Source organism: Rhipicephalus microplus, chromosome 7, assembly GCF_043290135.1.
Source record: "Rhipicephalus microplus isolate Deutch F79 chromosome 7, USDA_Rmic, whole genome shotgun sequence".
Lineage (NCBI taxonomy): Eukaryota > Metazoa > Arthropoda > Arachnida > Ixodida > Ixodidae > Rhipicephalus > Rhipicephalus microplus.
Genome location: NC_134706.1, coordinates 494,506 through 566,594, shown reverse-complemented (window position 1 = coordinate 566,594; position 72,089 = coordinate 494,506). Strand labels below are relative to the sequence as shown.

Below are 72,089 nucleotides of genomic sequence, written 5' to 3'. Positions count from 1 at the left end.
TAGGCGGGCCATATCCTCAGCGAACATGGCCACGCTTTCATTCGGCTTTTGCATGCGGGCTTCGATCATCTGCTGTGCGAGATCCCGTCGGTCCGCACTGAGGAATGTCTCGAGAAGCTTTTGGCGGAAATTGTCCCAGGTTTGGAAAGTAGGCTCCCTGTTCTCGTACCATGTGCGAGCGCTATTTTCCATTGCGAAGTAGGCACGGCCAAGTTTTTCTTGCACGCTCCAACGATTCACCACAGCGGTCCGCTCGAACTGGTCGAGCCAGTCCTCGACATCTTCATACGGTTCTCCACGGAAGACTTCGGGAACACGAGGAGTCTCAAAAGTTACCTGGTAAGGGTGAGTCGTCTGGGCCGGAGGATGATTCGCAGACGCTGAAGGGGCTGCCATGTTGGTAACAGGAGATGCCGTCAAGAGTTCTGGGCTTAGGCCTAATAGGCGCCGGCTGAATCGCTGTACTGGAGTCGCAACAAGACGTTGAGGCTCCGGACTGGGTGTACGGTCCCGAACAACGCTTTCTTGCATCAGGTTGCAGGCCCCAGCACCTCCACCAGTGTCGCGACGTCAAGAGAGAGGTCGTACTCGAAGACGCTGAGAAAACAGCAGCGGGTCGGTCTTTTTGTTAACCGCGTGAGAGAGAGTTCCTCATCTTTCTCGTTGTTGCGTTCTGCATAAAAGCGTGCAGATGCGCGTATGCGCTGTCGCCTTCGTCTTTTTCGCGGGACGCATGTGACAATATATATATGGCACAAGGGGAGCGTTGTCAATAAAGATAAATATATATATTTCCCAACAGTTTCGGGAGGGGTCCTCCCTTCATCAGGGGATGAGTTATACTAACATAAACTTCCAAACTTCGTTGCTGCCGCGCACCTCTCGCCTTGAAAGTTGTTTGCGAGAGTGAGAGAGAACTAAAGAAAAAGAAAGAAAGAAAAAAAAAGACAAGAAAAAGAAAAAGTAAAAAGAAAAAAAACCACTGTGAACACTGAGCACGAAACCAAATGTCGGTGTACGTTCACATCCGGTTCTTATCCCGTGCTAGTCAGTTCTCGGCGTGTGTCGGGCCACCCAAGATTGTCGCCGTGGTGGCGGGAAGGATCCGCGACGGCATGCGTAATGAAAGGGTCTCCCCTTAATGGGTTGGTCGGTTCTTCACCTTTCATCTTCGTCCGTTTCCCTTCAATGGTCATCAAGTGGTAGGCGAACGTAAACACACTGTATGTGCATGAAAACAAAAACAAAAAAGGACAGCGTACACGTATCAGTCAGTCGGAAAAAACACGCATGGTCTCCAGCTATCAATCTTTGTCACCAATTTCCTCCTGGTTTACTTCTCGGAGGCAGGAGAGGCTTCTGGGGTCCTCGTTGATGCCGGCTACTAATGTTCTAAATTTGAAAATAAAATATGCCTCACGCTGATCGCGCTCGCGCCTGTTTGAGAAACCGGACTGCAAAAGAGTGTACGCTGATATTTTCAAAACTGTGGTTTGGCAGGCGCAGATGTCTAGATAAAGGTAGCTTCGGCAGTGAAGTGGCTTGGTACCGGTGATTATTGAACCGCAGCCGAAATGGCGTGTCTGTTTGGCCGATATATTCTTGTCCACAGATGTTGTAATGTAGCATGTATATTACGTTACTGGAGTCGCAATTAGGGCTTTCAGTTATGCAGAACTTGAAATCTCAGAAGTTCGCTTTGGATTCACGTGTTGTGACCATCTGTGGGCATACCTTGCATCGAGCTTTCCCCCAGGGATGGCACTCTGATTGAACTTGGGGAGGGGGGGGGGGTTGTTTTTGCTCTGACAAGAATGTCCTTCAGATTTTTATCCCTGCGGTACACCACGTGAGGTGGCTTCGAGAAAATAGAAGTTAGTCGTTCGCTTTGCCTGATTATGTTGAAATGGCGGGAAAGTATGTTGTTGATTCGTGGCACTGATGAGGAGTAAGTTAGTACAAGGTTCGTTTGGGAAGTCGTTTTAGATACTCTGTTTGATTCCTTGATTATATCATGCCTGTTCACGTTGCGAGCACGTAGTATGGCATCGTCAATAATGTCTTCCGGATAATTTTGTTTCAATAAGGAATGCTTTAGGTGTTCTGCGTGTTTTTCAAATTCCCGCATATCGGTGCATATTTTTCGCTACCGGTAGGCCTGAGAATATGGAATACCCGTTTTGCAATGCTTTTGGTGGCCGCTGCTGAAATGTAGGTACATTTGACGTTCTGTAGGCTTTTTGTAAAGGTTTGTTGACAAGCGTTCATTTTTGACCGTGACAGTGACATCCAAGAAGTTAATGCTAGTTTTGATAATTTTGTGCGTGAATTTAATTGACGGGTGGCACTTGTTAAAATCCTCTACGAAGCGGAAAAGACTTCCCTCATTGTGGTTCCATATAATAAAAATATCGTCTAAGTATCTTCTGTAGTAGAAAGGTTTCAAGGTGCGTCCCTCAATGAATGGGATTTCAAGTGAAGCCATAAAGGTGCTCGCAAAGTTTGGGGCCATTTTCGTGCCCATTGCAGTGCCACTGACCTGAAGGAAATGCTTGCCATTAAACTCAAAATGGTTATAGTTTAGTACAAGTTCAAGAAGTGTAAGAAGTTCTTTGTAGAATTTTGTGTCTGATAGTTGTCTTTCCCCTTCTTTTAAGTAGTCCGACAACTATCAGACACAAAATTCTACAAACTTCCAACGGACCCGACTCCCGAATTGGAAAGGGAGACAAAAGGAATCCTAAGTAATCTCCGCCGGGACGAGAAAATTACCGGCAAAATGTTAAAAGCAATGTTACCGGCCCATTCTGCTCCCGGTCGATTCTATTTGCTCCCCAAAATACACAAGGCAGACAATCCGGGACGTCCGATAGTATCCAGTAAGAGTACATCAACGGAAAATATGTCAGAATTCATCAATTCCTCAATAAAAACATCCCCCCAAATTTTCCCTATTACCTAAAGGACACAAACCACTTCATCTGTGAAACTTCAAGTCTCGACATCCCAGGCGGTAGTTTTCTGGTGACCATGGACGTCTGCTCACTGTACACAAACATAACCCACCATGACGGAATAGCGGCTATGGTGTCTGAGTATGTAAACTCTGACTCATCAACTGGTGTAAGTGGCGAGGTACTGTTTACACTTCTTGAACTTGTACTAAACTATAACCATTTTGAGTTTAATGGCAAGCATTTCCTTCAGGTCAGTGGCACTGCAATGGGCACGAAAATGGCCCCAAACTTTGCGAGCACCTTTATGGCTTCACTTGAAATCCCATTCATTGAGGGACGCACCTTGAAACCTTTCTACTACAGAAGATACTTAGACGATATTTTTATTATATGGAACCACAATGAGGGAAGTCTTTTCCGCTTCGTAGAGGATTTTAACAAGTGCCACCCGTCAATTAAATTCACGCACAAAATTATCAAAACTAGCATTAACTTCTTGGACGTCACTGTCACGGTCAAAAATGAACGCTTGTCAACAAACCTTTACAAAAAGCCTACAGAACATCAAATGTACCTACATTTCAGCAGCGGCCACCAAAAGCATTGCAAAACTGGTATTCCATATTCTCAGGCCTACCGGTAGCGAAGAATATGCACCGATATGCGGGAATTTGACAGACACGCAGAACACCTAAAGCATTCCTTATTGAAACAAAATTATCCGGAAGACATTATTGACGATGCCATACTACGTGCTTGCAACGTGAACAGGCATGATATAATCAAGGAATCAAACAGAGTATCTAAAACGACTTCCCAAACGAACCTTGTACTAACTTACTCCTCATCAGCGCCACGAATCAACAACATACTTTCCCGCCATTTCAACATAATCAGGCAAAGCGAACGACTAACTTCTATTTTCTCGAAGCCACCTCACGTGGTGTACCGCAGGGATAAAAATCTGAAGGACATTCTTGTCAGAGCAAAAACACCCCCCCCCCCCACACACACACACAGATGGTCACAACACGTGAATCCAAAGCGAACTTCTCGGATTTCAAATTCTGCATAACAGAAAGCCTTAATTGCGACTCCAGTAACGTAATATACATGTTACACTGCAGCATCTGCGGACAAGAATATATCGGCCAAACAGACACGCCATTTCGGCTGCGGTTCAATAATCACCGGTACCACGCCACTTCACTGCCGAAGCTACTTTTATCTAGACATTTGCGCCTGCCAAACCACAGTTTTGAAAATATCAGCGTACACTCTTTTGCCGTCCGGTTTCTCAAACAGGCACGAGCGCGATCAGCGTGAGGCATATTTTATTTTCAAATTTAGAACATTAGTAGCCGGCATCAACGAGGACCCCCGAAGACTCTCCTGCCTCCGAGAAGTAAATCAGGAGGAAATTGCGCTCCTGTGACTGCCGACTACCTTCGATGGCACACGGCCGCCATGCTTTCGCCTTTGGTGACGATCATTGCGACGCGCTAAAAAACGAGATGCCGTACTCTATGGTTTTCAAAAAGATATTCTGAAACCTGCTGGGAGTTTTTCACGATTGGAAATCGTGAATTTTCCAACTGTTATGCTATTGTACTCGCCAACAGTGGTGTCGCAATTTCATCTGCGAATTTTTCGGCGTATATTGCCAGTACATCATTTGGCTAATAAAACAACTTGACCTCCTCATCTTTCCTAATGGCTTTTTTTTTCTTTCGCTCACGCAGTTAGCAAGCCATAGAGTGCAATAAAATCACGTAATTATAACGGCAAGAAAAAGGTCAGCCATGAAAAAAAATTGCACTTTCGGGCGACATCGCTACCGCTTCTGGTTGTGACGCCATATTTTATTTGGTATTGACGGTTAGTTGTCCTCTCCATACGTAAATGGCGACGGTGGCGACGAGACGCCAACTTCGGGATACATGGGGTTCTATGGAAGTTACGCTACTATTTTACCTTGGTTAAAGTGTCATTGGTTTTTATTGATCTGGGTTATCCTCGACGTTTTCTCCTACCCATTTTCAATGTCCCCTAATTATTATCCTGCTTTATATTTGGCTTGCTTTTTATAATAAAGTTTCAACAGGTTACCCGCACTCGTTTGTGCTTTTCTCTGCTTTTGCTTCCGTTCATTTTTGCGCAGTTACGCCATAAACCAAGTTACCCATTTTCTACTAAATAACCCCCTAAACATGCGCCTAATAGAAATAAGAATTCATGCTGGCAATTCTTGTTTCATGAGTACCGCGCTAATATATGAACGTTCTAACACACGGGTATTCGTCTCTAAGCCTACAAAAATTAGGTCTTACATGCTTTTTTTTTGTACGTATAACAACGACTGACAGCATTGCGCAGTCGCAAGCGTATAGAACGCAAAAGTATAAAAATACTTACCGTATAGGTGCTTTGGGAACTTTTGGAAGAGAGTGCTGCGAAAAAAACAACAAAGACACCATGCATCCTTGCATCATTGTAAAGTTAAAAACCAGAGAAGCACACTTTTACCATAACAGTAGTTCATGGACAGATTCAAGAGCTATGGGCATGCAAGCATCAGTGTTCAAAAGTAACTCTACAGCACTCAAAGAAGAGATGAGAACATGTCGCATAAACAAAACGTGCAGCTATCACTGTAATGGCGCAAGGCTGGTACTAGCATCGGAGCCAGCGTTGGAACTAGCCAAGCTCTGTAAGTAATGCCAAGCTTTAGCTAGAGATTCTACTCTTGCGCTAGTATAAACTGAGAAGAGGACAGAGAAGAATAGGGAACAGACCTAGGTTAAGGATATCATAGTTGAAATCGAGAAGAGGAAATGGACATGGGCCGGGCATGTAGTGCGTAGACAGGACAACCGCTGGTCATTAAGGGTAACTAACTGGATTCCCAGAGAAGGCAAGCGGGTTAGGGGGAGAGGGGGAGACAGAAGGTTAGGTGGGCAGATGAGATTAAGAAGTTTGCGGCTATGAATCGGCAGCAGCAAGCACAGGACTGAGTTGACTGGCGGAACGTGAGAGAGGCTTTCGTCCTGCAGTGGACGCAGTCAGGCTGATGACACACATTAGTCACTTCAATGCGTAAGAAATGTGGAAAAAAAGTCACAGCTTTGCCGCAAAGGTGAAGCAATGAACGCGATAACAACAAATTGGGAGGTCACTCGCAGAATGGTAAGCAGATCGAAACGTGCCCCGCGTTTCTCCCGCACAAATGACACATGAAACGTACTCACAGGTACAGATGAACGCGAATAAGTGTCTCAGTTGTTGTTTCACGGTGTCGGAAAAGCACGCCTAATCGCAATCGGAGACTGTGCAACCATTGCAGAGGCTTTTGTGTGCCGGTAACTACAACATAATTGTTCCAGTGAAAGCGTGAGGCCAGCCAAAACGTACGATACTCCCCACCGCGAGGTGAGGGCACGCAAATGAGCGTCCACCCCCCTCCTCTCCGCGGGGCAAAATATGCGTGGGAGATGAGAGCGTACGCCGCCGCGTCATGACGATGTGGCGACGGGTGCTCATTGCGGCATCTTGCTGGTAATGCTGCAAACACGACAGTTCTCCCCTAGATGTCCGCCAACAGCGTTAAGTGGATATAAATAGCTTGTCGATTCCGCGCGCCGGAGCTTTTTCCCAATTATTTTTGTTTCTTGAGTTTACGCACACACACACACACACACACACACAAATATATATATATATATATATATATATATATATATATATATATATATATATATATATATATATATATATATATATATATATATATACATACACACTGTGAGTCACGGCGACGCCGATGTTGAAGGTGACGCCGGCGGACAAATTCAGCGGAATGTGTTCATAGAAATGTTATCGCAATAAAAAATATGACATCAGCTTCGTTGACCCTATGAATGTAAAAAAAATTTTTCAGGGACCCAGCAGGAATTTGTTCTGTTCTGTTCTAACTGTTTTGCTGTGGAGAGGTTGAGGTGCCTATTGCCTCGGCTACTCCATATCACAAAGTTCTGCAGCGAAAAATGAAATAATAATACAGAACGGTACCCAAAAATTAACAATACGGAAAATAAAAAAAATAAAAACACATAATAGCACACTGAAACCAGTTCAAATAACATGCCAATACACAGTTTTCTTCACGCAGTTCACACAGTCATAAACTACTTACACGCACACCTTACTACTCTAGTGTCAGTATATACATGACCAAATTTTACATAATACCCATCTCCGGCTGTCAGTCATAGGCGCTTGTCCAGTCCGGTCTCCACTAAAAAGTCGGAACGCAGCATTCTTCCCTGCAGTCAAGTATTCCACCACAGAGCTACGCCATATCTCGCAACTACTTTTTAAATAAACCGTAATGTTCATGAAGCGTCAATTGGGGATACAGTGATTTCCATGCAATTTTATAAACATCACATATGTAACCTATGTATACGATACAGCTCTTACGTCTGGTTAAGATCAACTGTAGTTGCACGCAGTGCACTGTAGGTGATTGACAGTTTAAATGAACCACGGAATGGCGCCAACAGACATTTGTAATGTCAATTCGAGAGCATAGAGGAAAGTAAGCGCTTCTCCACGAAGTGAATGACGACAAGTGGGTGATTCTATAAGTCGTAATGTCCATAATGTCTACTTTAAAGTCGCCGACTAGTATAAGGGACGGACAGGTGGACGTATGCACGGATGCATCGACGGACAGACAGTCTCGTAATCGGAACTGCTATACAAGTTGACCGTAGTTTTTACGAGTGGCCAGTTGCGGTTTCAGTCTGGCTACACAATCCCATAAACAGTACGTTCATACTCTTATCATACGATTGTGACGTTTGGCTAACAATGTGGTTTCGTAAGATTAACTAGAGAGGATCCTGACGTGGCGATCGTTTAACGACCATGAGAATGATGGATAGTTCATGGATTGGCTTAGTCTGTGTGCTTGCGGGCCTCGAACGGACTTGTGACTTCGTTTATTGCTGTGTTTCTTTTTTTTTGTTTCGACAGACACAACGGATGGTTATGTACTTCCTGAGCCGATTCGAAATTGTTAGCTTGAAAAGTGAAGTGGAACTGATGAATATTTTCTACAAAGCAACTTCAAGCCACGCGAAGCAAACCGGAGCCCAAAGTACGAAAATTAGACAAATTCGTGTACTATACCGATCGTTCCCAGCGCCGGGTGTTGCAGCTCCCACAAAAACTAGCGCCAGAGTTTCCTCTTTGGTGTATTTACCGCAAACTCTATGGAGTTAACGACGAATGTACTGAAGGGCCATACACTGAGGGTAATTTATCTATCAATCATCTATCCCAGCCATCCTCACTGGCACAAGCGCTAAAAATAAGCTTACCGCTTCTGGTGTTGCTAATACTCATGTTTTTGTTGGCATTGTTGGCATTGTCGGCATTACGGTTGCTGGCTGGTAATTGACACAACAACAACAAAAAAATTGCAACGTGCACGAGTGAAGGGCGTAATGTATCCAGAATTGCTGAAACGCATTATGCGGGAAGCATATTTAAAACCTTTGAATCTTGTTTATAATGAATCAGTTACACCCGAAACCATATTATGCACTGCGCAAGCATTCTGCCTGTGTACACCTCGTAGTTTTGGCAGTGCTGCGAGATATTAGTGATACGGAGTATTGGTATGTCCAGACTTGGCTAGACGCGTCACTGGACTGCCAGTTACATGATGTTATTTTAGGCGCTTCACTATAGCTGTTACCTGGTTTATGTCGGGAACAAGCCACACCACTTGCTATTGCGTGGTGATGTGGGATTTTGGTCAAGTGATCGGTATTGCGCGCTTTTTGTCGGGGAGTACATGATGCGTATGTCAGGTTACCTTTAGTCCCTAACAGACACGCCATCATACTTACTCTATTCTGCGCAAGTGCTCAGGGAGCGAAGCAGAAGCGGAAGAGGTTCGTGCATGATAATAATTTCGTTTCGCCCAACCTGGTGCAACGAAAATATTTACGAGCTTCGTCCTTTAAAAAGGAAAGACTTTCACTCGGACACAGAAAAAATAGAACGTCTGTTTGCGTTCTCTTGCTTACAGCGAAAATTTCGTAGGTCACGGAGTTTAATCTTGTTACTTTATCATACACTGCATCGAATCTCAATGGATTCTTTACACATTCGCTACAGATAACTCAAACGTAAAAGCCATCTCAGTCGACGGCACCAGTACCCCGCTCTCGGAAGGTATTTAAAGAGGCTGTCCTCTGGGATTGGAGGCATTCAGCTTTTGTGCACATCGCTTGTCTCGGGGTTGGCCAGCCTGCGTCCAAACGACGTTGTCATGTGAAGGCGTGATCGTGCGATTTGACGTTATGTGACCTCTATTCCAGCGATCTGCAACATCATCATGACGCCGAAGAGTTGGATTTTCCCATACTGTTTTTCCTCTCTCGTGTTGACGCCGACTTTTGTCATTTCCGTGTTCCACGAGGCATCTGCAGACGCCATGAAACATGCGACATCACGAGGATCCGTACCGTAAATTTCGAGGGTGCGTCGCCATTCGCCTTTTCGTTCTCGTGAGCTTTTTACATCTCAGAGGGCTGCTTACTTCACTTAAAGCCCTTGTTTATTCGATATACTTCTCTTTTCCTAAACATATGATAAATCGGTTTCGAGAAACCTGTTGTGTACGTCTTGGTTGCAGATGATCATCAAGGTACTCTACGACCTCAAGAGAACACGTGCATGGTGCTTTTGAAAGTGTAAACACCGGCTGTTAACTCCTTGCTTGTTCAGCCTATACATAATGTTTTTTTTTTCTACTTGGCAACAGCATTGTTATTAGGCCGTGAACGTAGCACGAAAAATACAGTGTACTTTTCTACTTACCGCTTGTACATATGATGTTCATCCATACCACCGATTCCTGTAAATGTTTCACATATGTTACATTGCAAAAGAAAGAGAAAAATTGCATGACTGCCTAATAATGAATTTTTCTTTGACAGTGGCGCACCGGAATAGGGTGAGCATTAGAAAAGTCTAAATGTTTACTTTGTCATTTTTCGCTCAAATTTCTAGCAATTCTCTCAAATTTTCTCAGTTTGCTACATCTTTCCTTGCCCAGTTTTATACTAGTGTGTGAGGTGTACAACGCGACAATTCCGACATAAGCGCAAAGTTTTACTGCAGCGTTAGTAGTGAAAAATTGTACGTCGCAGCTTATGACATTATCAGGTACGATTGGTGAGGAAGCTCTCAAGGCTTGGATTAAAGAAATTATATGCAGGATCAGCAAATAATATCCGAAGTGTAACGCCCCAAAACAACCATATAATTATAAGAAGGGCTCTAACGATTTCGACCATATGGTGTTACTTTCAAAGTGCACTGATTGGCACACTACACGCATCTCTATCACATATAGAAATGGGACCGTCACCACTTATCTCTTGTAGCAAACCGAGTCTTAGCAGGCTCGTTGGGCTCTTGGTTCTAGGCTCTATTTTTTTTAAGTTTTGTGAATTCAATGTAGGTTGGTTATTTTTTCATCAACATGGTTACTCAACTGTCGGCCAAATATGTACGAATACTCTCTTTCGCTTTTCTTTAGCTCAATAATTGCTTTTTTTTTTCATAAGCGTAACCATACGGTTGACAAGGCCAACATTACGGTATACTGTCGAGAAAGCAGCAATTATTATCTGAAGCGTGAAGGTTGGGCTAGCGCTCTTGCGCCCCGCATCGCTGTACTGCATAAAATAGATGCGGTTAAGAGCACTCAAGTCTGTGAGTAAATTAAGGGCATTTGCTAAACTAGGTGCAACTAAATGCATTTATACGCCTATGGCGAACTAAGCTATTCCTAGAAATGCAGTATACACATACTGAAGCTAATGAGTATGCTGTACAGCTCGTATTTCTCCTTCTTTCATGAATATCAAGCACATATCGTGGGAGCACAATTAATACGCGACTGTGCAATTCTGTTTTGAATGTGACAGAAGTTTGGGATCACGAAAGCAATCCCTAGCGCGCTCGGATAGGTATAGCATCATGTTTACCTCAAAACATAGCGCAGCTAATTTGTCTTCTTGTTCATCGTTTTCATCACCTATATCGTTAGTGTTTTCACTTCCGAGAAATGCCTTTGCTAAAAGCTAAAATTTCGCCTTTTCTAAAATAACGTTATAAGGCTCTCACCCAGCTGAAAAATTTTGCCCGTCTTCTCGCATCATGCTGTTTTCCCTCCATTCGTCAGCGTTATGCGTGTAAATTTTTTTACGAGTTTTAAAATTTCAAAACGGCAAGAAGCGAACCTCCTAATCTCACCTGAACACCCATAGACTTCACAAGCCTCACCTGAAACAACAAGCACCATGCCGACCAACAATGTCACTATCCGCACCATCATATTCGCACCAAGTGGCTGATCTTCAGCGTTCCTCCACAGCTGCGATCTCTCACCGAGGCCACGCGCCAGGATTTATCTTCTTCGCCGCAACCCGCGCTAAGCTACTTCTTTGCACATCTGCGGTGGGCAAACACTCGTGAGAATGTCCACGACGGATGAAGGGTATGTATCATAACTAAACAAAGAGACGCCGGACACAGAAATTCGCTCATGAAAGACGTCCGTATTCATCTCAATTGGCGGAGTCACGAACTCCTTTTTGCAGTCTGTGGTCTCAGGGGTATATCTCGTCTTTGTCTTAGTCTTAGCGCTTCAGCGCGCCACGGCGGAATATACAGTGAACATGACGTGATCTATGGGCATCGAATAGCGAAGGCTTGGAATAGTAGAAAAACATCCATCTTGCAGCTGAGTTTATTTCAAAAAGCGTCTTACCACGAAAACATATCTGCAGGAGCAGTCACAATAAATTGCCACTCAGCCAAAAAAAAATATTTGGGTGAAAAGGGCGCTAGAAATCAGTAATGACATGAAGGGCGTACGTTTAATCTGTTTGTAGGCCTAACTGCTTTGAAGTAAGTTTATTTCATTCAGCTTGAGATGCACCGAAGGTGCACTGAAGTGCGATACTGCAGAAATATAAATCTGTTCCGCCTCTACGATCTCACGCCTGCCCTTTGACGCCTGCCTCCTCGAAAAGGGCATTGCAGCCGCATGTACTGCGAAACGGTATTTATAGTGTTTCACAGTCTCACACTATCTATAGTGTGAAAAACACTATGGATAATGTTTCTCCCCACAACTCCCATGGAAAGCGGAAGAATAGGCTTGAGCAGCCGTCTTCCAATTTAGATACATTAAAGCAGCTCGCATAACTAAAAGCTCCCCATTTTTGAAGCGTGTTTGCAGCAATCTATAATTTTCTCATTGACACACTAATGAGCGCCTATACCGGGAAGTAACTGTATCACTTTTTCATACCTAAAAGATATATTACCAATAAATAAATATCGGCGCTCATCATCATTCTGATAAGGCCCACTGCAGGACAAAGGCCTCTCCCGTTTTCCGCCAGTCCAACTGGGCTTGTGCCTGCTGCTGCCATTGCTTCCTAATCTCATCTTCACACCTAAATTTTTGTCTTCACCTCATCCGCTTGCCTTCTCCTAGAACCTAGTCTGTGATACTGAATGACCAGCGGTTATATCGCCTTCACGCTATGTGCCCTGCCCAATACCATTGTGTCTTGTTGATTTCTACTATCATGTATTTAACACCAGTTTGTTCCCTGATATACCTTGCTCTCTTCTCGGCGATTGGACCTACCATTTTCATTTTCATGGCAAGTTGAATCCTCTTTGTAAAACTCCAGGTTTCTCCTCCCTACCAGCGGCATTACGCATATCATATGAATAGGCAATTGGGGAGGGCTTTGAAAGTTTCACTCATCTGGTGAACATGCACTAACATCGCGCAGTTCACGGGCATCCAGCATGTCACCCCCATGGATCGAACCAGCAACCTTCAGGACAGTAGCCGAGCCATCTTCATCCTTCAGCCACAGAATCGTGTTGCATTGTCGTCGGAACAGGACGTTTGGAAAAGGGCAAGCTGAGAGTATTAATTCCTCATGATCTCCTTTTCATAACAATTGGCTTGAATCCCCATAATACTCGTCGGATTTTAACCTCACCAAAACTACCATGATTATGGAAGACACCGCAGGGGAGTGATCAGAAAATTTCGAACACCTAGGGTTCCTTATCATGCACATAAATCTAAGCACACGGGTCTCATTCTCGCCTCCATCGAAAATGTGGCTGCCGTGGCGCCCGGGACTACAGGTTATCCCGCAACATGGATATCAGCAGCCATATTGAATACCCAATGGTGATCTGTTGTTACTAACTTTCATAAATGCACATTCAAGACAGGGCAGCTAAAATGCCTGACTTCTTTTATATTTTGAAACTGGTCAGCTCACGAAGACGGGGACATGACAAAGAGACTGTATCGACCCATCTTCGTGTGCTTATTGGTTTCAATATGTCACACGAATAACTACCTAGGAACCAAGCTCTGGTTCCTGAACATATTGTTACACGACATCGGCAACGAAAGAGCATCATAGACGACGAAGACGATGAAAGCGACCGTGCTCGTGTTGTTGTTGCTGCTGTTCTTCCATCTTGGCTGCAGCTGCCTCTGACTCACCCTGTATATGTTGTAAATATATTTACTTCATTCATTCTCTCACCCCCGTGACATTTGGTGGTGGTGCGGAGTACAACACGATATGACGGAGCTCCGCAGTGGCCTACGCTTGAATTTTTCCACCATGGCGAACCAGGGAGCGGCTCCCGCCGAGGCGACTACAACAACAACTGTTGTCCTTCCGCCGCTAAAAGATCCTGGCACGTTCTGTGGCACGGATGATGTCGACATCGAAGAATGGCTGCCATTGTACGAACGTACAAGTAAGAATTACCGCTGGGATGAAACTCTTATGTTAGCTAATATCCTGTTCTACTTGAAAGGAACAGCAAAAGTGTGGTTTGAGAACCACGAAGATGAAATTGAAAGCTGGGATGCGTGCAAAGAAAAGATGCGCGCCCTTTTCGGAAAGTCTGTGGGTAGAAAGGCAGCGGCCAAGAAGGAGTTGGTATCTCGTGCGCAAACGTCATCAGAGTCCTACGTGACTTACATACAGGACGTGCTTGCCCTTTGCCGAAAAGCGGACAACGAAATGGAAGAAACCGAAAAAGTAGCTCACATATTGAAAGGCATTGCAGAAGATGCATTCAACCTTCTCATGTGCAAGGACTACAACACGGTCGATGTCACCATCAAGGAGTGCCAGCGTTTTGAGGCCGCAAAAAGTCGACGTATCGCCCATAATTTCACCCGACTACCAAACACAGCAGCAACCTGGTCGTGCGTAGACAGGCCTGCGCTACAGACGCCGTTAACTGCAGAGCACGTGACCAAGATCATCAGACGTGAACTTGAAGCTCTGTCTCCTGCGTCCACGTGCTCCCATGCCTGTGACTCTAGCCCTCAGATGGTGCCACTGGTACATGCCATTGTGCGACAAGAGCTTTCTAATGCTGGACTGGCCTCCGAGTGCACTACAGCTCCTTCTCAGCCGATCAACCGTCGTCGACCCCCTGTTTCTTATGCCCAAAACCAAAACCTTCCGGCGCGCCCTCGCAATCCAGCCGAGTGGAGAACTGCTGATGATCGCCCGATTTGTTTCAACTGCCACCGTATCGGACACGTGGCCCGCCATTGTAACACTCGGTGGTATTGGCATCAGGCATCCTATGGGTACCCCCATTGCCCAGAGAGGGATCATGGACGCTTTCAAACTTACCGGGAGTCACCTCAGGCCACCAGTGAAGACTTTCCTTCTATGCCGCCATATCGTCGTCGCTCTCCATCTCTGCATGCTCACCAGTCCCGTTCACCGTTCTCCCGTCGCCCATCGTCTCGCTCGCCCCAATTTCGCTGACCAACGTCGTCGACTGACCACCTGCCGCGGGAAAACTAGATGATCCAGCTCCCGGAGGTGATGCTGCATCGACCACTTGCCCGCCAAATCCTCTGACCATGCTGCCGACTCGACGCAACCTTATTGACGTTGAAGTAGGTGACACACACGTTGTTGCACTTGTAGACACAGGGGCTCACATATCAGTTATGAATTCAGAACTTCGTTGCCGCCTTAGGAAAGCTTTAACGCCATCCACAGTGCCACTCATCCAGGTCGCCGACGGCGGCACGTTTGCTGTGCTTGGAATGTGCTCCGCGCGTATAAGTGTGGCTGATCGCTCCACGACAGTGCTATTTGCTGTTCTCGAGAAACGTTCCCATGAACTTATCCTCGGCATGGACTTTTTATCCGCCCACTCTGCCCTTATTGATTTTGGAACCGGCATGCTTCAATTTGATTTACCGTGTTACCATGACGACCCAACACCAGCTCAACCCCGTCTGTGTTCTGCAGATCACGTTCGCCTAGCACCTCAAGCCGTTACTTACGTGAATCTGAGATCTGTCCCTCCTGTTCCCGATGGTGATTACATGTTGACACCTATTGCTGACGTTCTGCTGGCCAAAAATGTTGCGGTGCCTCACACACTTTTGACAGTCACGGGAAATACAGCGTCTCTTCCGATCTTAAACTTCAGCTGGTGCACTCAAGTTATCCCAGATGGTATGACTTTGGCAAAAGATTTTTCTATAGATGCTGCCATTTCGGCGTTCGTTGCCGAATCTTCTTCGTCCTCTGCTCCGTTTTCATCCTCGAAGAGTGCAGCGGATGCCACCATCGACAAGATGATCGCTCCGGACCTTCTTTCAGCACAGACAGCTGACATCCAGCACCTGCTCAAGTGCTACCGCGACATCTTTGATTTCGATGACCGCCCTTTGGGTCAGACATCCTTTGTAACTCATAGGATTAACACAGGAGACGCCAGCCCCATCCTACGACATCCTTATCACGTGTATAATGCTGAGCGACAAGTTATCCAGCACGAAATTGAAGAAATGCTCACAAAAGACGTCATCGAACCTCCCTGAAGTCCATGGGCATCGCCGGTCGTGCTAGTCAAGAAGAAGGATGGCAGCTGGCGCTTCTGCATAGACTACCGTCACTTAAACAAAGTAACACGTAAGGACGTGTATCCACTGCCACGAATAGACGATGCTCTCGACTGCCTACATGGTTCTGCCTACTTTTCATCTATCGACTTACGATCAGGCTACTGGCAGATTTCTGTCGATCTTCGAGACCGTGAGAAAACCGTATTCATCACACCGGATGGACTTTTCCAGTTCAAGGTTATGCCATTCGGATTGTGTAATGCGTCAGCTACATTTAAAAGGATGATGTACTCTCTCCTACGTGGATACAAATGGACCACGTGCCTGTGCTATCTTGATGACGTCATTGTATTTTCACCTACGTTCGAAAGCCACCTCAGCCGCCTAACGGCTGTTATTGAGGTTTTCCGGAAAGCAGGACTTCAGCTCAACTCTTCCAAATGTCGCTTTGGCCGTCGGAAAATCACTGTACTGGGCCACCTTGTCAGTGCCCGAGGCGTGCAACCTGATCCTGACGAAATTCGAGTTGCCAAAGATTTTCCCATACCACGTTCCGCAAAAGATGTACGGAGTTTTATCGGCCTTTGTTTTTACTTTCGACATTTCGTGAAGAATTTTGCTGCATTGCCCGACCACTTACGGAGCTACTGAAGAAGGACATGCCTTTTTATTGGGGTACCGACCAAGCAACTGCCTTCAGCACCCTTATAACAATACTCACTTCCCCACCCATCTTAACCCATTTCGACCCGTCAGCCCATACTGAAGTTCGTACCGATGCCAGCGGACATGGAATTGGTGCTGTTCTCGCCAAGCGGCAACGAGGACAGGATCGCGCCATTGCTTATACCAGTCGCCTCCTTTCACCTTCGGAGAGCAAGTTTTCCATAACAGAGCGTGAGTGCCTCGCACTAGTCTGGGCAGTTGGAAAATTTCGACCTTACTTGTATGGCCGCACCTTTTCGGTAATTACAGATCACCATGCTTTGTGCTGGCTGTCGTCCCTTAAAGATCCAACAGGACGACTTGGCCGTTGGGCCTTGAAACTACAAGAATACAGCTTCGACGTGGCATACAAATCTGGCCGAATGCACCAGGATGCCGACTGTCTATCCCGTCACCCCGTGGACCCACCTGAACTTTCAGCACATGATTCTCACCCTTGTGTCTTCGCCATGTCGGCTTTCACCGACATACGCAAGGAGCAGCTCAGCGATGTCCTCTTGCGGTCTATCATGCAGATTCTACGCTTGCCCCACGTAGACCCATCGCTACACTTGTTCGTTCTACGCGATGGCATTCTTTACCGACGCAACACCAGTGCCGAAGGACCAGAGCTACTACTCGTAGTTCCTGCGACACTCCGTTCCGCTGTACTTGAACAGCTTCACGACGCCCCAACTGCGGGACTTCTCGGGGTCACGCGCACGTACGATCGCGTGCGGCGTAGATTCTTCTGGCCAGGCCTTTACCGTTCTGTGCGCCAATACGTTGCTGCATGTGAGTCCTGTCAGCGCTCCAAACATTCCACGTTGCCACCAGCTGGTCCGCTTCAACCAATAGACATACCCACCGTCCCTTCTACCGCGTCGGTCTTGATCTCGTTGGACCATTTCCTACTTCTCTCACTGGAAACAAGTGGATAGCCGTAGCCACTGATTATGCCACAAGATACGCTATCACACGAGCGCTACCGACAAGCTGTTCCACTGACGTGGCGGACTTCTTGCTTCATGACGCAATTCTTCACCATGGCGCTCTTCGACAGCTGCTGACTGATCGTGGTCGCTCATTTCTTTCAAAAGTAGTAAGTGACATCCTTCGCTCGTGTTCGACGCATCACAAGCTCACTACAGCCTATCACCCACAAACAAATAATCTTAACGAGCGCCTAAATCGAACATTGACAACAACGCTCTCCATGTACGTTTCCAAGGATCACCTTGATTGGGATAGTACGTTGCCTTATGTGACATTCGCGTACAATTCGTCACGCCGCGACGCCGCTGACTTCTTCCCCTTCTATTTATTGTTCGGCCGCCATCAAGCGTTACCCTTCGAGACTCTTCTCCCATCAACTACGCAAACGGTTACAGAGTACGCCCGGGATGCCACTGCTCGGGCTCAAGTGGCCCGCCAAATCGCACGGGAACGTCTTCTTGGCTCACAGCTCTCTCAGAAGGCCCGCTACGATAGCCATCACAGAGTAGTTTCCTACTCTCCAGGTTCATTGGTTCTTCTCTGGACACCATGCCGCCACGTTGGCCTCTCTTCGAAGCTCCTGTCTCGCTACTCGGGGCCTTACAAGGTTTTACGCCGGCTTACCGATGTCACATACGAGATTGCTCCGTTGGACAGTCAGTCATCGTCGTCCGCACCCGCTACTGACGTCGTCCACGTGAGCCGCCTCAAACCGTACATATCCGCATATGATCCTACTCTCCTTTAGGCGCCCAGACGGCGCTTCCAGCAGCGGGGGGTTATATGTTACACGACATCGGCAACGAAAGAGCATAATAGATGACGAAGACGATGAAAGCGACCGTGCTCGTGTTGTTGATGATGCTGTTCTTCCATCTTGGCTGCAGCTGCCTGTGACTCTCCCTGTATATTTTGTAAATATATTTACTTCATTCATTCTACCACATCCGTGACAATATTTTAGAAGAGCCTGCTATAGTCTTCCACCACCAGTATGAAATAACGTAATCTAAGGTGCGAATTCATCTGAGCCACTAACCATGTGTTATCATTCGCCTTTTCTCTGGCTGTTTTCCATATACCAATGTTTCACACGCAGTTTCTTCATATTCGATTGGAGAGCTTTTAAAGTGACCCACGCATCATCCGAGCCTTTATTGCCGGTAACAAGCAAGTAATTTCTAATTGCAGGTGAATTTTCCGGTGATGTACCACAAGTAATTTACTAGACCACATTGTACGCAGGCAAATTGATAAGTACCTAGAGTGATGTCGTCCTGCCAGCGCGGTTTCCGACTAGGTTACTCGACAATCACTGAACTCATCGAGCTTTTGCATGAAATTGCTATGGTACCTAGCATTCAGAGTCAGCTCGACGCTATATTGACAGATTATGACAAAGCCTTTGACACGGTCTGTCACAGAAAGCCAGAAAGCTTCTTGATGTAGTAAAAAATGACACACTCATTTCTTTGATCGGTGATTACCGGTATCGATCACAGCTGTCAGTCAGTCAAGAAGGGTCCTGAGAAGTTTAAGCCCCAGGGTGTCCACGAGGGCAACCGCTACTTAGGCGACGCCCGAGCAAGAACGTGGTGGCGTTCCGCTAGTTCTTGGGGACTGCCTTTAGTTGGTGTTGGAGCTTGGGGCTCCTAGTGCCGCTTCCCAGTCACTGGTGACAGCAGTCTGTTCTTTTTTTTAACGAAGCAAACTTGCATACTCTCCAAGTTCCATCTGGTGCCCGCCAAGGCTCTGTATTGGGTCCGCTTTTATTTGTCATTTATGACAAATAAAAGCGGACCCAATACACGACCTTCATGACGTCATGAAGGACCTTTCAGCGACCTTCATGACGTCATGAAGGTCGCTGAAAACACGCCAGGGAAACTACATGCCTATGTTAATAACTGTGTACTGTAATTTCTAACAGTTCTTACTATTTTCTATCAAGTGTTTTTGTTATGTTCTCAAGCAATGCCTGGCAGCTAATATACCTAAAACATAGTGGTTTTGGGACGTTAAACCCCACATATCAATCAATCAATCAACATTCTCGATCACTTTCTTTAACAAGCCATGAGGCTTTACGGAAGGGTCTCACTGCCGCCATGTTAACCTATGTGTTAAGCGCATTTAACAACTAAACGAACAGCGTTGCGGTAGACGCATACGCATGAGAGTGGTTGAGTTGGTGCACACGATGTTTTATGGCCTTGTTAATTCACATCGCAATATGTGAAAACAAGAAAACATCTACTTAGCAGCCCAATACGGCGTCACCCACATGTTTTGGGTAAAATGGTCTACATAGCAGGTACGATCGCCACTTTTCTGCTTCGTCGCACGCTCATAACTTGCAACACTAGCGCATAGACGCACGTGTGAATGCCTTGTCACTCTGCATAAGATTGTACATGAATAATCAATTCTAGCAGCATTAGTTTTGCTTGTGTAACGTTCTGCGTGTGCTACTCGAAGCTATCGAACCCTTTGAGACGCTACGTACACATTTGTGTGCACCACTCATTCTTTAATATCAGCATCAATTAGAGCCTAAGAAAAGGCATCTTATGTCGTACTTCAGATGATTTGAACCTCCTGCATAATACTTTTTTTCTTCATGTAGCCCTATGTTCCAGTGTACTGATACATATAATCACTTTTTCGAAGGCACTACCACGTTCGACGTATCGTGCCACTTCCTGTAAGCAACGTGAAAAGAATTTTTCTTTGCTCAAACGGACATAACCAAAAATGAATTTTCGCTTTATTCCTAGTCGCAGATTTAATTCTATCTATGACAAAATTAAGAATCTTCAGGCTCAAAATAAATAGATATTTAATTACAACCTAATGAGGATGATGTGCTATAGCACTCATAAATTCAAACGTTATCACATTATTCTTGTTGCAATATAGGACATTGAGTGTCTTGAAGTAACGTATAGTGATTTCACCCATAAAAAAAATTCTTCGTAGGTGGTGTCTAAAAGGTTTGTCTCGTCCAGCCCACGTTTAAACAACTTTAAGTACTCATTTTTCCGAACTCTCGAACGGTCTTGATGGTGCACTCCACGAGTTACCTTCCGTACAATTTGTGGGCATAAATTAGTTCGATATGTGCCGCCCGCTTTTAGTATATTTGTTTCCTTTTTATGCCACCTGATACGTGTTATTTAATTCAAAGTTGATTTTTTTAGATTTACGGAACTTGGTTATTTATGGGCTTCATAAATTACGCAGTTTAGTGTTCTTGCACGCTAATTTGTTTTATATAGGCCTGATTTGCTAGCAACTTGTGTACCCACCCTTACAATGTCTCGCACTGAAGCGGCAGTATATGTAAATAAAAAATAAAATAATATATGGCGACATGCTTCAGACTACATTAAACATTGCAATTTGTAAGAGAGGTCATCAGTAGTTTATTACAAGTGATATCGATCACATGTCCTAAAGTAAGGCTCTTCTGACCAGTCCACTGTCGGTGGTTTTCTCGCTGAAACGTTCCTTTCCGCCGTGCACAGTTCAGCCGAAGAAGCTGCAATAAAGATGCACGACATCACCAGGTACTGAGTATGACTTCCGCTTTTTCCGTATACTGCACCAGATTCCCATGAATTGAGGACATCTGCATGTGGCGCCATCTCTCAGCGACAGGAACATCAGCCCCTCATAAATCAATGGGAAATAAAGGAGAAAAATCATATCTCTTGAAAAAATAAACTATTTATCGAAAATGACTCCGGGTTATATGTAGCAGAAGCCCACTGGTACACTTGGGTAAAATTTCAGTATCATACTACAAAGCGAGTGGCTTCCCCGGACAATTGAACACCACCCATAGAAACACATGGGACCCTATTGTTAAATACTAAACACTCTGGAAAGCGCCATGGTTTTTAATGCAGCACTGTAACTTTGCCAGACTGCTCGATTAGGTCTCTGCTGTTCAGAACCGGAAGTCATTTTTGATAACTAGCTGTTTCATCAGATATGATTTTTTTTCGCCTATTTTCTATTCAGTTACGGCAGGAAACCGCTGTGGCCGACGAGAGAGGGTGCTACGTGCAGATGTCCCCAAATCCTGGTATTGCTACGAAATGTCGAATTCTAGCTTTGTAATATGAGAAAATGATGTTGAATCGCTAATACCGATACGCAGGAACCGACTGGCCGAACAACCCTCATTTCTCCAGTCCTAAACTTTGTACACCTTTTTCATTCAAAGTAAATCAAGAAAGATAGGTGACAGAACCCCATTTCTAGAATTTAGTAACATGATATTGAAGATAACGTCAGTGCCTTCGAGAAGCAACAGCTATGCACTGTTGAGTTGAGTGCAAAGCTACTGAAAATATGGCCTATATATCAATTCAACCATTCTATTATGAACACTGACACAGCGAATCATCGATTATAGCGCGCTAATTACGAACGCGGATTGGTCAGGCTTCATTTCTGCCACATTTGTTTCTTTTTATAAATGAAGTGCAAACATAACAACTGTGTTGCTATACGCTGTATGGTAGACATGTTTGATACGCGTGAGGGCCAAAGCGCGAAACATGTCACAAGAAGCAAAGAAAAAAAATACACCATCTTCAGGTCGGGGCGTACCCTAAACCCCGCGCTATCGAACAACAATATAGCTAACTTTTAACATATGCTTTGGTGGTGCCCCGCGTTACGCTGTGGAAAACTCATCACGCCTCGCAAATAGGAGGGTGTTAGTACAAGCTCCGGACTCGAACAACAGCTATGAACAGTCCACCGGGCCCGCGACGCAGCAGAGAGACATTGTCTGAGTGGCCCGCAACGTGCTAAAGCACCTTCTGAAGGACCAAATATAGTTCACCCATCCATCTCCCGCTAAAGGGAACCATGCTTAGATAAAAATCAGCGTACGCTAATGCCTACACTGGCAGCGACGTTGACGCTGGCGCTCATCGCTGCGTTGCGCAGGAAAGAAACTTGGGGAGGCGTAAAGTACGAAGTGATAGGCGGGTATTTCCTACTGTAACGTGCCAATCGCAGCTAATGGGCAATGAGAAACAGAAGATTCTGATTGGTCACAGAAGTCAGCAGTCTGTTTTTGGTCGATGTGCACGCTGCGAATTTTTATTGTTCAACAACGCACAGGGGAAATCTCTAACCGGCACTACCTTGGAGATCATGATCCAGTGCCTATATGTATACGGGGTGGCCAGTGAACGGTTGAGCAGCGCGAGCAGCCGTTTTTTTTTTTTTTTCAATCGAGAAACTCGCTAGCCGATGCTGCCTGCGTTGCGATGCGAGAGTTAGGGAGCGTAGGAAAGGAGAGAGAAAGGGGGGGATGCGCATGCACAATGGGGCTCCGAAGTCCGTGGTGAGGAATGTCGAGAGGAGAGAAAGGAAAAGCGGGTGTGCATACGCCGTAAGGGTGGTCACGCCGCACTCCAGTTTGCGTTCATAAGCTGCTTCGCATCCAATAAATTTTGAAAGACTTTTCAAAACTGCATTTTTCTTAAAAAGTGGTTGTGAATTTCTGCGAAAAGTTACCAGACAATGGTCGCATACTTCTTCAAATCAGTACGAACTCGGACATGTTGTGTCGAATTTGTTTCTGTTTTATTCTCGCTTTACCATGTTTCGGTTTACTTAGCTTTAATTATCACAAGATTACAGGCAAGCATCTATAGTGAGATTTAAAGGGGTGCTCTAACTCTTTTCAGGACATCATAGTATTACATGTTCTTTTTTTAGCTGGTTTCGTACACTGAAGGCTTAAGAGATAAGTGCCATAAAAACGGCAGTGATAGTGCTTCGCAGTGCAAAGTTATTCAGCGTAGAGACATCAAAATACACTGAAATGGATGCTTACACTCAACTCAGTTTTCGCGGGCTCGCCTTAGTGTGTTTCCCTCACCCTCTGACGTCTAAATGCTGCCCAATGACCGTACAGGAAGCTCGCATGACACATCGCCTGTTACGTCGAGGACGCCGTTGCGATGGTATAACAAACAATGTGGTACTTGAAGACACCTGCGAAGCGAGCCAGATCGCGAACGCATCTGTAATGCTTTGTAGCTTTACTGATCTTTCTTTTTGCAATGACGGATTTATATCAACGCTCTTACTTTTTTTCTTTTAGTTGCTTCAAATAACAGGGCCCGAAGCGTCGCCGGCGCGTTTCTTCCAGCACATCGCGTTCGGCGCACTCTTTGACCAGCTTTACCAGCTTTGAAGTTTTCAAGCTAGAAAAGTCAGAGAGCGTTATTCTCTGACGCTTTGGGTGAAAAATCGTGGTAATGAAAAAAATGAATCCAATAGTAATCGATATTTTGATGCAATGCCACGATCACATTTAACGTTACATTTATCAAATGATATGGCGGCAACCTTCCGGCGTCATTTCCGCTCGCAGTAGTTCTTGCGAGCGCCACTACAAGATATGCAGTCGGCACCGATGTCTTCAAGCGTTTGAGGGCCCCTTTAAGGTTAGATCAATAAATTTTTGTAAGTATTTGTACGCCGACAAGTCTGTCGGATTTCAGGAGCCAACTTTAATCTATCATTGCAACTCATATCAGGAGTATTCGGCAAATCTCGCCTACCTGGGAATCGACGTTATGCGAAGCATGCGGAGGGAAGGTCACCATGTTGCAATTTTTTTATTAAGCCTCTCCTAATGGAATGACGCTAAAGATATGTCCAAATGTTTCGCGCACAGACATATGTTGAAGAGTTGCAGATGTTTATACAACCAGTTGTTTGCACTTCCGCAACGATGCCAACTGGAACATCCGTATTAGCAACACCAGAAGCTGATACAAAGCGCTGATGCTCGGGAGGATGCTGGCCCTGGACACTCGCCCAGCCATGGTGGTCTAGTGGATAAGGTATTTGGCTGCTGACCCGCAGGTTGTGGGATTAAATCCCGGCTGCGGCGGCTGCATTTCCGATGGAAGCGGAAATGTTGTAGGCCCGTGTGCTCAGACTTCAGTGCACGTTAAAAAGCCCAAGGTGGTCGAAATTTCGGGAGCCCTCCACTACGGTGTCTCTCATGATCGTATGGTTCTTTTGGAATGTTAAACCCCACATATCAATCATGGCCCTGGACACTGCTACATAAATCAACTTTAGCGCATGGCAACTAACCACAAATGACGTTAACCCGACGTGACGGCTGTGTCGAAGGACTACATATGTAATGTTAATAAAATTGGGTAGGCAGCACTGCAACCACTATTGACGTTTAATGAAGATTAGCGTCTATTTGAAAAGTACTTCCGAGACCCGGCCTTGCTCTGTGGTAAAATGCTTCATCGCCACGCAGAATGCTTGGGTTTGATACCAGATGCGACCCGGATAATTATTATTTGCATTCGTCAGGTTGATGCTACCGATGTCGGGTATTTCGTAACACTCGCGCGTTAAAATTGCCCATGGGGAGGAAGAAGAAGTAAATGGAAGAAGCCCATAGCTTCATTTCGCTCTCCAAATTCAGTTATTATATTGAGTTCAGGATCTTTTTACAGTGTGTGCGGTGGGTGGACTGTCTCCAGAGTGGCAGCTAAACATCGGTGAGTCGGAGTTTCACTACGAATCGCGATCAGAATTGCCCCTTAGCGGGCCCGTGCCTCATACCTGGAAAAGCCCGGGTATGGGGGACAACGAGATGCCGCTAGCGCCAAGCCAAGCACCACTTATCCACTCCGCTCGACTTCAAGTTGCTGCAGGCTCAGCAACAATATCGACGTCCCATACAGAGAACAGCGAGGCCTCGCAGTGAGAGAAGAGGTGTACAGAGGAGGAAGAAGAGGTTGACAACGATGACGCTACATCGACGTATTCTCTTAATGACATGACACAGATGGATACAGAAGCACCCAAGGAAGACGAGGGAGCTTACACGGTGGTCACCCATCACAAGAACCGAGCTACGGGGATACCGGTGGTGTTCAGACCAATCGCTGCCGAGGACTCCTTCTGGAAGGTGAATCCCAATCGCATAGCATCTGAGATAATCTATGCTATCAATGAGAAAGTGACATCATCAAGAATCAACTGTCACAGAACGAGCGCTAAAAATGGGCGCGCCGCCAATTTGTCGCGACGAAACGCCGAGTGGCGCCGCGAGGTCAAAAGAAAAAGAAAACAAACATCTAAAGGCTCCCCGGGGCGCGCGCTCTCCCCTCGGAAGCGTGGCTTCGCCGACGAACCTCCTCGCCCCACATCGGCGGCCGAGATAGCCCGCGAAAGTTCCAGAACGAAAGGGGCGTGGTCATACCGAGTTGAGTCATCGGCCGCGGAGGGCGTGCCAACCGTCTTGCCCTCTTCCCAGCCTTCGCTGCGTATCGCGCCGACGAAATGACGAGAACCGTCTGGAATGTCGCGCGCAAGGTATTTAAACGAGCAGCCGAGATGAGAGATCAGGAGAAGACGGAAGTTGCGCCAGAGTGCGAAGGGATCCCGCCGTGTAGTCGGCGAAGGTTTGTCCGTAAGGACGAAGCAGGAGATGAAGAGGATTTCCACCTGAGGGGTGAAGGCTCGAGCTACAGGCAAGAGCGTGTGTCTACCGCTATCGAGCGAGGACGCGTGGCAACAGCTGCGTGTGCGAAGCCGACGTGTTCGGGCGAAGAAGTTTGAAGCTTGGAGAGTGGCCTATTGAAGACGGGAGGTTTCCTAGAAGAGAAACTTCGAGAACTGCGGAACGACAACAACGCTGGACTTTGAGTGAGTGATTCTCGGAAGAGTATCATCCAGACTTTTGTTCCAAGAACTTTGGACTGGATAGGTTTTCTATCTCTTTAGTCTTTAAGTGTCTTGGTGGTTCAATGCATGCGACTGCATTGTAGTGCGTATCGTTGTCTGTGTCCGTTGTTTTGAGTGTGGCTGATTGTACTGTGTAGTACGCTGTTTGATTGGTGACGAATTGTATGTAACTATTGTGGAGTGTGCATTCTTGTGTATTGTTTCCGATCTGCCAATATTGAAAATATAATTATGTTTGTTTATCAACTCTCGGCTCTGACTTGTTCTTGGGCCACAGCCGGCGTCCGCTGGCGCGCCAAAAAGGACCACTTCTAAATTGTCCACGCTTTCGTGGTGCGGTTCGGGGGGCCGATACTTCGGCTCTTGGAATTAGCCCGGCGATCGCCTCCCTAATTAACGGGACATGTGTGACAATTAATCTGGCGTCCGCGACAGGACCTTTTGGTGCACAGTGTGTCCAAAGTAGTGAGAAAGAGCCTCGAGTAGTGATAGTGCTATCGGAACGATTTTGTGTGTTGTTCAGTGTTCTCGTTAACGAGTGCAGGGGAGTGTTCCGATAGACCGATTTAGGCAGATATTTTTTGCACGCGGCAAGGTCTTATTTGCGAGATACAATGGATCTCGAAAAGTTAGTTGCTCTTGGTGAGAAGATGGGTCTTTCTGGCGCCGAACTACGGAAGTGGGTAAGCCAGAAGGAGAAAGAGGCGGTGGAGAGAGAGAGGTTGGCAGCTGAGAGGGCGAGAGAAGAAAGAGAGGCAAAGGAGCGACAGCTGAAAGAAGAAAGAGAGCAGCAGTTGGAGTTGGAGTTGGAGAGAGAAAAATTGGCAGCCGAAAGGGCGAGAGAAGAAAGAGAAGCGGAGATGGCTGAAAGGAAACGGCAGCGGCAGCACGAGGTGGAACTCGAGCGGCTCCGGTTGCAACAGTGAAGTGAAACTCCCGTCCAACCTAGAGTTGAAAGCAGCGAACGGGAAGATCATGGCTTCCGCTTGAACCCAAGCAAGCTGCTCGTGGCGTTTGATGAAAGGAAGGACGACCTTGACGCGTACCTTCACCGATTCGAGACAATTGCAAAAAGCCAGAATTGGCCAGAACATCAATGGGCAACTGCTTTGAGTACTTGCTTGAGTGGTGAAGCGCTCAGTGTGTACGGTAGGCTGACGCCGACCGATGCAGCCAACTATGCAAAGGTGAAAGCTGCTTTGCTGAAGCGATTTAGATTTACTGTAGAAGGTTTCCGGGACAGATTTCGGACAGGAAAGCCAGCTGATGGTGAGACGGCTACGCAGTATGCCGCCCGACTTTGTCATTATTTCGACAGATGGATTGAACTTTCAGGGACAGCGCAGGAGTACGATGAGCTTAGAGAGCTCCTAATTAGAGAACAATTTCTTACTAGTTGCCACCCAAGCCTGTCGCTGTACTTGAAAGAGAGGAAGGCTGAGTCACTTGAAGGAATGCTTGAATTGGCTGATCAATTCTTGGAAGCGCAAGGTGGCACTAATTTGGCCAAGGTCAAGAAGGATCGTCCCGATGATTCGAAGAAATTGGCTCCCGAAGAAAAGAAGCGTGCACCAGAGAGCATTCCGCGATGTTTTCTGTGCAACCGAGTGGGTCACCGCGCGAAAAACTGTCGAACGATCTTTACGAGCCCTACGGCAGTAAAATGTTTCAAGTGTGGTCAGACTGGGCACAAAGCAGACGCTTGTCGGAACGGAGTGAGTCAAACTCACCAGGTATCTTGTGTGCAAGCGGCACCGAAATCTGATAACAATGCCGTCACCGATGGATTCGTAGAGTTGAAGAATGGGGAGAAAATTCCTATTGTGGGTGCTGTAATGTCAAAACAGCCAATCGGTGTTATGAAGGGAATGCCAACGCTGCCTGGAAAGGTTGCAGGCAAGAAGATTACGGTTCTAAGAGACACCGGTAGCTCCACGGTTATCGTGCGGAGAAATTTGGTACGGGAAAGTGAGTTGACAGGCAGAACGAAACCGGTTTGCCTAATTGACCGTACGATTCGGATGCTTCCCGAAGCAGAGATTGAGGTTGAAACCCCGTACTTCAGCGGGAAGGTTACTGCTTTATGCATGACGACCCCCCTGTATGACCTTGTCATCGGAAACATCGACGGGGCGCGAGGGCCGAATGATCCAGAACGTTTGGGGGAAGACCCGAAGATAGAGCCCTCGCCAACCCAGCGGCCGCGAGATACAGTGGAGGAGCATCCCGTGACGGATATCACTCGAGCCCAAGGTGAAGCCGCGGTGCAAGGGACTATGAATGATAAGATGATCGTGTTGAACGAGTTCACGGGCTGGGCAACTGGACTTACGTCAGCACGACCTCAACCGACCGACAGTGCAAAGAAGACGGAGTTGGCCAGCCAGGCCAAATGTCGGGACGTGAACAAGCGGGTGACAGGATCGGTTGAGCGTTATCACCCGTTAACGGTGTCGGAAGAGACAACAATGGCTGAGACGACGCCTCAGATATCGTCGTTGGAAAGGGCTCGCCGAAAAAGAACGTGGAAACACAAGAAGAGATCGAGCGAGCACCGCAAAAAGGGGCGCAAGCGCTGCTCGAAGTACTCAGGATAAGTGCTGAGGTCGAATAAGAATGTGTTGGGCAGTGCTGAGTGCTTATGTTGTGTTAATGTTGTGTTATCCTGTGTCACAAGTGTCGAAGTGTTGTGCTGTGATGTGATGTATAGTATTGGACCATTGTTGTAATGAGAGAACTTTGTACCTTTGTATTATTGGGAATGTGTGGTGGAGTGTTGTACTCATGTGCTTGTGGTTGTGTTTTCACGTGTTGTGTAATTGAACTACAATGTGCAATTGTATTAAGTGATCTATCGTGAATGTGAAGTGTCATGAGCGACGGATGGTGTTACAGTCTGTGAGAGTGTGTGGTGACTGTTCGCGCTCGTTTGTGTGGTTTTGAATATTATAAGATAATATTCTTAAAGTGGGGGCAGTGTCACAGAACGAGCGCTAAAAATGGGCGCGCCGCCAATTTGTCGCGACGAAACGCCGAGTGGCGCCGCGAGGTCAAAAGAAAAAGAAAACAAACATCTAAAGGCTCCCCGGGGCGCGCGCTCTCCCCTCGGAAGCGTGGCTTCGCCGACGAACCTCCTCGCCCCACATCGGCGGCCGAGATAGCCTGCGAAAGTTCCAGAACGAAAGGGGCGTGGTCATACCGAGTTGAGTCATCGGCCGCGGAGGGCGTGCCAACCGTCTTGCCCTCTTCCCAGCCTTCGCTGCGTATCGCGCCGACGAAATGACGAGAACCGTCTGGAATGTCGCGCGCAAGGTATTTAAACGAGCAGCCGAGATGAGAGATCAGGAGAAGACGGAAGTTGCGCCAGAGTGCGAAGGGATCCCGCCGTGTAGTCGGCGAAGGTTTGTCCATAGGGACGAAGCAGGAGATGAAGAGGATTTCCACCTGAGGGGTGAAGGCTCGAGCTACAGGCAAGAGCGTGTGTCTACCGCTATCGAGCGAGGACGCGTGGCAACAGCTGCGTGTGTGAAGCCGACGTGTTCGGGCTAGGAAGTTTGAAGCTTGGAGAGTGGCCTATTGAAGACGGGAGGTTTCCTGGAAAAGAAACTTCGAGAACTGCGGAACGACAACAACGCTGGACTTTGAGTGAGTGATTCTCGGAAGAGTATCATCCAGACTTTTGTTCCAAGAACTTTGTACTGGATAGGTTTTCTATCTCTTTAGTCTTTAAGTGTCTTGGTGGTTCAATGCATGCGACTGCATTGTAGTGCGTATCGTTGTCTGTGTCCGTTGTTTTGAGTGTGGCTGATTGTACTGTGTAGTACGCTGTTTGATTGGTGACGAATTGTATGTAACTATTGTGGAGTGTGCATTCTTGTGTATTGTTTCCGATCTGCCATTATTGAAAATATAATTCTGTTTGTTTATCAACTCTCGGCTCTGACTTGTTCTTGGGCCACAGCCGGCGTCCACTGGCGCGCCAAAAAGGACCACTTATAAATTGTCCAGGCTTTCGTGGTGCGGTTCGGGGGGCCAATATTTCGGCCCTTGGAATTAGCCCGGCGATCGCCTCCCTAATTAACGGAACATGTGTGACATCAACAGAGACGGAAGTTTTTTGTGTTGGAGTACGGTCTTTGTACTCGGCAAACAAGTTGCTGCTGATCAAGAGTCTGGCTGGATTACCTGTACAAGTGATAATACCTCAGTCTTACATGAAGACCCTAGCAAAGATAAGAGATGTTCCACTCGAATACAGTGATTATGACCTACCGGAATATCTTAAAGATGCTGGAGTAATCTCAGTCACACGACAAAAGAGATGGGTAAGAAATGAAGATGGAAGTGCCACAATGCAGCCCATACGTAATGTAACACTCCAGTTTAGACATGACATGCCATTGCCAAAAAGAGTTGCTCTCGGCTTTACGGTTCACACTGTCGAGGAATACATTGAGCCGGCGGTAAGGTGTTACAACTGCCAGAGATATGAGCATAAGGCTAAAACTTGCAGGGGAACCAAGAGATGCAAGGTATGTGCGGGTGCACATGATTACAAAGAATGCACCTCGAAGCGTCAACCTAAGTGTGCCAACTGTGCTGGACCACATCCGGCGTCGTTCTCAGGCTGCTCTCGAAACCGTTTGGCATCAGCGGCACAAAGAGAGAGAATTGTAAAAGGGTACCATAAGATACAAAGAGGTCCAGCACCTAATGCGGATATAGTCGAAGATGCTCCTGTGGCACAAAGAAATGCAAAACAGTGGCGCCACGGCTCTTACTCGGTAGTATTGAAGCGCTCAGCACCAAAACATCGCGTTGGCAAAGAAGTCCGGGCCCAGGAACATGCTGAAGTGAAACTTTCTGCCGGGCCAGACACAGCCAAAGAGCCACTGATTACCAAAGAGAAGGGTCACAGCAGCTTGCTGAGGAAAAATTCTTCAAGAAATGCGATCTCGGCGGAGACAGCCGGAAACGAGCAAGTCATTTTGCCAATAATCTTTGCGGCTCTCAAGGCGATTCTACGATCCCTGCCACAAGCAGGTTTTTTACCAGAAGTGAAATTGCTGCTAGATGTTGAGCATCTTCTCCTGTCGTAATCATGGCTACCGGACTATCTAACTGGTACAAAAGAAGTGCAATATTCAAGTGGAACTGCAACGGTTTGCAGAATAAGAGTGGAGATTTTCGGAAATTCGTCGCTCAGCACGGGTTTCCGATTTTGTGTATTTCCGAAACAAGAGTATCCACTAACTTTCGCTTGTCCAATTATGTGGTGTACCAAGCAGAACGTCCTGCTGCAAAAAGCAGAGTGATGTTGTGTGTGAGACGCGATATTCCGTCGACACTTGTGGCTACATCAAAAACACATGCGCCGGAATTCGTTAGATGCAAGGTGAAGTTTGGTAACGTTACTGTAACTGTAGTTAGTGTTTACGTGCACCCTCAAGCAAAAGTTTCATACGCAGAGTTGGCTGCAGTGTGTAGATCTGACCATGATCCCATAATTATATGTGGTGCTTTTAACGCGCACCATGAATTGTGGGGTAGTGAGCGTTGTAGTGTAAGGGGATCTGCTATAGTAAAAATATGCGAAGATTATGGTTACACTATACTAAATGATGGTTCTCCGACGTTTCTACGGGGACATAACTACTGCAGCGTACTAGACCTTACTGTGTGCTCCTCTGAATTAGCGGCTGGAGCAGACTGGACTGCAGACGCTGACACAAGAGGCAGTGACCACTTGCCAGTATTCATATATAACCCAAAGTTGAAGAACACGAAAAATAACCGCACAACAAGAATTACCAATTGGGCAATCTTTCGAGAACTACAGAGACAAAATCTTGAACCTTGTTCTGACGCAGAAACGTATGCATCGAAGATAAAAAATTTTCTAACAAAAGCAACTCGCGCAGTACCCGTTCCAGATGGGTATTCGGGTGTTGACGCTGAGTATGAGAGGCTTCGGGCAATACGGCGCCGATCTGAAAGAAGATATCGCAGGTCGGGTAATTTAGAAGATTTCAAGGTTGCCCAGAAAGTACATTCTGCAATGCGTAACCAACTGCAGAAGCTTTCAACCAAAAGGTGGCAAGATTTATGTGCCTCACTTTCTCCATTTACCTCGGCGCCTCAACTGTGGAACATGGTACGCGCCCTCCGACAGCCAGTAGTTCACTCGAGACCACTACAGGCTCTAGTGCTGTCTCGAGGAGTTAGCGAACGTGTGATTGCCGAAGAATTTTGCGATCTTATACAGAGAAATGGAGAGACCGCCCAAACTAGCGAATATAAATCCTCAGCAGAATCTGCTTCGGCGGTTGTAACAAAGTTCTCTGCGATCAGTTCATCAGATCTGGATGACAGCTTCACACCAGAGGAGCTCCAATATGTGCTGTCTTCAGTAAAACGAACAAGTTCACCAGGAACAGATGAAGCTACATACGCTGCTCTTGCTAATTTGTGCAAAAAAGGAAAATTACACCTGTTGGACATCTATAATAAAAGTTGGCAAGAAGAAAAAGTTCCGGAAAGTTGGAAGATATCAAAAGTAGTACCGTTGCTAAAGCCAGGGAAGAGCCCTATGCAGTTGGATTCGTTTATGCCGGTTAGTTTGAAAAGTTGTTTTTCAAAAGTGATGGAAAAAATGATAAATAAACGAATTTTATGGTGGCAAGACATAAAAAATCTACTACCAGAAAGCATAGCCGGCTTCAGAAGAGGTAGATGCACGATGAACTGCATTCTGGATTTGGTCACAGATGTGGAAAACCAACGAACGCAAGGAAACATCACTGTCGCTGTATTCCTTGATGTCCACCGAGCATACGACACAGTGAGTCACGTTCACGTTCTGGAAGGCCTGGCGTTACAGGGGTTCAAGGGCAAGATACTGCGTTGGATCGCTGACTTCCTGAAGCACCGGAAAAATTTTTGTAGTTACGCAGGAGGGCCCAACGTCAGAACGTGTCGTCAACCAAGGAGTGCCACAGGGCAGCGTGCTAAGCCCTACTCTCTTTAATGCAGTCATGGCGCAGCTCCCGTATAATCTTCCACCTAACATCAAATGTTCAGTATATGCTGATGATATAAGTATATGGACGTCTGGTCCATCGTTTTTGGATGTACAACAAACTCTACAAGAAGGATTGGATTATGTAGACCATTTTCTAAAAAAGAGAGGTATGGCACTGAGTATGGCTAAAACAGCCATACTTCTGTTTACATTAAAAAGACCTGGAAATTTCCAGATTATTCTGCAAAATCAGCCTATTCAAATGGTTAAAACTCATAAATTTTCGGGAGTAGTTTTAGACCGGAGACTAACATGGTCGCCTCATGGAACAAAAAGTGAATGAGGCCATTCGAATCCTCCGGCATCTCTGCGGGGCCAAATGGGGTGGTACTACACAGTCGTTATTAGCCCTACATGTTGCCTGGATACGCCCCATCGTAACTTACTCACTGCCTCTGCTGCACGGACTCCCAGCCTGCACCGAAAAGAGACTTCACTTGTTATTGGCTAGGAGCTTGAGGGTATGTCTGGGTTTACCACGGTCAACTTCCAGTGCTTTAGTGTATGCGGAGGCTCGAGAGCCACCTTTGGCAGTACTCCGAACTAAAGAAACATCTCGAAATTTATTTAGAATTTTCACGCAACATAAAAGTCATTTTTTAACTGGCGCGCTAACGCAAAGGACGGCAACGAGACTACAGGATACTATATCATCATTTCAAGCAGTAGTACGAGAATTTAAACAATGGAAACCTTCAAAACCACCTTGGACGTTGCCACTTCTCAACGTTATCCGTGAAATAGACGGCATAGAGAAGAAAGCAGACATGGCACCTCTAGTAGCGGCGCAGTTGGTACTTCATCAGCTTCATGTAATGCATAATGAAAAAACGAAGATATATACAGACGAATCATGCACAGAAGAAGCGTCAGCCTGTGCGGTCTTTATACCCGAAATTCAGAAAAAGATGTACAAATTATCGCACAAATCTTCATCGACGACAGCAGAATTGGTGGCTATCTTTGAAGCAGTTAAGCTTATCTGCGAGAATCCCGAGCAACGAAAATGGGTGATATGCACTGATAGCAAACCTGCTCTTCAGCTAATCAGAAATATAAGATCACCTTACAAAAATGGTGAAATAGCACAATGTATCGCAGAAACTGTGGAATATGCCTCATCGCAGGGTCACAACATCGTATTCCAATGGATACCCAGCCACATTGGAATAAAGGGAAATGAAGATGCTGATAGTATCGCGAAGAAAGCATTGAAGGAAGGGCGGGATTGCACAATCCCTATGTCTGGGGCGGATATTCGACATTTTATATCGCAAGGAGCTAACCATTGTTCGATGGAGAAGTGGTTTGAGAGCCCTAAATCAAAGGAAACGATACTTTATGAAGTCGATCCACACAGAAAATTTTTCATAGCGACAGACCTCCCACGACACCTAGAGACATTGATCCACCGACTTAGATTGGAAGTAGCACACACAAACAGCTTCCTGCACAAGATACATCGATCCAACTCACCGGAATGCCATTGTGGTCATGCAGAAGAAAATGTTCGCCATATTCTTTTGGAGTGCGTTAAATACGCGAATGAAAGAGAAAAATTAAAGAACAAATTAGCAAGTTTGGACAGACGGCCCCTCACAATAAAGAAACTACTTGGACCATGGCCTGAGATGCATCTCCAGAAAAAGGCAATAATCTTCCTGACAGACTTTTTAGCGGAGACCGGACTGGACAAGCGCCTATGACTGACAGCCAGAGATGGGTATTATGTAAAATGTGGTCATGTATATACTGACACTAGAGTAGTAAGGTGTGCGTGTAAGTAGTTTATGACTGTGTGAACTGCGTGAAGAACACTGTGTATTGGCATGTTATTTGAACTGGTTTCAGTGTGCTATTATGTGTTTTTTTCTTTTTTTTTTCTTTTCCGTGTTGTTAATTTTTGGGTACCGTTCTGTATTATTATTTTATTTTTCGCTGCAGAACTTTGTGATATGGAGTAGCCGAGGCAATAGGCACCTCAACCTCTCCACAGCAAAACAGTTAAAACAGAACAGAACAGAACAGAAAATTGCCCATGTGTGTTCTCGTAGTTCCTGGGTAGATACTAAGTGTCAATCACCTGTGGCACATACCCACATACCAGCGGCACCTACTCGCCAGTGGGTATGTGCCGCTGTCTGGCGGGAAGTGTTTGCCGGTGTACGCGACAGGATTGTGACAATATTCATGTCTTGACCAGTGCGTCATATTCGTCAAACCATCTTACCATCCCATGCTCATTTTGGTTCACGCCACACGAGAGCACCCAACGTAAGCGGATAGATAGATAGATAGATAGATAGATAGATAGATAGATAGATAGATAGATAGATAGATAGATAGATAGATAGATAGATAGATAGATAGATAGATAGATAGATAGATAGATAGATAGATAGATAGATAGATAGATAGATAGATAGATAGATAGATACGCTCAAAGTCACTGAAGTTCGCTAAGAAATGCTTCGCATTTAAAAGTAATTCAGTGTACCGGTGCTACTTCACTGCAACTATACTCGGCGACAACTTTCTGTGGGCTGTGTAACCAAATCGGGCGTGTACCACCGATGAAGAATGTAGTTTCACAAATACGTCTATGCTTTCTGAGCAAAAAAAAAAAACATAAAAACTACATTAATTTATTTTCTACAAGATGTTGTTTATAAAGAGACGATGAACGAATCAATGATATATTAGAGTGCTTATTCTGCCGTATGAAGTGAAAACGTCGGATATTTTAGGTGCCCCTCAAAGTCAAAATGGCGTCTTCACCTTTAGCTGAGCACGCGTCGCCTTCCAGCTATTCCGAAGACTCGCCGAAGAAGCGTGAGTCGAATTTAACTCACAAATGGCTGTGTAAGAAGATGTATCAAGTTATATGCTGTGGTATTATTCGAATACGGCCATCATTCAAAACGCGAGTCTAGCTGGACTACTTCACGGAGGAGTACGTGTGCAGTAGCTCCGCCCCCGTAGCTTTCTCCTTTATTGCCTCAGTTAGTTGTCCCTGAGTATACGCTTACCTATACAACGAAACAGATGGATACAAAGTTATCCGCAAATATCAAGCAAAACGGCTTCGTCGTGCACCAGGATGCCATTCTTCGATCACGAAAGAATACCTTACTTTACTGAAATGCCAATAAATAATAACATATTTTCAAGTTGGCGCTCTTTCCTAATCATACGGAATTTATAAAAATTTTATATCGAAGGATTATAATAGTATACGTGAAGTAGTTTCAGTACGAAACCCATGAAGCGAGCAAACCTATAACGAAATAATCGACCTGCCTGCTGTACTAATAATACGAAAATTACAGTGAAGCATATAAAATTTATCTAAATTGTTTGTTATTTTCTTTGGTGCGGTAACCTATCCCCTTTGTTCCAAACATTACAGGCTGGTTGAGTTTAAGGAATATTCCTGGAAGCTATGACATTTTGTATCTAACTGGTCAGCCATGACGCCCTGAAACAAACACTGTTGATTTTTAAATGCGAAACGTTTCTTAGTGAACTTCGGTGACATTGAGCGTATCTATCTATCTATCTATCTATCTATCTATCTATCTATCTATCTATCTATCTATCTATCTATCTATCTATCTATCCGCCTACGACTTTCAGCTCTCCTGGCCGTTTCGATGGTATATCGATACAAAACTTGGTATGGCATAACATGACTGTAGGAAGAACATATTAGACTAGTCATGACATGAAAATCGTGACATGAATGTCATGATTTACATTTCATGGTCATGCAGCTCTTGCGGTGCTTTCGTTCACATGGCATGTTACAAAACTGGTATGGTATGACATGATTGCATGGCGAACACAAGCGACAGACCCTAACATGAAAATCATGATATGCGTGTCATGTAACAACATGATTACATGCCATGCTCATCATGCGCTCGCGGCCGTTTCGCTAGCACCACATATAGCAAATTAGGTATTACGGTACGTGGATGGTTTACGAAGGTATGTGACTGGTGCAAACATGGTAATCATTAAATGCGCGTCATGTAACAACATGAATACATGCCACGCTCATGATGCGCTCCCGGCCGTTTCACTAGCGTCACATATAGCAAGTTTGATATTATGGCACGTGAATGGTTTACGAAGGTATGTAACTGGGGCAAACATGATAATAATTAAGTGCTTGTCATGTAACAACATGACTACATGCTACGCTCATGATGCACTCGCAGCCATTTCGCTAACTTCAAATGTACCAAACTCAGTATTATGCTAAGCGAACGGATGGCATAGTTGAATGACACATTCAAACATGATAATCACGACATGCGGGTCATGTAACAACATGACAACATGCCACACTCATGATGCGCTCGCGGCCGTTTCGCAAGCTTCACATATGCCAAATTTGGTATTACGTGACGTCAATGAATGACGAAGGTATGCGACTGGTGCAAGGATGGTAATCATGAGATGCGTGTCATGTGAGAACATGACTACATGCCTCAGTCAAGACGCCAATATACATTTCGAGGTGACACGGTGCGCGTGCTCACCGGCGTTCATTTTGTCGCGTCACGCCGGCGTTGCCACGCCAGGCACCGGTCTTGCCATATACTTGCAGGTGCGTGCTGCGCTGCGTTGCTTTGACGCATGCGCGTCTCGCTTGCTGGATTCCGGGCCGACCGGTAGTGCGCTCGCGCGCTCCACGCACTTGCGATCTCCAGCGTCAGCGTGGCTCTGGCCGACTGGGCTCGCCCTACGTCACCTCCTGCCGCCGACGACCTTCCACGTTCGACGACAGTGTAGCTCTGACTTACTGGACTTGCTCTACGCCATCTACCGACGCCGAAAGGAGCTCTCGCAGGTGTGCCCCGTCTTCGGACTCCAGTGACCGTGCTCCCATCTTTCCTATCTCTTCTATCCCCTCAGTTTCTCGTCGCTAGCTCTGGCTTACCTCCTCACGTCTCTTCCTCTCTTCTCCTTCTTCCGCTTTCCTACATCTTTACTCCTATCCTTTTTGTCCCTCGTGAGCTACTGTGGCGGTGTCGCTCACTGAAGCAGACAATAACGGGGCTCACTTTTCTCTTCCTTTCTCTTTTTAAGAATCACTTCTCTTTGACGCATGCGCGTTTCAGCGTGTCCGGCGTCCCTCTGTCATGAAAAGAAGGAGACGCAGTGTTGTCTGGGTAATGCATCGGCGCGAATTTCGTGCTGGTTGCCGTCGGGCCACGCCGACGGACGCTGGTAGCGTCGGCAGCACCTGGCGTCAGATTATAGAGTGCTCACGTTTTGCTAACGTAGCGTCGCTGTGCCCAGCGTGCACGCGCGTCAACGCTACATTGGAGTATATTGGTCCCTTCATGATTTGCTCGCGGCCGTTTTGCTAGCTCCACATACACCAAATTTGGTCTTACGTGTCGTCAATAGATGACGAAATATATTACAGGTGCAAGCATGATAATCCTGACATGGAAGTCATCTGCGGCATCATTTACCTCCACCTCGTAACGTTGTGCTGATTTTAAAGTGACATATAAACATTTCTCATTCTTGCTTCGCATATAATCGGTTCCCGCCGTACGTGGAATCTGCTAATTTTTTATTGCATCGTGTGTCGTATCTAAATTATTACTTTAGCCTACGAGGTCTAAGAGACAGTATTTTATGTGTATCTCGGTACGTATGAGCGAGCGCTCAGTTTTAGCTGCTTCAACAAATCAGTCGTTGAGTAACATACATCAAAAGACCATAAACCATAGTCGCATTTGTTACCACTCTTTGCCCAAACACTATTTTCATGACCAAAAGAAAACAAGCTATATTTAAAATCAAATTTGCTTCAATAGTTTAAGAATAATCTTAAGTTGCGGCATATGCATTACAATCAGCAGAATGTCTATGAAATTAGAAAATGCTACGACAAATTATGAATACGCCGATGCGAAAAAAATAGCGTTATTTCTTTTTCATGTAATTTAATATCAAATACCCTGGTGTTCAAGTAAATATGGTGCTTCGCGACCAACTGGAAGGTCGTGGGGTCGAATCTTCGTCGCATTTCAATGAAGGTTATATGTTAAAGGTTCGTGTGCAAAAATTAAGGGGGCATGCTAAAGAACCTCCGAATGAAAATATTTTCCCGTCTCACCCGTCTTTCCCGTCTTTCCCGTCCAGTAAAACGTAAAAATGCGAAAAACGCAAGAACCCGAAAGCTGAAAAAACTGCACGAGAGAAGAAGATTGGAGAGGCCGAAGCTTTTTTTTTTTCCTCGTTTTCCATTACAAAACTGGAGTTAGCAAAGCACTGCGCATTAGACGAATGAGTGATACGTGCCATATCATCGAATGAATGTTGTTGAATAACGTTAGCCATACATATACATTCCAGTATTCCTTTTTTTTTTCACAACGACCTGTGCCTATCATCCTATATTGTAGAGTGTAAAATAGTTGATTTAGTTGTAGATGCTCTCATTAACCATTAAGAAATTGTGTTTTTACTTATTGTATAACCATACACTTACCCAGAGATGGCAATGCGTCCTTTTGTATTGAGTACGTTTCAGTCAGCAAAATTATGCAATTTGTTGTAATGTTTTTCTTTTGTTTTTCGCAAATTGTTACAGGAATGTTCAAATGTACGCTTTTTTGCATTGTACATTATCTCTTCCATATGGCTTTTAAGAAATATTACCGATGTCACTATGTTTATCATCAACAGCCCGTTTACGTCCACTGCAGGGCCTGTCCCATGATCCGCCAGTCAACTAGGTCTTGTGCTTGCTGCTGCCACTTGATACCCGCAAACTTCCTAAGCTCATCTCCCTAAACCGCTTGCCTTCCCTGGAAATCTAGTAACTCCTAATGAGCAGCGATTATCCTGCCTATGCGCTACATGCCTAGCCCATGACTAGTTCTTCTTCTTGAGTTCAATTATTATATCCTTAACCACCGTTTGTTCCCTGATCCACTCTGCTCTCTTCTTGTCTCTTAAGGTTACAACATTTTCCATTGCATCGCTTGCTGCGTCATCCTCAATTTAAGCTGAACCCTCTTTGTAAGCCTCCAGGTTACAAAGAGGGTTCAGCATCACACCATGTTTGTGGGATGCTAATTACGTTTTTGCTGTGAAGAGTTCTGCATTCCTCTTCCTGTATAAGATCTGGTAAACAGGTCAGTAGTATCCAATTATAAGTAATAAATAAATAAAATATAATCGAGTAACGTGCAAGCAAGAATAACTTTTGAAAACTCTCGCAGTAAAATATCTCCATGTGCGCTTACTGTGAGCTTGAAGGAGGTTGGCCTGCTCCAGAAATGTCGCCGTCCATTCCGGGAAAGCTGTTCATCATCGCGGAGCCTCCACCGTTGTCTTCAGCGTTAGGAAAAAAAAAGAAGTGTTACGCAAGAGCAGCATATATGTTACACAGCATAAGTTCCGGACGGCATATTTCGAGAAAGAAGATTATTTGTATGCAACATACACTCTAAGGCGAAATTTCCCGAAAAATGAGTAACGGAGCCCAGGAATCGGGGATATCAGGATGTGGCGTCATGTCTCGACAGAACGAGCGGCGGCCTGCCATAACTGAAAGGGAAAAAAGTGAGACAAATCGTAACTCTTGAATAAAGCTAGTTATGAAAAAAGGACTCTAGGTTATATGTAAGAGAAACCCGCTGATACATTTTGGTAAAATTGCAGTATCACACTACAAAGCGCGCAGCTTCCCTGTAAAGTTCAGCACCACGCACGGAAATTCATGGGATGCCAACGTTAAATATTAAACACTGTGGCAAGCTAGGTGGTTTGTAGTGCGGCGCGGTAACTTTGCCAGACTGTTCAAGTAAGTCTCTCCTGTATAAAACCAGGAGTCTTTTTGATAACTTTTTTTTTGTCAGATATTATTTTTTTTTCCTACTTCCTAGTCAGTTATGGCAGGCCACTTCTGTGACTGAGGAGAGATGGCGCTACGTGTTGATTGATATCAACACGTGGGGTTTAACGTCACAAAACTACATAGGATTGTGAGAGACGCCGTAGTGGAGGGCTCCGGCTACGTATACATGTCCCGAAATCCTGGTCATGCGGGATAGAGTGCTGAAGGCGCAACCGCAGAAGCATGAGTGCCATGTGCAAACCAGTTATTATCTAAAGAATAGGTGGAAACCAGTTCTTTCCTAGATCTAGTGATTTTTCATATCTATCAGGCATTTGGCACCTCCTTATTGTGTCTAGAGTTTCTTTACTAGAAATGTTACATAACGCGCTCAAATGAAGGGCATTGCTGAGTTATCATGTTTTTTTTTTTCACTAGAAAAGCATCAAAAAAACAATTTCTTTCGATTTGCTCTTTTTCATGTCACATAACTTTTGTGTTCCGCTGGAGTAAGTGAAGGCGATCGCAGTTCCGTAAAGCGAGGTTATTATATGCTAAATAAGCGTCTTGAGCAATTGTCGCTTTGTGAAGGAAGAAGAAAAGCACTGGGCCTTTAAGCTTCGCTTTGAAGGATTTAGCTTGGTAGCTATGTCCAGTCTCTTCTGCGTACTGAGTTCAAAATGGCTGGTGTCAGTGAAGCTTTCGCATACGACTGACTGCAATCTATGTGAGTGGTAGCGTGCTTTGATCCTCGAAAAGTTGTGCACGTGAAATCTTTTAGAGCTTGCTATGCACCCGCTACGTGGCCTTAAGGGAAAATGCGCGGTAACGTGTGTAGTGGGTGGGCTGCGTTAAAGCATGAATCCATGATAATCGCATGTTCTTACACCTGACTGAAATTTACTCTTGTACTACGCATGATTACTGCGATATTACGTCTTGTATTGTGAAACATGTATACATGTCTTGTATTGTGAAACATGTATACATGAAAGCATACTTTCACTGCGTTTTCAGGCAGAGGATGTTATTTTCACTGTATTTCTAAACAGAGGCGTCATGCTGCGGTAGAACACTTCGCTTGCCACGAGCCGTGTTCGAACCTCACTCAGACCGATATTTTTATTATTTATTTTATTTGCATCGTTCTGGATTTTTCAGTCACGCGCAAGATGATTTTTATTTCACAACAAACGACACCAGAATTTCTGCGAAACGTGCTTCTAAACGCTATAGAGTTAAACTTTTTTTTTGTAGTGCTCATAAAAACGTGAGAAGTTTACGATCGCCGCGTGCCAGATCTCCATATCCAGTAACTTCTGGACCAAGAAATTGTGAAAGAAAAGGGACTGAAAATTGGGCTAGTCGGTACGGATTCACTTTTGTGAAAATGGCGGCAAGCAAAAAAGACAGAAGGTGCGGTTCGTGTGTTTTCAGCCTTTCTGTCGCACTGTTTTCATAAGACTTACAAAAATATTTTAGGGGCGAAGCTCCTTAAAGTGACACCCGTTCGTGCCTCGTCGTAGTGCGTAACCAGTATTACGTTTTGACCTGCAAGGTGGTGCTGGTGGGAGATTTCTCCTATGCGTTGTTGATTTAAGAAGGGTAAGAGCACACTGAATACGAATACACAAAGAAATAACACACACACACACATAGCACGCGCGTGTATGTGCGTGTCCTTTCTTTGTGTATTCGTATTCACTGCGCTCTTACCTTTCTTGAACATGGAATACCAACATGCCCACCTTTCCACCTTGGTGCGTTGTTGAACAATAAAAAATTCGCAGCGTGCGCGTTCACTAAAAGCCGAATTCTCCTGTCTCTCATTCCCAATTAGCAGCCATTGGCATGTACATTGAGCACTATCTGACAAGAAAGGATTGCTACGTTATACTCGCCGGGCGTAACCTCCTTTGTTTTAGAAAGGTTTAGCGAGCGTTGGGCCGTGTGCCAAGAATACAGTGAACTAGTATATACCATGAACTCGAGGTGGTCAAAGGTGGGAAGTAGACCCGAAGCGCAAGCCGTAAGAAAGTGTGCGTGTGCCCCCTCTCGTTTAGTCCTTGGAATGTCCGCTGGATGGCTGTGCTTTTATATGCGGAATATATGATGAAAAGATGCGAGATGGCGGTACGTGGAGTGTTGACTAGATCGACGAACGGACACACAGACAGATGCATAGACGGATGCACGGGTGGCTGCACGGATGGGTGGACACATGGATGGACGCAGGGACGGTTACACAGACGGACGCATGGACGGACGGAAGCAAGAAAGAATTGACGGATGCATGCTTCGCCCCACTCTCCATCATTCACCCTGTAGATATGCTGCCATTTTTTTTGCACATGGGATACTGGTTCAAATATCGCTAGCTTCAAGTACATGACAAAGGCTGCATATTCGCAAATGGCCCGAACGGTCTTAGATGTGAACTTGACAGATTTGTGCGTCTCTGGAGCATGTGGCGCTATGGCAAGCCTGGTAAGCTCAATTACTTCACCGAAAACGCAGAAAAATTACCATCAGTGGCTGTTACCCGTGTCTACATGTGGACAATATGATGCTTTGTACTTCTCATTTGATGCGCTCTAATTGGTAAAGAACTATCTTAGTACTTTATTCAAGGTGAAATAACCCAAATGACAACAATGAAGAGTTCCTTAGAGACCTTTTGGGCAATCTAATGTAGTTTCGAGGGTCAATCTAGGGCTAAAACGTTGACTTGAGTTGGCATCACTGCTCTGAAGGGATGAACCTTGCGGTAGAAGCAAGCCGTGTGCAGCATATGGTTTCCCATAAGTGCTCTGCCGTCCTTATGAAAGGTAATATGGGAACGCGCGGCCGAGGCTTTGTGGCTGCCGCCTACAGCTACATCAATCGACAGCGAAAGAAACACGTTCTCTTTCGGCGTTATCTATCTGCAAACAAAATAACCAGTCACAGCCGGTAGACAAGCGCTGCTGAATTACGCTACTGCTTCAATAGCGCGACCGGTGATGCCTGCAGCGCGTCGTCTGCTGCGAACAAATCTAGCGTGGTACGCGAGCACACTAGACATAGCACTGTTTCTCGGCTTACCCGAGGTGCTCATCTATGAACCTATAGTCATGTATAGGCTGAGGGATGCACTCAGATGGAGGTGTGTATTATCACTGAATGATACAGAGTGTCACTCAGTGATACTGTGCATCATCTGAGCTCCATGGCTTCGTCTTGAAGATCGAATATTTTTCCGTATAAGCCCGAATAAATACGTTTCCGAGAATTTCACGCATGCTGTGCAAGTAAGACACTAGATTTAGTTAGAATATTGCGCCTTGCGTGCGTTCGTAGACATGATAAACCTGTGCACAAAAGCATGGAAAGTTTACTTTGTCCTTCTGCCTCGACGAGAAAGAAAATGAGTGGCATGTTTGCCTTCATGTAACATGGAAATAATATCGTGTGTTAGTGTCGTTAGGGCAAACTGCGGCCTATTGTTGAATAAAAATGCAAGAAGCTCGCTCGTTCTTCCGTGGCCAAAAGCTCTGCAAATGCTTGCCACGCGGTATAGTCGCACTATTCGGGGCGAAACAGCAAAATACTAAGTCATTGTGTCGATGCTGCACGGAAACAGGCCCGTGGCTGCTGCTTTTTCTTTTTCATCGTGACAAAAAGCTTTAGAAACTTTATCTGCCTTTTTGCAGCTATTTATCATGTCTACGAGCGCATTTCAGGCGCGACATCTTAGCGGTATCCAATTTCTAACTTGCGAAGCCTACGTGTCGCATCTTTGAAGGGCGCCGATCGAGAGCGTCGTCTACTTGCGCCACAATATAATTGGTTCGCACCGTCCACTCAATTCAGGCTGCATGCATGCAAAAGCTCGGGCTCCTTGCAGCATCACGCTGGCAGCGTGCACTTTGTGAACTGAATGGCTGTGTTCCAATACTCACCGTAGACGGCTAAATAGACAGCCAAATGGACGGCGGCCATCTTAAGTCCCATTCCCATTCTCACGTAGCCGGCAAAGTAGACAGCTCAGAGAAGACCGCATCGTAGACAAATACGATGCAGGCTACTTTGTTGTCTAAACAAGATGGCGGCTCGGCGAATCGTTCAGATAGATCAAATTGCGCCAGAATGGCCGTCTGCACACAAGCAGACGCTTTCCCAGACGCTCAATGTGAGTAAAGTTTATTTGTTTATGATTTTAACACGAAATAAGCCACAAATTACAACTGTTACGTTTTTTTTTAGCTTTTTCTTCTCGACGCGAGGTGGCGCATCGTCGCGTAAAAGCTGTGTAAACGTGTTCCAATTCTGGGGCAGCATGGGCTCGGTGCGGTCTTCTAAGCAGTCTTCGTAGACTGTCTACGTACTGTCTAAGAATTGGAACACAGCCAATGCCAACTCTTTAGCGACCGGAAGAAGCAAGCCTACTCCGTAGCTGTTCTCGCCCTCACTCTATACCACAATGCAACATTCTGCGAGCACCCACGAGCGGCGGCACATGCACCGGCGGCCACGCGCTACGCGTGCCCTGTTTCGATCCGTGAGTAGTGCACGTGTGCCCGTTCTACATATTTATTTTCTAAATGAAGGTTTCATATGTGCTTCTGACTTGTTAGCGTAAGCCGTAGCATTAAAATAATGATGTGCGTAAGTTTTTAGACTAGTCGTTTTTTTTTTCTTCAGGGTCCATAAAGATTTTGCTATTGGCGATTCGCGCAGTGGACATCTTGTATTACTTCTGTTTACTTGGTTGGGAAAAATGGAACGAATGCATTGGTTAGTGCATCGGTTTTGTGCATAGTGCTTCTTGCCGGTGTTTCAACCACTTTGTGTTATAATTTTGCACCAGTCTAGCCAGCAGTTTAGCTTAATTGTTTCCTTGGAATTTAGATGCGTATAGGCACTTACGGCAAAGCGCTTTCTTTAGTGACTTTAAGGTGTGTGAGCACTACTTCAAGCTAGAATATTTAGGATACATTACCAAATATACCGATCCAAGAACCGGCATTGCAGAAGCGCCCCCGGGGACGACACGGTTTATTCTAGACCCAGTACTGAGACTTTGCCCAGGCCCTAAGTTATATGAGCGTCTACGCACCACTGTGAAAGCGGCCACAGCAAAAGAGGAAACGCCGCTCCTTTTGTCGCTCACAAGATATTCTTGTGAAACGAGATTTTGTTGTTTTTTCTCTAGCATTGGTCATCGCCATGATATTGTGCTGAATAACCCACTTCTGGCAGTGGCGCACACTCTCTTCAATAACGTGTCTATGAAGACAGATGTTCGAAAGAGTACAGATAAAACTGCATAGTCTGTAAATAAGTAATTACAGTTTCTTATTGTGTGTATGCGTGTGTGCGCGTGTGTGTAAATAAATAAAAATGAATAAAATTTACCTCATCCATTTCGTCACTTTGTTGGCCCATGAAATTTCGCTTTTATAGATTGACCGCACGTTCAATAGCGCGCAATCTGAGATTTTCGTGGAAAAAATGGCTTACAGATAAAATTTCGAACGGTTTCAAGTGTTATACATTACTTAAATCAGCGTCATTATGCCGGAAAACGCAGGATAAAGCTGTTAGGCATTGTTAACTAGTCGAGAAATTTAACGGGAGTCGATAGTGGCCATGGATTCACAACCTCCCGTACGCGTGCTGACACGGGCGAAACGAATGACGTCACGGCGGCAGTGAGCAGGCCTGAAAAAAAATATTTTTCTGGGTGGCATTGATCCGGTGCCGTGCGCATCGCCTTCTCAAAGCTTGGCTTCGGTTCTCGGTGCTTGCCTCGACCACGCCATAAAGACTGTACGTGTAACGTTGGCCATTTTCAGCCAGAGAAGCTAAAGCTTTTGCAGCTAACGATGACGGCTTTGCGTTTTGTAAGGAAGCAGCCTTTAAAACACCCTCTCGCCGCAATTTCACACGCTATCACGCCCAGCGTCACCTGTAACATTAACTAAGCTTTCTTTCTGTTTTCTAGTAAAAAAAAGTGATCTTCGCCATAATTGTGAAAGAAGCAAGCTGTATGTTATACGAAGCAATGATGGCAGCTAACTTCTTTTGGATCCAATGTCGCTTAACTCTACAACAGGGATGCAGGCAGATATACTCAGAAAAAGTATCCCGGAATAGAAATCTTGAAATAGAAGCCCTGGAAGCCTAAAATACGGATATTTAGTTACATTTGTCTTTCATGTAACGGAATATTTGAAAAATACATTAGCGAAAAGAAGAAAAACGTGTAACGGAATGAATCTACAGGTACTGGGAGCAAATTCCGTTTCGGGGATGCTGATATTCTATAGAGACATTTATATTAGTTGCAAAGTAACATTATGACTAATGCTACAGCGAATCAAAATTTGGAAGTGAACCGTATCATCCGAATCACTATCGATTTATGCGAATAAGTTCTGCGGAAACCCGCTAGCTGGCTGAAAAGTTCACCCTTTTTTAACCTTTACGACACCTTGCGGGTCCCCGCAGAACTAAATGGCGTTACGTTTGTCCATGTGCTTCGGGTTGTCGATGAATTCACCCTTGTGGTGTTAATTCCTAGTTTTTTTGTTAGCTCAATTGGTATAACGACCACCCCTCAAAAGTTTTCGTATCAGACCAGGACGAATTTTTCAGCAACTTAGAATCCTTACTTTCTGAGAAATTCGTACGGATTTGCTTCTGGCTTGGTGCCACAAACGAGTGGTTGTGCGATTTCTCTTTTTTATCAGTTCTCACATTCGATTACCAGTGAATTGTGGTAAAGCTGCATTTAATTTATACTGAAGATCTGCTTTGCTGCGAAGGTGTTTCCGCATCTCTCAGACAACAGCAGCTTCTGAATTTGCGCGACCGCGTCGTTTCGGCTTCCACACAAAGCTTGCGGACGCACCATAGGGTCGGCCTTTAAAAAGAAAAGGAAAAGGGAGTGCTGCACCATCTTAATAGATGGCGACTCTTTCACCAAGCCGTACATTTTGGCTTGTGCAATAATTTGTAATTAGCGATGTCGGCCTACAGCAGCTTTTCTTCCCCCTTCAAAACACGTGTGATCATTTTTGACACAAAAATAACGAGGTACCTGTGTTCAGCTTATAGCAATATCACCGACACATCAAAAAGACATTTCACTACTGAAACACAAATACATTTTCAAATGTATCTTGACACAGGATCACAGATACTCCATATTATCTCTGAGGCGCTATCAAGATGCTCTTTCATCGCGATACTTCTGAGCCCTGCTCTACAAAGCGCTGGCATTGGGAAGGGCTGCGCGAGCAAGCGAAGCAGTTTTTGCGCTGCCTCGACGCGAAATAGGTGATAGGAGCACAGCATCCACAAAGGCAGCAGTCATCTACTGGTCTCTTTCAAGATAGCATGCTTGCCAGCATGCGAGATAACACTCATTTGATGGGTGTTATCGAGCATGTGCGCAGTCTGTACTCGAGCAAGGCAGTCCGGCACGCCTTCGTGCTCTTTTCGCCCGCCGGTGCGCTTTAGCGCTGCTTGAGCCGTCCCCGGATCGCAAGCATTCACACAAAACATACGACACGCAGGTTGACGTCATCAATTTGAACTTTTTACGGAGACAGCATAAATATGTGTAATAAATAAAAAGTATTTTCAACTTACGGAATGAAAGGGGCAAGCCAGCGGCGGCACCATGGCCCTCCCTGCAATACGAAGACAATTTTTTTTTTGTGAACTTGGTAGAGATTGAGAGTTGACTTTGTCCAAGGGATGAACATAAATTTTTATGCCATGCTGGTATTCGGTTGGCCGGGGGAAACTACACATTGATACGTCAGTTATGTTCGGGGCACGCGAAGGATGGCCAGTCGGTATACGGCACCCGACGAAAAGGGTGGTGGTGGTGGTGGTTAATGAAAAGAGGCTGCCCAGACGCGGACTAAGCCGTTCCCCTCGGAACGCGTCAAACCCCGTTGGCCTTTGTTCACCGCACCTTGTGCTGGGGAGTCACCCGCACGGCGGTAGCGCTCTCACGGTGAGCCAGACTGAGATATAAGTTGTCGCTGTCGCGACACGGCTCCCGAGAAGATAATATGGCGCCATGCTGTAACAATACTTGTGGATATACGGCAGAATAGTGTCTACTAACGCCAGACAGCCGACCGGCCGTCTATAGACAGGCTTGTTGTCGCACGAGAGTATCATTTAAGCTGTACGTCGGTGAAATGACAGAGTTCTTCTTAGCCGATGCTCGGAGGATAGCAAAGTGTGGGAACGCAGAGGCGGAGACCCATCTCTGGAGAAAGGGCAGTTGTTTTCTCCATTGGTGGAGCGTCGAGTAGTGGTTCGTCCCAAGAGGCTGTCTCAGATGAGACGGGAGGTATTTAACGAAGAGAAATGGAGAGAAGGGGAGCTTTATACTTACAAACTTCTGAATCTCATCGGTCCAGCCTATATTCTGTCTCCCGCTCACGCGTAAATTCAGGAAGACGCTACAAGACATGGAAAAGAAAATAAGGGAGCAGAGTAGTAGGTCAGCGAACAAACGAGGGGGGGGGGGGGGGGAGATTTAAGATATAATGATTGTAATTAAGAATAAATCACTATAGGGGCCGGACACGTAGGCAGGATAAACGCTGGTCATCAAGAGTAACGGACTGAATTGCAAGAGAATAAAAACATAGATAAGTGCACAAATTCGCAATATTAATAGACTGTCACGCCGCCGAGGGGAATTCAGGAGCGTCAAGGATGATCAGTAGGCTCCCAGTGATCCCTTGTTCGGTGGTGCTAGCCGCAGTGTTAACGCAGTAGCAAGACACAATTAAACCACTTTGTCTGTTTCGTGAATCAGTGAATATACCGGACTGTCCGTGACACGATAAATATGACTGGTTCTTGCGAGATGCGAAGGTTTCGTAAAAATACGCGGCAACTCACGCTTTCGATTATAGCCCGCCGAGTACACATATCAGCTTCGCGAGATTTTCTGCAGCCACTTTGGATTGTCGAATCTTATCGTCTGACCATTTCAGTTAAAACTCGTCTTGTTTTACGGGCGTATAACATTCGACAGTTCTTTTGTAGTGCATAAATTCTATAACATTCATTGTACGCGGAAACTAGTGCAGGCTCGCCATTTGAGCTTCCAAACCTTGGCCTACGCTGCGCCGCTGGTTTTTTGCCTTTGTGGATAGATGGCAGCACACTGAAAGCGATTCCGTTCTCGCCGGGTTAAGTTAGATCCCGACACGTACGCACCACAGTGCAGGATCTGCGTCACTAAAACAGTCACCCTGTACCACATGGTATGGGAATACCCACACAATCCACCTCTACAACCCCGAGCACAGCACAACACTGTAGGGTGGGAAGCAGCTCCGTCGAGCTCGGATCCGAAGACCCAAGAGGCCCTCGTTAGACGAGCGAAGACAGCGGCCCGTGCCTATGGGATCCCGGACTAAGAAATACACTCACGGACGTTCCTTCCTCGGTCGCAAATAAACGTTTCATTCTCTCTCTTCTCGCCGGGTATCGGGATCAAGTGATCTCCGCACACTCAGATAAACGTGGTGAGTGACACCATGTTGGTGTTGTGCGTGGTGAATGACGGGTTGTTGGTGCTATGGAAGTCGTTTGGCGGAGAGAATTCCTCAGATTACTTTCAGCAGAGATGTTCAAAGAAACCATTTTGACGTCGAGGATTTTTCACTGGACGTAGGTGGTTGTCAACGCGCTGAGAGTGACAGCGGCGATGAAAGATCAGCTGCTTGCTCACAAGCAGAAAGTTGCACTTCACGTCCCATTGTGCGTTAATGTTTTTCACGCTCGTAAGCCTTTATGATTGTATTTATTCTATAATATCCTTCAGCGAATTAAAATAAACGCATACTTTTTCTTGTGCATTGAATGTATACCAATTCCAGTGGATATTGCAACGTGCCGCATACCGCCAACACGCTCGAGCTTGACCAGCGTATAGCGAAATAGAGCAATAAAATATGCAGTTACGACCACAGTCCACGCTAACTTGTCCTGCACTTCATTGATGCCATCCGAACGACGTTATTGTTCCGCAAATCACTTAAAGTTTGCAGCACTTAAAGATTTTTAAGTGCTCCAAAAGTTGATATTGGATAAGTTTTCCGTGCCTGTTATTTCTCTTCTGTGCCGCTGGGCGTTCGCGTGGGTGGATAATATATATGAAGCTTTTTTCTGAAATAAATTTAGTCTTGCCCTTCTTATCCCTCTTGTCCATGTAAAACATTGCGCAATTCAACCTTTCTGTAAATTGATCAATTACCAACTAGCCCAGTTATCATCCTTATTGAACCGTCAGACAGGCTCGGCACAAATTATCTCGGAGTGTCATTATAATCATACATCAATTCGAGTTAGCGCAGTTTTCTGTAGCACGCGCATGATTACGCAAGGCGTCGTTAATGCATGGCCGATCAGCTGACAACAACACCTTTCGTACTGCGGCAAGAAATGAGGCAGCGAACAAGTATCAGTTCCTTTTGTTTATGAAAGTACTTTGGTTCGATATTCAGTCATTCGACCATCAAGAGTTTATCCGGTGAAAGTGGCACGGAGAGTACGTCCGTGCGTTCTATCTTTTCTTATGCGAGTTCACGAGTTAATAATTCTTCCGCAGTCATCTTGGATTGCACGCCGCGCCACCTATAGGTTGTGGGCATTGCAAATATAAACGGACGCACCAACATACATCAAGTATTGTCAATCCCCATTTCCATTCTTATGAAAAATATATCTTTCTACGCTGTTGGATTGAACAGTCGAGTGCTATCACCACTAGACCACAGTGGCCATAGAATTTCTTAAATATACTCTAGAGGGAACTCTGGCGCTAGTGTCTACGCATACGAGCTGCAACTCACGGTACTTCAGCGAGCATGGGAATGATGGGTAGTACGTGGATTTGTCTAACTTCAATACTTCTGGCTCCATGTGTGTTCGTGTGGTTTGGAGCTGTTTTATCATGACACAAAACTGAGCAAATGTTCAGCGGTTGCGCTTCACCACCTTATTCTTTTAAGCTTACCATTTCAAATCAGGCATGAAGTTGAAAAGGGTTCATGCTTTCCTCAGAAAAAAAGCAGAAACACGGCCATAAACGACGCCACAAATGCTGTCGCCACCAGCAAGTACGAATACTAGGCAGATTTGTGTAATACCCTTCGTTCCCATGGTATATAGCGGAATGACATGGAGTTCATATGCAGACTCTAAAGGAAAAGCTGTCCATAGGGTCCATGTAATAAAACCTAAAACCACTCGGGTGCCGCCAAGATGAACCAATACTCAGCTTTCGAATGATGTACGCTCGCAATCGCCACTGCAGGCTGCAACAACCCCTGGTGTTTTTTAGTGTTTCGTGGATCTCTGTTGCATCGCCATAAGATGCTGCCACATAAAGTCGAGTTGTTGGCTCATTACAACTGCAAAACGCGGAAGACGACGTGCAAGCAAGCTGGCAGAATCAGCCGCACGCCGCATGCACGGCCCCGCTCTCACAGAGTTACCTGAAATGAGGTGCTCCCAAACGTTAATACGGTACGAAGATAGTGGCGTCATCTAGCAAACAAAACTGCAAACTCTTTTTTTTTTCGTGTGCCGCAAATTACATAAATGACTATTGTATCCTCTTTCGTAAAAGTAGTTGGTATAAACACCACATGATTTATGTTTGTTTTTAAAACATTAACAGACTTGTCAATGACTTATACCGTGATAACTTAAGTGTATGAAACTGATATATTTAGCGCTTCTTTCAAGTATTGTAATGACAACAATGACAACGTTTTAAGATGTCAGCGCTTTGGTGGTTATAACTATCGCGTCTCAGCTTTTCTTTTAGTATTTGTATATTAACTCTATGCTGAATGATCGCAGCTCCAGTGTCCCCTCTAGTTAATTTAAGCAAACTCTATGACTGTGGCAGCCGGGTGACAGCAAATAATATGAACATGGGCACCTCTAAGATTCGCGTTTAGGAATTGAATGCGACAGCAACTCACACACGCTTTGTCACTTTTCCAATCTCTGCCTGCCTTCGCTTCTCGGTGGAGACCTATACTAAGCCGCAAAGCAAACCAAAGTGCCAAGTCTCTCCGGCTCTTATCTTTATTTGCATGTACCGTGACTATGCCAACGCTGCTTTTTCGCCCACACCCGAAAAAGTCGCAGACGATGCTGCCGACACCCACAGCGGCATTGGCGAAACGAGCTTATCAACGATATTGCGTTTATTACTGAATTCTATGAACGCAGCATAAAAAAGTGACAATGGCAGGGTGAGCGCTGACAAACCTTTTGACGCATGTTTGCTCTTTGGAGTCACTCCACTTCTCTAAATAATGTAACCTGGTGATCTACTCAGACCACGCTGATCATTTGGATTTATGTTCGGAAATAAGGCCTACAAGTAATTTTGATTAGCTTAATCGAAGTCGAGAGGAGTAAAAATGTAAGCAAGATAAAAAGATGAGTAAGGAAACGAAAATACTTACGGTGACGGGTGATATTCGCCGGGCTCTCCGCCTAAATAAATTTTTTTTATATTGAGTGTACACGTTGCAAACAAGAAGCCAAATTGTTATCGTGTTCGGAATACTCCGCGCATTACGTCAAAGGTTTCACTGTTTACTTTTCATATTTTCGCGTAATTACCAAAACGAAGTTTCTTTAAACTTATCATAAAGGTATGGGCCCCTGAGACGACAATATACTTCATTTTCGCTCACTAGGAAATACGTACAATGTTGCAGACGCCATCCATAATTATGAAGTCACGATTTTTGATGCAAGAATTTCAATGTGCCGTCGCACTCGCACTTTTCTATTGCACGTTTTATCGAGTTTCTTCTCGTGGCAATTTTGAATTGTGATTCAGATATTTACACACGCCATATTTGCCCTCTTTAGTGTTGCTTTAAAAAAAAAGACGGACAGAATAAAAAATGTTCTAAAGCAGAACAACAGTGTCAAAGATGTTTATCACCCCTTCTCGCAAACTTCTTTGGTTCGCGAAAACAACCTACGATCTAAAAACTCTGTTTACAGACTTACAACTACCAAGCACGCACGTACAGAGCGTATTCGTTATTTTGTCATAAACACCTTATTACAGGGAGCCTACTTAGTCGATGATACAATATTACTGCTTTCTGTTTTTCCAGTGTTATGACAAGAGTCATTACTCTGTTTTGCTGTGTACAGGAAGAAACTCGTCACGATAAGCAAACTCGTCATTACTGTAACAAGGTTGATAATTATGGTCATACGTATCCCCTTTTATACTTTTACCGGCCTATGTTAAACTCAGTGTTCCTTCCTTCTTACTTCAAGTTTAGCTATTTTCCATTTGCATTTCGCACAGGTGCATCATTTCGCAGTCGTGACTTGCCATTCGCATTATTCCGTTCGTTGCAGCTCATTCCACTTTTCTAAAGTATAAAGAAAATATATGCACCTCCACTATTTTGAAACCTGACGAAGCACAGGCAGCAAGCGATTACTGTTAGTATAAGTTCCCACATCTTTGTTTACTAAAGCGTCGACCCATGAAGTGAATGCAAGCAGGTATAGCACTTCCCCGGCAAGAGTAGACTCTTGTAATGGTCATTCGCCAAATCGGTGTGCGACTGGTGCGCGCCTTTTCCTGCGCCTAATCGAATTTCCGCTCGTTATGACAGTTGAGATACGTGTCATGTTCTGTCGGGTCGTTTCCTGTTTTGATGTTGAGGAGTGATTGCGCGCTGGACGACGCGGGGGCACTTGACAGAGTTACCCACACGTTTCCGAGGTGTCTGTAGTGATCTTCAGTTAGCCATTATTATTTTTCATTACAAATACCAGTCCAACTGCATAACATTGATCTTTTTCTCTCTTTTTGTTGATTGCATTCACCTAGATGAATTGTACATCTATGTAAACAAGTGTATAATTTGATTTTCATGTACGCTTTTCTACTTGTAAATGTCTTTCTGCTCATGTATAGGTGGCACGGCCCAGTCACCTTTAGCCATGTCTTCTTAGAAAAATTTAGTGATTTTTATTTATAAACAAATAAAAAATAGAGTAATTATTACGGTTGTTATTACGGACACACATAGAGTCATTATTACGGACCCACATATAAAGAAAGATATTAAGAAGCTTGAGATGGTACAGCGAAAGACGGTTCGCTTTATCTTTAATGCCTACCACAGAAACGACTCGCGTACAACGATCATGGCCATTAATGATATCCCTACTTTACAATACCGAAGAGCTGTTGCCCGGCTGAAATTTCTACACTCACTTTATTTCCGTAAATTTAACAATAGTGAAGAAACTTATATAAGAAATCGAGTCTCAAGACAAACTCGACATACGCACAGTTACACTCTTGAACCTTACTTCTCACGTACTAATCTTTTCATGAACTCGTTCTTTCCTCGGACGATCAATGATTGGAACGCGTTACCTTTTGAAGCATTCTGTGATAATGACAATCCTGAATTCGATAACTATGTATTTTTCCGTTTTTAACCGTACATCTCAAGATTTCGGACTGTCTCACGTTGTATTTGATTTGCATTCTCTGGTTGCGATTCTGCAATTTCTTGCTGCCATTTTACTTTGTTCAAATTTTATCCTGTGTTCTACTGCCTTAACATGTTTTTATTGCTTGAACTTTCTTTCTATTGAAGTTACAATGTAAATCACTATTTATTATGTCCCTCTGCTTGGTCTTTCGACCGAAGTATCCTGTTAATAAATAGATAATAAATAAATAAATAAATAAAACTTTATATTTTAAACCTGGCTTTTACTGGCCTTGCTTCAGGCCTGTATTGACCACATAATTTCTAGCGTAACTACGCCGCGTGAGAAGGACGACAAGCCAGCCCCCACAGCCTTAAAGAAAAGGAACTCGGAACCCACCTGTCATGGACATCATGTCGTGAGGTGGGAACATGGCGAGCCGTGCACTTCTTTGGTGGGCGCGCCTGTATATCATAAGCGGGGAACTGAAGATGGGGAGCAGGATGACTCACCAAAAAAGAAGCGTTTTCTTCACGCGGAGACAATAACTTTCATAACAGTTAGCGGCAAAACTGTCTGCGGGAGCTGCAACGTGTGGTGCTTCAAGCAGGCTGCGATTGATGCGCGCGCGAGCTTCCTTCTTTCGCCTCCGTGTGGCTTTATGTGGAACGCAGCCGTTTTTTTTTCGCAAGTCATAGTTAAGATGTTCAACTTCTTTACATCAACCCCTTTGTAATGACCAGATATGTTCAGTTCACGATGTTCACAAAGAACCATGTTTTTTTTTCTGGAAGGCAAAACACCACTATAAACAAAGCTAGAATTGCAAGCATGATTGCCAGGCAAATTTACCTATTACCCACCACTCCAATTCTGGCTGAATGATCAAAGCGCCACATGACGACAGCAATGCTTTATAGCCCGCCGTTGGTAGTTCGCCACGAGTAAACGTCGACCTGGTCTTTGTAAATACCGTACCAGTACGAACTGCTTTCATCAGGGCCCAATGTTTGCCCGCGTGCATATTTATCTCTTTAAAAGAGTTTTCGCGTAGGAAGCATTGTGAGAGTGAAACTAAACGCAAGAAGGTGCACGTCTGTTCCTTCTCGTGCGTCCTGTTTAGTTGCACTCTTACGATTGTTTTCTATATCTCCTCTGTTCATTAGGCAAACACGACATTGTCATGACCGCTTTTTAACCTTTCATTTAGATAAAAAGAACATGTTTCAATTTTCATTTTTTCCGGTGCATTGTATAGGAGTGGAACTGCCTAGCTGGTGTTAGGCAATTTTCGTAACTTAGTTTTGTTCCTGCCATTTTCAACGAAAATAACAGCAACAAAGCACAGTGGTTAAAAAATTGTGTGCATTTCATCTATGCCGTGCAAAGCTCTTAAGTCACTTTCTCCACAGTACTCTTGTCTTCTGAAAAAAAAAATACTTAGTGAGATTAGGACGGGGTGCTAGCAGCCATAGGTTAGGAACACATCTGGTTCATTATTTACACGCGCATACACGCGCTGTTTACTAGTACAATTATGACCGTTGACGTCTCTAACTTTACGGGAAATCCAAGGTGTTCACGACATCCCTGCTGCCCTGTGAAAATAAATCAAAACGTAAGCATGCTTTCTTTTATCCGATAGTAATTTTCTGTGTTTTCTGGTGGTGCGAATTTCGGATGATACGAATATTTCGGTGACCTCGCCAGATTGGTATCACCGAGATTTTACCTAATATATATTAGATGAAAACTGCACTCATTTGTTATAATATAGCAATATATTTTATATTTCCATTAAAAAAACTGTATAGCTAGACTGTGCAAATATACAGACGCAATAATTTGGTTCACGGAGTTTTATAGTGTGATATACACAAGATAAACTGCTCAAGAGGGTTCCTTTCAATTTTTCCTGCGTGTGAAGCAGACGTGCTGCTTCATTTATTGCTGAGTGACTTAGAATAGAATAGAACAGAATATTTACTGTTTCATCTCAATACAGTGTGAGAGGAGGAGAAGGAAAAAGCCATTTGAATGGCTTGAGGGAGTAACTCGCCCCCGTACAAATACCCTGTTTCAGGCATGTTATTAACATTGTGACACTTTAACACTTTAAAACTTCTACTGTAACACTGTAACAGTTAACAGTGACATTATAAGTTTGCATTTATATAAAGTGAAACAATTTTACAAAAAGAGCCCATTAGTCAAGAACAGATCATAGGAATCAGACAATTTTACATCGCGAATATAAGTTTGCTTGTAGTCATTTAATAAACGCGAAAGATTGTTACGAGCCATTTTATGATCGTAACTAGTCTGACAATGTAAAACATTGCATGTCTCGGCTATATTTCATGTCTTGACAACATTTCCGTTTCTTGTCATGTCCGCTTATCTTCAGAAGTGGTCATGAAGTTTTTTTACTGGAGATGTTTCAGCCATGACGACTTGCAAAGCTAGAAATTAGATTCAGACCTTTTATGATTAATTTCATGATATGAAGGAATTGGACTTGAATGCATAGATTTAAATTAGGGTTGATATTCCCAGTGTTTTGAAAACGTAATAAAATTTTAAGTTGCGAAGGTCAGTGTAGAATAAGAAGATGGAATACAATTTTGTTTCATAATAAGCTGTAATAATTACTTACAGGCTTGTTGCTTCACTATGAGTGACGTCTGCAAAAAGGAAACATCATTCACAATACTTATTGACAGCTCTTTCACATAACGTTTCGCTGACATGCCTCACCTAGATTACACTTGTTTGTTTCAGACGACATGCTTCCCTATAATATTCATCGCGGCCATCACGCTGAAAGAGCATCACGTTTCTTGTCACAGTGCTTGCCTTTAAGGGTTACAGTACAAAGCGCCCACGTTCAAAAGCGTCTTCTTGTCATTTTGTTAAGAATACCCTTCACCATACAAAATAGCCCTATAGTCCCCTACTTGGTGTTTTTCGTTCGTAAAGATCACCATAACAACACTTGGCTGATGACTATACTAAGGTTTTAGCTAATGACTTCAGTACACACAATAATCATGCGTCCATTTTAAATGGCGTGTACAGTCGAAAACACACATATACAGGGTGCCACAGCTATCTCTAGCCAAAGTTTATAAATATGCCAGCGTACTGTATAACGACTCCAGCCTGTGCAGGCTGTGAACTTTTGCCGAGAGTACATCTCGCCATTTAACGTCTTTCTAATTATCTAATTACGTATGTTTGACTAACCCACTTCTGAAGCAACAGCGTCGAAAGAAAAACCAATCACAAAGCTATAGATCCCCAAGTTCCGGTTTGGCGGTTTCCAACTTTCGATTCATTAGGTATAAAGATATTTTAGCTAACTACAGATGCCTGCGAAAAATACAAAAAAGTACCATGGGACATGCCCCCTCTTGTGCCTAGGCGTGCTGTGATTGCAGTGCACTGCAATGTTCTGCCTGCAAACGACCATAGCACTTGGCCGGGTGCGCTATCGTTCGTCCGTGGAAAGTTAGGGCGCAGTGCAGTCATGGTGCGCATACTGTGTGGAAGCGGACGTGGCACGCGGTATTTTTTTCTATTTTTTGGGTAGTTTTAGCATGAATAAAAACACTAATGCTTCAAGCGTAGACACTTAAAATTTATCTAATCAGACGTTCGTCAAACAACTTTCTCATTGGAATCCTTCACCCAGCTTCATGCTCCGAAAGGCATTTAATTAAGTATTCGTTATTAGGCAATAAAGACCACAAATAATAGTGGGACGTACTTCACGCGTTCGTCAACAACGTGCATTAGGTCGCGTAGCCATAGAGCACAGTGGCACATTTTTGAATTGAGGCTCCAGATAGCTGGTGCACCCTAGATACAGAAAAGAGTCATAAAGTATTGCTAAGGTCCTCAAAAACAGCAACAGCACTGTTGTGCTGCGCATTGTACAAGCACTGCTTAGCCACGGACCGAAGGGCTGTCGCAAATCCAAGCTGAAGTCGCCTTGCAAACACAGTGCTGACTTTAGAATACGTTGACTCGGGGTGATTTTGCCTAAGGCAAACTTACTGCATATGACGAGCGCTATGAATCCGGCGAGCACTGTGGACCTCATCACGCGCGGTGGAGAGTCCTCTTAAGCTGCCTACGCAAGCCCAATAGGAAAGCACTCGTCTCGTAAGCAAGCGATGTCACAGTACTTATACCAGAAACAGAATTTTCACGCCGCAGCTGCTTTTTGAATTATCGCTAGCATGCACGCAAAAGTTCAAAGCTCGTTTCGTTTATTCCTTATCCGGTTGAACTGAGTCGCTGCTACCACCCGGCACAATTTCTGAGCAGGCGACGGAAATGAGTCTAGCTGGAAAACCAATCGCGGCATCTCTGAAAAAAAAAAAAAAGACATTACTTGTTTTCTCGCTAAACACCTGCGCGGAGGACTCAAAGAAGTAGCTGAGAGTGCCGTTTTGCTTTGTGGGTAATCTGCCGTGTCAGTACCCTAGTAAACGCCTCCAGTTATGCAGGAGCGTAAATTCCTGCCCGTACACCCGCACACCACGCCGTGTTCCGTGTATGGCGCTCGGTGCTGCTGCCAGCTTTCTCTAGAGGTGTCGCCTTCTCCGCGATCGAGTTCGCGGAAACACTGTAGGAAGGGGCTGGAATATGAGCGAGACCGCTAAAGCGGGAGATAAAGGTGACACTCGAAAACGTGTCGCCTTAATGTTTTTTTTTTTTTCTCAAGCTATACTTTTCATGCTGTAAATGTTAAAGCCAGCTGCCAACAAAAAACTCACTGGGTCGCTTATGCAATCGCCTAAGACGAACCGAAAGCACTCTCCTCGGTCGACGTATTTGGCCGTATACCCCCCCCCCCCCCCCTCTCGAAAATATTTCATTGTCCTGCCTTCAGAGCCATAGGAGCATTGCAAGCTTTCGGCACCTCTTACGGCTGTGCACTGTCCACGTGGTCGGCCCACTTTAGAACAAGCTACGATGTCATGCGATGGCACCATCGTGTTACGTTACGTCACTGTGACTTGACCGTAACGTCATAATGACGTCTCAAATTCGGCTTTGTGATGCGTCATGATGGCTTCATATGGGGACGTCATGGTGTGATGGTTTCTTTGATCACTCGTGCTCACGCCACCGACGCCAACGTCGGGCAATTTTTGCGTTCATGAGGCGTCTAAAGTTTTTGCCTTTTAAAGTTGGATCCTGTCGACGCATCGCTAACCAGAGCCTGAATGTGCACTACGAGCAATGTTAAATGAAAGCCGGCGTTGCATTTTACCTGGCAGTCTGCTTACGTTTTCGCATGATTTGGTGCAGGTGTACCGCACAAATAAATATATGGCAAGTATTGCTGAAATACCCACCTTTATTAGCCTACGTACAGCTACACAAGGTGGCACACTTTGATTAGACGCTAGTGACAAGCAACAGACATTCAGGGTGAGGAAAGCATAAAAAACGTTGTCAATAGTATTAGACAGTTATAGTTTACCGTTAGCATCATAGCAGGGGTTAAGGGATTACCGTTACAAGTAGCAAACGTTCGTCACGCACAGCGTCTTATAGTTTAGCTAGATAGCGTTTACGTGGTCTAAGTGCCCGAGCAGGGATGGTGGCGGCACCTACTGGAGGGTTAATAAGTTAAAAAACAGTGAAAAGGAAAACTAGAATGTTTGCATGTGTCACCGCGCGAAGCAATGTTGCAAGTTTGTTTTAGTAATAATAAAAGGAAATAAATATGAACCACACACAAAACGCGAATACATTTATGTTGCTCATCACTTTACATCGATCCTCCAGTTAGGCTTAGAGACGCCCGAATTGGGAGATTATTTCAAGAACTACGCTGACTTATCCATAATACTTGGTCATCGAAGCTAACTGAAGGCAAGCAAAGCCATTTTAAATTGTATTTTACTCCGAACGAAATGAGTCTTCCAAAACTACGTCAAAATCACTTCGAAGCAAGCAGCCGAAAGCGCCGTCATGTTTTACGTACATTACGTACAACACGCTAACACGGTAATGTTAAATCTATTAATCTATTAAATCTATAAATCAGTAATGTCAAATTAGCTAAATTTAATACAACGTTCCTTAATGAAAATAACATACTTTGGTATGTTCAGCATGGTTTCAGGAAAGGGATTTCCACAGACACGCAGTTAATTTCTCTTGTGCACAGTTTTTCACAAATTTTAGATAAGGCAGGTAAGTTGATGTCATCTTTTTGGATTTCACGAAGGCATTCGATCTTCTTCCTCATTATGAGCTTATTCAAAAACGGGAATTGATTGGCCTTCCAGAATTTATAATTTCCTGGATTTCTTCCTATTTATCTGACCGCGTTCAGTTTGTAAGCATTGCAGGTAGTCGCTCTGACCCGCTCCCTGTAACTTCTGGATTTCCCCAAGGGAGTGTACTTGGGTCTTTATTATTTTTAATTTATATTAATGACATTGCTGATACTGTTTGCTCGCCGGTTCAGATCAGACTGTTTGCTGATGATTGTGTGCTGTTTAATGAAATAACTTCCTATGACGACCAGGTCTTGCTAAACAACAACCTTCAAAATATCTTTGCATGGTGCGAGCAATGGAAGATGAGGTCAAACGCCGACAAAACGGTTTTTATGCGAGTAACCAACAAAAAAATATTTTGCCATTTACGTATCAATCCGGTACCCAGACACTAGCTCAGGTTGTTGAGTATAAGTACATTGGTGTCACTCTAACCAACGACCTCCGCTGGAAAAGCACATCTCTAATATTTGCTCGTCGTCTTTCCGTAAACTTGGTCTTTTGAGACACAAACTAAAGCATGTTCCTTCTACTGTAAAAAAAAAACTAACTTATTTGACTGTTATACGCCCCTCATTGGAATATGCCTCAATCATCTGGGACCCATACACAAAAAGAAACATTGAGGCTCTCGAACTAATCCAACGCAAAGCGGTCCCTTTTATTTACTCCAAGTACCGAAGAACGGATTCCTCCCCAAACCTTATGAAAGAAAACAGCATACCCACACTTGAAAAACGTCGTAAAACTCCCAGGCTCAAATTTCTTTTTCTTTTAAATAACAAGTTGTCAGTAAACCGTGATTTGTATCTGAAACCGCTTACGACAAGACAAACTCGGCATCGACAAACTCATTCATTAACACCGTATTTCGCCAGAACAAACATTTTCAAATACTCGTTCTTTCCTCGAACCATAAACGACTGGAACTGCCTACCTCAATCGTTAACCGGCTCTGTAGAGGCACTTGAGCGTATTCAACCATGACCTATGATATATCTTTTTGTATCTTTTGTATATGATGTACCTTTTTATTGCTCTTGCTGTTTTACACCTGCGTGCAATGCTATGATTTTGCCCCTCCTGCTGGGGCCCTTAAATGGGCCTGCAGTTATCTGTAAAAAAAAAATCTGAAAGATAGCGTGCGTACAGGGAGTGGTTTGGGTCACGTACGTTACTGCACACGCGCACTTCGATCCCGATATCCCGGTAAGCCTGCTCAGCCCTGTAAACTATAACTGTCAAATGATGTTATAGATATGAAGAAAAAAATCACAGCATATTCACTGGGTTAATGATGATGAGTTGGTCGAAGCTACTGAAGGAATCATCGGTAAACCGTGAAACTCTTCCGTGCAATTCACCTCACAATTAAAAACGACATACACCGAACACGCTTCAACAGCGATTGATTGATTGATTGATTGATTGATTGATTGATTGATTGATTGATTGATTGAGTGAGTGATTGGTATAGCTGTACCCTTTAGATCGGGCGGTGGCTAATGCCACCAAGCCGTAATACTTAGTAAACCAAAAACTACATTCATCTTTTTTTTCTCTTTAAATAGTGAGGCTGAGGACTGGTACTTTGCAGAGAAGGGTTCAATTTTTACTCGTGCCTTGATTCTAGCCACCAATCAGATAACCTCCTTCTAGTTCATTCTACCTGCTTAAAGTCTATTTTGCCTTCCCTGTCCCTAAACCCCAGTGCTTTGAAAAAATCTACGCCATCATCCGGAACTATAGGGTGAGGCCATTTACAGAACATTATCAAGTGTTCAGCAGTTTCCTCCTGCTCCTCCTCCTCCTCCTCCCCACACTCACTGCATACCGTGTCTGCCCCTTCGTATTTGGCCCGATATGTTTTGGCTCGCAATACTCCCGTCCTCGCCTCAAACAAATGAGAACTACCCCGAATATTATCATAAATTCTTTCCTTGGCAATTTCCTGCTTAAAACTTTGATAGATCTCTAGTGCGGATTTCTTAATCATGCCGATTCTTCACATATTGGTCTCAGCTTCCTTGTCCTTTTTCTTAACCGATAATTCTTTTTGGTTTGGCCCCCTATTGTTTTATAAGTATTTACCTGCCAATTTTCTGGTTCGCTTCCTCCAATATGTATCGACATTCTTCATGTACAAGTGTCTGAAAACCTTTCTAACCCAACGCTCCTCCCCCATTTCTCTCAATCGCTTCTCAAATTTTATCTCGCTGCTAGCTTTCCTGCCTTCAAATGATGTCCATCACATATCACCTTGTACTCCCTGATTTGGTGTATTCCCGTGAGCTCCTAAGGCAAGCCTACATATTCCATGTTGCTAAATTTCTAATCTTGCTCGAACTTCTGATCTCATGCACAAGACCGCATTGCCGAACGTAAGCCCAGGAACCATGACCCCTTTCCATATTCCTCTCACAACATCATACCTATTGTAATTCCACAGTGCCCTATTTTTCATGACTGCTGCATTCCTGTTACCTTTAGTCGTCACGTATATTCCGTGTTCCCTTAGGTACTCGGACCCATTGCTTATCCGTACGCCCAGATATTTGTATTTATCTGTTATTACTAGCGTGACCTCCTGTATTTAGCGAGAGATGGAAAATCTGTTGCACGACCTTGACCATGTCGTAGTGTACTTTGATGATATTCTGGTCACAGGAACCAGTGACAAAGAGCATTGGGAAAATTTGGGCCGACTGTTGGATCGCCTGAAGACCGTGGGACTGCGACTGAAGTTATCCAAATGCGAATTCATAAAACCAGAAGTCCAGTACTTGGGCCATATCATTAGTGCGGCTGGGCTGCGTCCGAACCTGACTAAGACTGAAGCAGTGCTGGAAGCCCCCGCACCCCGAGCGGTCAAGGAACTTCAGAGTTACCTCGGGTTGGTAAATTTTTACAGAAGGTTTTTGCCGAACCTTTCTGCCGTATTACAGGCGCTCAATAGTTTGTTGGCGTCGAGAACACCATGGCGCTGGGAAACTCATGAAAAGCAGGCATTTCGGAGAAGCAAGGAGCTATTGGCCTCTACTGCTATATTGGCACACTTTGACCCAGGAAAGCCAACTGTTCTTGTCACTGATGCATCTACCTTCGGGATTGGAGCAGTACTGGCGCAACGAGAGTCATCTGGAGAAGAGCGCCCCATTGGTTTTGCCTCCCACAGCCAGGCAACCACGGAGAAAAACTACAGCCAATTAGATAAGGAGGCATTGAGCCTTGTATTTGGCGTTACAAAGTTCAGGCAGTACTTATGGGGCCGGCAATTCGAAGCCGTCACAGATCACAAACCGCTGCTTGGCCTGCTCGCAGCAGACAAACCAGTTCCCGAATCCTGTTCTCCGAGAGTGCTGAGGTGGGCCTTGCTGTTGTCGGGGTACAGTTACGACCTGAAGTATAGGCTGGGTTCACAAATTGCACATGCCGGTGGGTTAAGCCGGCTACCTCTGCCAACTGCCGAATTTGTTGTTGACTGCCCTGCCGAAGTGTTAATGCTGGATGGAGTATACCTAGGGGTGCTGTCGTCAATTGCTGCTGCGGCAGCCACCTCCAGGGACCCAGTGTTGTCACAAGTAAGAGCAGCGTTGTGGTCAGGCTGCCAGATAAATCTAGGGTCAGAGGGAAGACCCTACGGGACGCGCTTTCATCAGATGAGCGTGCAAGGGAACTGTCTATTGTGGGGCAACAGAGTCATTGTTCCAAAATCTTTGCAAAAGGAAGTCCTCCAGCTGCTGCATGAGAGTCATCCAGGACTGTCCAAAATGAAGGCAGTTGCGCGTAGCCATGTGTGGTGGCCTAGCCTGGATAACGATATAGCGATAACCATTCAAAGGTGCTGTATTTGCCAGGAGCATCAAAGAGTGTCACGACCAGTGCCTGTCATGCTCTGGCCGTTCCCGCAGAAACCGTGGTCACGGCTGCATGTAGACTATGCCGGTCCTTACAGGAACACCGATTTTTTTATCACAGTCGATGCGTTTTCGAAGTGGATTGAAGTGTTCCCGGTCTCTGCACCCTCGGCTGAAGCAACTATTTCCTGCATGCGCATTATGTTCGCAAACCAAGGCCTTCCAGATGTGGCCGTGTCGGATAATGGACCAGCATTTACCAGTGAGCTTTACTCCACATTCCTCAAGAAAAACGGGGTGAGGCGAATGCTGGTGCCACCGTATCATCGAGCGTCAAACGGTGCTGCAGAGCGGGCCGTGCAGACTGTCAAAAACAAGTTGCGGAAGGCTGGCCCTGGAGATATTCGCACTCAAATTGCCCGCATGCTCCTGACATACAGGTCAACGCCTCACGAGGTCACGTGTTGCTGTCCGTCGGAGCTGTTGTTGGGGCGGAAGCTGAGGACTGCGTTGGACCTGCTACACCCAGACCTCAGGACCAAGGTGCTACAGAAGCAACTTAAGAAGAAAAGCAGATGTGACCAAGGAACAAGACTCAGGTTTTGGGCCACCCGGGTGACCAGGTGTTCGCAAGGAACTTCCGTCCAGGACCTGCGTGGCTCCCTGCAGTCGTCACAGAACAACGCACTTCGTCCATGGATGTTCTACTGGAAGACGGACGACGGTTAACTCGACATCTGGATCACATCCGCCAGGCCCCTGAGGAACTGAGTGCAGACAACCAAAAGTAAGGCAGCCCAGTATCTACCGGTCTTGCTCCAAGCTTAGACGTGGGTCAGACGCAGCTAACTGGTCTTGCTCCAGGCTTGGACGTAGGCCAGAGGCAGCTATCTCCGGATCGTCTTTACGACACAGAGTCTAAGCAAGATCCCAGGGAAGACGCGGCGAGGGAACCGGAACTTTCTGTCACAGCACCCAGTACTCCTGTCCTGCGTCTAAGTACCAGAATTCGACGACCAGTATCGCGCTACGCACCTTAAACAATTGTTTGCAACCATTAATAAAGGGGGAGGGATGTGATAAGATTAGTTTGCCGTTCCGGCGCTCGGGGGCGTCGATGTTGCAAGGAAATAAATACGGCGCACATGACCAGCCAGTCAGTGTGGAACCCGCCAACGTACGTGTGTGTGATTCGGTACAGCGACCGGCATGGCCCAGGACTATCCGCTTATCACAGCAAGCTCTAGCTCAAACAGTCTAATAGGATTCGTGTATGTCCACACTGTTTTATTATCCTCAGTTATTACTTTCTCAATTGCTTTAGTAGGTAGTTCTATTTGCATTTCTGAATAAAAATTTTCCTGTAGTTGCTCATCTTGTCTCCTTCTCACTTTCACTGCTTTTCTAAACTTAGCTTGATAGGTTTGTGATCACTACTTAGACTTTTGGAGCCACATTCATCTATGTGCATTCTTCTAAACCTATCATACATCCTATGTGACATCAGTGTATAATCGATCGTCGACTGCAGCCTTCCTACCTCCCAATTTATTTGCCTTCACACTTCTCAGTACTGATTCAAATGATCAAATCATGGATTTCGCACATACCGATGACCATTTTGCCTGTTTGGTCAGTATACCCATCTGTATCTTCTATGTGCACATTCATATCTCCTAGTATAATTCTCTCGCATTCTCCTCCTAATTCCTCAATGTCCATTTATATACAATCCACCATTTAGTGGTTTCCCTATCTGGCCTTTGCTCCCGTCCACAAGTACACCAAACCAAGGAATGTCATCTGCCCAGCTACTTTCCGTCTTGACCATAAATGTTCCATGCATCCCTGCTTGACTCTTTGCCAACCCATACTTTTATGTATGAATGAACCAATTCCACCCCCCTTCTTTGCTGCCTTATGTTATAGTGCAATATTCCCATAGGTATACCGGATTGCAAGGTGGTTGCTCCATGTCCCGAAGATTTGTCTCCACAACCCCATATACCATCAGCTCCTCCTACCTTAACTGCTCTTCTATCTCTTCCCATTTTAACCTGTTCCTGCCACCCTGCATGTTAATATAGCCTATGTCTGACTTAGCTTGGCCCTTGTGCTTACGTCCATTTCTTCTCCCACGGACCCCGTGTGGCTTGAACATTCGTGCCACCATTAGAACCGTCTTTGGCTACACTGTGCGCCTCAGGGCTCTGGGTCCCCCTAAAAAAGCTTTGGCTTGACGACCCATCCTATTACCAACCCTCCTTCCCATCGCACTACTGTAATGAATGCCATCCTGTGCAAAGGGGTGAGCGCAGGGCTCGTACACGAGCTTGGTTCACCTCCATTACGCTGTATCCGAGCTGCCGGCTCATACCTTTCATCACACAATTGGCCTGCACTACCCTCCTTTCAATCACACGAGAGTGCCCTCAGACCTCTGGGACTGTGCATATGGCCATATGCACACTCCCAGACGCGTCTCGGAGCTTACGAATTTCATCCTCTAACTGTCTCTGAATGTTCTGATCTTTGCCCTTCAACACATCACTGAGACCAGCATGAATAATTGACGAGAATTTCGCCTTCATGCTGTCTTCTACAACCTCCTGAGCTTTGGCCAGTGCATCCACCATGCTCTTCCCTGACTGGGCCTCCATCCTCACTCTCTCATTTGCCTTCACTGTCGTGAAGACGCCATCCCTAACCCTGGCCACGTTAAAGTCCCCCACCACTAGGACCTTTCTACGCTAAAATCGCTGGCTTCCTCTTTGTGATGGCGCCCCTGTTTACGAGCTTTATTCTACTGCGCCCCCTAGCATACGTCACCGAACGATTGCCTTCCACCAATTAAACGCGTCTCATGTCACATCATTCCTAATAACGTCTTGCATCGCCCAACTTATAAAAGTGAAACAGTACAAGCGCGCGCCAAGAGTGGACGGGCTTTATTGCACCGCGCCCCCTAGAGTACGCTGCCTTCCACCAATTACACGCCCCATATGTGACATCATTCCTATTAACGTCTCGCATCTTTCATCAACTACATGTACCGCCATTTAGTTTTATAACATCTCGCACCTTTTCATCAAGTGCAAATACCGCCATCTAGTGAACACTCAAGAACTAAACTAGAGGTCGCTCCTACTACAACTACATGCCTATAGCCACTGCACCACGCCTTAAGAAGCTTCACCCCTGAAAAAAAAAACTTGAACCATCTCCAAGAAGGGAACCTTGATGGGTACGAAGCAGCAGCGTTGCGCACGGTAGGCGTCACAGGTTGAACGGCGCTAACGAGGGGTTGCGGTGAGTGCTGAAAGATATGTTTGAAATTATGGCTGGCGTAGTGCTTGTAGGTTACACGAACAGAAATGTACAGCCCCTGAACATCACAAAGTAGCAACGTATGTGCTTATTCGCACGCCTCCTCTCTTTTCTGCTTCCTCCGACCTTTCCAAGGCTGGCGCAGAGTCTATATTCGCAGTTCGCCGTGCAATCCAAGATGGCTGAGGTAGGATGACCAACCCGCGAACTCGCATAGGTAAAGATAAGCACACGGATGTACGCCCCGTGCCACTTTAACCAGATGAACTATTGATCGTCAAATGAATGTATATCGGACCGAAATACTTTCTCGAATGATAGGAACTGCTAAATGTTCGCTAGCATATTTCTTGCATCATTGCGAAGGGTGGTGGTGTCAGCTGATCGACCATGCATCAACAATGCCTTGCGCGATCCGGCTCGTGTGACAGAAAACTGCATAAACTAGAATTGACGGATAAACTGAACGCCACTTAGAGGTAGTATGTACCAAGCCTGCCTGAAGATTCGCTGCAGTAGTAGGGCGCTAGCGAGTAGCGCCATCATGACTGCAGGACTCAATGTTTAACTTGGCGGTATAGTTGCAAACATATTACGCCATCGCCATTACTTGCGCTGTAAGCACCATGGATTTGCTTCTTCAGCGGAACACAGGCATTTACCTTCACATTAAGTAGCGCCTGTGTCACATCCAATATCAGGCGATTAGTGTGCAATTCACTGCACTCGGATGTTACAGGTTCCATACGCAATCGCAACAAAAATATCGAAACGAATACACGCGTATGTTTTTCGCAACGTCGAAATTGTGCAAATTCGTCAAACGACAACGTTGTTTGGACGATTCCGGTGAAGTGTTGGAAAAGTTGGCAGGGAGGCGTAGACTAGTCGTAACTGCATGTTTCATTGCTCTAACCATTCGCTTCGGTGGTCAAGCTCGAGTGCGTTGGCGGCATGCGCGTTCCGTATTATACACTGCAATGGATGTAACGTGATTACTATATGCAACGCACAAGAAAAATCATGCTCTTATTTGAGCTCACTGAAGGATATTACACAACAAATACACCCAAAGTGGCTTACGAGCGTGAAAAAAACATTACTGCATTAGGAGACGTGAAATGCAACTCGCTGCTCGTGAGTTAGCATCTGCTAGTTCATCGTCGTTGTCCGTCTGAGTGTGTTTTACGTCCAGTGAAAAATACTCGACGTCGAGAGGGTTTTTTTTTCAACACCACTGCTGAGAGTAATCTGAGGAATTCTCTCCGCCGAATGACTTCGATAACACTAACATAGGGTCACTCACCACGCACAACATCAACACGGCGTCACTCACCTAGTTTATTTGGGCACGGAAAACAACTTGCTCTGGCCTATCCAAGTGAGGCTGAGTGAACTCGCGTCTATTGTGGACCTAATAGAGTACTTTCACTCACTCATTCGGCAAGAAGTGAATTGCTTTCAGTGTGCTGGCATCTATCAATGAACGTAAAAATCAAGCAGCGCTGCGCATAGCCGGCTAGGCTGCACCTGCGCGTTCACTTCTTACCAACGTTTCTAGAACTAAAACGTTGGTTCAGCAAGCATGGGCGCCGCCATTGCTCGATAGTGATTGCAATGAGACTGCCCTGCCAGGCCCTGCTTTTATCACTGGCTTGTTTTCGAGCAGCAGACGATCGGAAGCTGCAACTCAGTCGCGCACTGTTCATGGTTTCCTTCACGCAGCTGCCGCAGCTGCTGGGTGCAAACGCGGAGCGATGCCTTTTCCGATTCCAATGCTTACATCTTATTCGCGCTTGGCCGGTGTGGTACCTAATCAGAGCGGCTGTTCATCCGCATTGTCAACCAAATCAGCTAGCCGCGAGTGATGGATGATGAGAATGGCATAAAATAAGGCAAAAGTCACCGCTCCACGATACCCTGCCTCCATCTCGGCGTTGTCGGATACACTTCGACGGCGGAAAGGTGCTGGTGTTACCGTGGTAATGCAACTGTTTGGTACGTTCACGAAAGCGGTTGTACGCATTGTTCCAGCGTGGTTTTCACCATGGCCTCGCTATGCATGACTGTAAATTGTGTCGTGACGTTGCTGTGAAAGAATAGGAAGCAGCGGACACTTTTTTTAATTTAAAGAATAAATGTTTCTTTGTTTTGCGAGCTCAGATCAGCTATATATATTTTTTCTATTTCACTAGAACGCAGTTCTCGCGTCAGCTAAATATTTTCTGCACCCCATGATTTTCGCTGTAGCAGCGTTCGACGGTAATTGTACTAATACATGAATTCCGTGAGTAGTCTACGTCTTAAGGAAATAGTTGTATTCGTGGTCATGGACTTGATCGGCAGCGCTATACCCTCAACATTCTCCGTGAATGAAGGTCCTGATTTTTTGCAGTGTAGGAAAGATGGTTCTCGAAAGACTAGGCTCGCGCGCAGTCAGGAATGAGTTTCCTGATGCGAACGCAGACATATAGTCTAAATCGCGCAAGTGACTGCTGCATACGGCTGTTGATGCAGACTAGCCGTTGATGATGAGATTGTCTCTCACAATATTTTTTTGTCACTTGCCAAACAGCTCAGTATTGTTCGGGAATTCGTGAGAAGAGACACCAGGTGTTTTCCCCGAAACGAACTTTCAATGCGGAACCACGGCGATCGAGTGGCCGTGACGGAACACA

General features: G+C 45.3%; 1 protein-coding gene across 1 annotated transcript; it reads right to left on the bottom strand.

Moving 5' to 3' along the window:
- Nucleotides 1-21,086: 21,086 nt before the first annotated feature.
- On the bottom strand, nt 21,087-60,079 carry LOC142767204 (uncharacterized). The gene is made up of 7 exons (XM_075868434.1): nt 59,982-60,079; nt 58,579-58,606; nt 56,322-56,386; nt 53,903-53,933; nt 49,032-49,072; nt 40,801-40,888; nt 21,087-21,226 (listed from the first exon to the last, which is right to left on the bottom strand). Exons 1-7 carry the CDS (start codon nt 60,025-60,027, stop codon nt 21,214-21,216), a joined length of 312 nt encoding a protein of 103 aa, XP_075724549.1. The 5' UTR covers nt 60,028-60,079; the 3' UTR covers nt 21,087-21,213.
- Nucleotides 60,080-72,089: the final 12,010 nt, after the last annotated feature.

Excerpts from the sequence above, each read along its gene's own strand:
- LOC142767204 (XM_075868434.1), bottom strand. The coding sequence starts at position 60,027 with ATGAGGTCCACAGTGCTCGCCGGATTCATAGCGCTCGTCATATGCA. Across the intron at positions 53,934-56,321 it reads CGACATGATGTCCATGACAG|GCGGAGAGCCCGGCGAATAT; the intron begins GTGGGTTCCGAG and ends AAATTTATTTAG. Across the intron at positions 40,889-49,031 it reads TGGCTTGCCCCTTTCATTCC|ACAACGGTGGAGGCTCCGCG; the intron begins GTAAGTTGAAAA and ends CTAACGCTGAAG.